Source organism: Musca autumnalis, unplaced genomic scaffold (genome assembly GCF_047663935.1).
Source record: "Musca autumnalis isolate F117 unplaced genomic scaffold, ASM4766393v1 scaffold_4, whole genome shotgun sequence".
Taxonomy (NCBI): domain Eukaryota; kingdom Metazoa; phylum Arthropoda; class Insecta; order Diptera; family Muscidae; genus Musca; species Musca autumnalis.
Window position 1 is genome coordinate 50,787,572 of NW_027411977.1, and position 72,089 is coordinate 50,859,660.

The 72,089-nt window shown below is 36.5% G+C and overlaps 3 protein-coding genes across 9 annotated transcripts; 2 read left to right on the plus strand and 1 right to left on the minus strand.

Annotated features, from left to right (window-relative positions):
• Window positions 1-9,218: 9,218 nt before the first annotated feature.
• Window positions 9,219-11,678, plus strand: LOC141402943 (uncharacterized). The gene has a single exon (XM_073985070.1). It carries the CDS (start codon window positions 9,219-9,221, stop codon window positions 11,676-11,678), a length of 2,460 nt encoding a protein of 819 aa, XP_073841171.1.
• A 3,227-nt stretch (window positions 11,679-14,905) lies between these two features.
• Window positions 14,906-16,249, plus strand: LOC141402944 (uncharacterized). Its single transcript, XM_073985071.1, has one exon. It carries the CDS (start codon window positions 14,906-14,908, stop codon window positions 16,247-16,249), a length of 1,344 nt encoding a protein of 447 aa, XP_073841172.1.
• Window positions 16,250-40,426: 24,177 nt separating this feature from the next.
• On the minus strand, window positions 40,427-55,006 carry LOC141401606 (uncharacterized). Of its 7 annotated transcripts, XM_073981933.1 has the most exons (5): window positions 54,692-54,813; window positions 54,526-54,609; window positions 53,955-54,458; window positions 44,154-44,241; window positions 43,097-43,861 (listed from the first exon to the last, which is right to left on the minus strand). In XM_073981933.1, the coding sequence occupies exons 3-4, from the start codon at window positions 54,235-54,237 to the stop codon at window positions 44,183-44,185; spliced, it is 342 nt and encodes a 113-aa protein (XP_073838034.1). In that variant the 5' UTR covers window positions 54,238-54,458; window positions 54,526-54,609; window positions 54,692-54,813; the 3' UTR covers window positions 43,097-43,861; window positions 44,154-44,182. The 7 variants fall into 7 exon arrangements, with proteins under 7 accessions (XP_073838030.1, XP_073838033.1, XP_073838032.1 ...); XM_073981929.1 differs by having other exon boundaries at window positions 40,427-44,241; window positions 54,515-54,609; window positions 54,692-54,872; XM_073981932.1 differs by having other exon boundaries at window positions 40,427-44,241; window positions 54,515-54,609; window positions 54,767-54,830.
• Between the last annotated feature and the right edge of the window lie 17,083 nt (window positions 55,007-72,089).

Below are 72,089 nucleotides of genomic sequence, written 5' to 3' on the forward strand. Positions count from 1 at the left end.
CATCAATATCGGACCCGCATCAATAACCAACATTTAGTTACGATACGATCAAAATTGCAACCTGTAGCTTGATTACAAGGTTTAGATGGACAGATGGACGAACACATATAGATAGATCGAGACATTCATTTTGCCATTATGGGTCTACGACCATTATTTCTATGCGTTACAAATTTTTGAACCAAAACCAACTTATAATAACCTCCCCACATACTCCCAGTGGTGTGGACCGGATTCCTTGGTGGAGTCTCTGGTATCCAAGCACTGTTTTCATGGAGTGGGTAACATTTTGCCATTGGGCTGATATGTTATCGGGACGAGAAATGCTTTGATTAAATATTTTGGGCAGTTGAGTGGAATATGCTGTGGCTATTTGTTGTGACTGCAGCTTATCGATGTCCAGCTTCCGTGTTGTGTCTGCACGTACCTTTGCTGCACCAAGGTAGTGGTCCGAGTCTATGTTTGCTCCTAGGAACGATCTTACATCCAAAACGCTCGATGAATGTCTTCCGTCTATCACAACGTGATCAATTTCATTTCTTGTTTTTTGATCTGGCGACAGCCTGCTGCCCTTCTGTTTATCGAGATGTTTAAATCTGGTACTGCTAACTACCATGTTTTTAGCCGCTGCGAAGTCTATCAGCCTCATTCTATTGTTCGGTGTTTCACTATGGAGACAGAATTTCCCGACTGTTGGGCCAAAGATATTCTCCTTTCCAATTTTGGCATTAAAATCGCCTATGTTTCTTCTAAGCGTTCATAAAATATATCTATGGTCAGTTCGTCATTGTCTTTAGTGGGAGCATGAGCGCAAATAAAGCTGATGTTGAAGAATTTTACTTTTATTCGAATTGCAGCAAGTCTTTCATTCACTGGGGTGAAGCCGGAGACCAGATGTTTTAACCTCCGACCAACTACAAATCCGCAACCAAACTCATGCTTTGTGTCATGGCAGCTATAATACAGTGCGTCAACTTTAGGTGTTGTTGTGACGTTTTTCCCATTCCATCGTATTTCCTGTATGGCAGTAATTTCGGCTTTGTACTTTTCAAGTACATCTGCCAAAGCGTAAACTGCACCTTCTCTATAAAGTGTGCGAACATTCCAGGTGCAGATTCCCCAACTTTAGAGGGGATTGTTTTTCTTTCCTTTCGTTTTTTCATAGTAGGCTGCTTTTTCTAGGGGAGGGTTACTAACCCGGCGCCCAACCCCAAGTTTTTAACGTTCTTATAAGTGAATGCATGACACATTTTATCTCACTACCTTTAACGAGTGTTAAAGGCAGCTACCCCAGGGACCAAGAAAAATCCTGGACTTCGCCATGGTAAAGCCGGTCAGGACCGTTCCTTGGCATCTTTAATCTCCTACGTCACCAAGATATTGACTATCTTTTACAATCAGCCTGTTCGCTACGTGAACACCTGTCTTCATTTATATTATGCTTTTCGTCGGCAACTGCATGCGTCCTGTCATAATGGATGGGGGCGCGATAAATAAGAAGAGAATGAATTCCAAAATAAAATTCACATTCACAATGGACTATGTTGGTCCATGTACTCCGCAAAAGTTCAACACCAAATCTAAATAGAATCCAAATAGAAGTTAGTAGCAAAAGGTATTTTTTCAGAGCATCCACAAACGTTAAAATAAATACAAGTAAAAAAGTATCACTCGGCTTTGCCGACAGAGATATACTCGCAGCCTGTGTGAATTGAAACGTCCATCTATTGACAACATCGAATCCACGGATTACGGATTTTGTAGCCTTTTTTGAAATTTGCCGAAATAAAATATATTTGGTTTGAAGATCAAATGAGTTGCGGAGGACTAAGGAGAAGAACGATTTCTGAAGTCAAACTACATTTGGACAAAATATTCGAAGATCTAAGGTTTGGACGGTTGCGTTCAGCATATATAGCGCGTACTATTTTAGTGACTTTTTTCTAACTTTGGGGGATGTACCGGATGGTGTGCACCGACAGTGCCAATATTCAAACTTGAACTTAGTTTGGACTAAATATTTCGAAGTCTAAATTTTGGACGGAATCGGCTGATCCGTTCGAGAGTTAGGGATTTTTACAGCTTTCGGGCTATTTTCTCGGAAAGTATGTACTTGTCCCTGAAAAATATTTGCACCGTCGCCATGGGGCAGCGAATACAAGTTGTTACAACAAAGATTAAAGCGTTTCGAAAGCAGGCCTTATACTGCATTTTTTCGAAATTTTGTGTGGGAGGTACCTGAAGGAGTTGAAATATATAGTACATATTCAAGCCCGATCGATGCCTCGTAAAAATATTACGATGTGCTTTCAGGAGTCATCGTGGATACAAAATTTCGGAATATTTTCGAATTTTTGTAGGAGAGGTACCTAAAGGAATTGACCGATATGCCTCACCTTCGCACTTAAACTAAGTTCTGACAAAATATTACGATGGCCTAATTTTAGACCGAATTGTCAGATCCGTTCGGGAGTTATCGTGCGCTCCAACCACTACACATTATGCCATATGTGATTTTTACAACTTTCTGGCTATTTGCCCAGGAAGTATGGATTTGCCCCTGATAGAACTTCTACTACTTCTACAACAAAAATCAAAACGATCCGAGAGCAGGTCCTAAACTGAACTTGTGTGGAACATTCCCATATTGGAACCTCATCTAAGCCTGGTAGAAATTTTACGATGCGCAAAGTATGAACCAAATCGGTTGCTCCCTTCAATAATTATCGTGCGCACAAATTTTCCAAACACACTTGTGGTCTAAAACCGTTATTTCTTTGAGGCACATTTGCCCGTATGAAAGTGTATATAACCTCGTTAGCATAAATGCTGAGGGTATAAAAAGTCTCGATATTTTTATCGGCAAATTCATACGTCCAAACAAAGCCACAAAATTTTGAGAACCTCTCTAAATACATGGATATTCGATCTGGCCATAGATGTCTCAATAAAAGTGAACCATATTAATGTGAACCAGGACATTTGCATTATTTGTGGTATCTTGGTATTCCCTACATTTACCAACACTCGCGATATCTGTACATAAAAACCTCTTAATGTCAATTATAAGTATCATGAAGACAAATGGTATGAGAATCACAATTTTTTTATTTGCTTGCTTCTGTACTAATAAGGTTTTGAATTTCACATTTAATTTGAATGAAATCATATACTGCTGCAACATAAAGCAGTTGATGACAAATTATATCTATGCGGGTAATTTATACCACACAAAAACAATTAATTATATCTAAGGAAAAATGTATGCAATTAATTAAATTTCTTTCATTTAAATATGCATTGTTCTGAGATACTTTGATGAGATTCTTTAACACTCGAAGAGTTTTTTTACACGACCCGAACACTTGAGTCTTATAATGTGAAACAAAAAGAATAGTTCCCAGCCATTAAACTAGTTCTGTCAAGTAGAGAGAATAATAACAATTAAAAAGTGATTTCATAATAAAGATGAGTGTTAAAACGTCAAGTGTTGGCAAAATAGATTAGATAATGAATCAACAGATTTGATTTGACACCTACGATTGGCATTAATTAATGGGTACTAATAAATTCTAAAGTGTATATAGAAATGTACAAATGTGATTTAAATGGATGAGTTTTGAAAGCTTTATAATACAGCTTTGATTTAATGGCAATACAATTCAATTTATTTTTATATCATTTTTTAAGCTTTATCTTCTTCAGTGTATCTTCTTTTCATACCTTCTGTGTGATTATCTTTTACTTTTGTTTGTGAAAAGCCATTGTTTACAAACGTTCTGGAAGTACGTACTAAATAAATTGTTTCTGGTGTCGTGGTTAATTCCTGTTGTGAGCAAATCAAAGCAACAGGTTTGTTGCTCAAGTCTTTTGTTTTGTTTCTTTAGCCACTGCTACATCAATGGTTGGCCAAGTGTACTTCCATTATGTGATAAGTGTTTCTTCTTTTGAATTTTGTTGTTGTTGTTTTCATTTTTTTAAAGTAGCACCCATTCATTCATTGTTTATTTTTAATGCGTGATCTGCCTAAATTAAGCTGACGACCAAAAAAATACGAACATAGCCTCCACGAAAGTGAAATCTCGGAACAAAACAAAAATCGACAAATAAAAGGGGCTTGTTCTCCTCCTTCTGTTGAAATGTTGTAAACATGGCAAAAATTGTAAGTTTCACAATATGTATTTGTATGGCTCGTTTTGAAGGTCACATTGTTGCCAATGCACAAAATGTGTAATAAAAACCCTGGTTCACATCGTATTCTGCGTTTAACCTTGATATGTTGATAATGGGGACGGTGCTCTTTTCAGGAAGTAGTTGCGGTCAGAACATGCTACAATAAAATAATAACAGCAAGTGCTTTGCCACAAACCTATTGTTGAAACTAAATTTCATAAACATTAATTCATATAAACGATTTTTTTTTATATTTGTCTTTTCTTCAAATAATTCTTGACCAAAGTAATCTATTATTGACTAAACTATTATTCTTACAGAATGTGACACAGAATAAAACCATAACATATTTTGGTAAAAAAAAATCTAAGTTTGTCTAATAGAATATGGGCTACATATTTGAAAATCTTTTTCTCAAAATTGGTTTACAGCATTTAGGGTTTGAAATCCAAGTATATTTGGATGAAATCCGTTTCAGACACGGTAACTTTCGAACACATCCACTGATTCGGTCCAAAAATTCATTATCGTAATATTTTTTCCAAACAAAGATCAACTTCGAAGATGGGCCATATCGGTACCCACCCTTTTGTAACTCCCCCACAAATGTTCGAAATTTTTCTCAAAATGATTCGTCCATACTTTGCACATCTTAAAATGTCTACCAAACATAAATCAGGTTCGAATATGGACTATATCGGTCCACTCCATAGTTGTCCCACTTGTATGGAAAGGAGTGCCAAAAACAGGTCTAATCGATCTACCGCTTCAAAATTTTAAACATAGATTTATAACAAGGCAAAGAGATAGAAAAAAATGTTATTTGATGTAGGTCCATATAAAGGTACCGCCCGATTTTTGTTATTTTGATGACTTTAGACAAATTTTCCAACTGATTTGGTTGAAATTTTGCGTTTTGAGTTCTGAGTTCTGGGTGAACAAAATATTTCCTCGCAAAATTGTATATGTATAAAGGTCCACGATTAGGTATTGCCCCCATATAAAGGTGCCGCCCGACTTTTGTTATTTTGATGAATTTAGACAAATTTTCCAACCGATTTGGTTGAAATTTCGCGTTTTGTTCCCTCAGAACTCAAAACGCAAAATTTCAACCAAATCGTATAGGTATAGCCCCCATATTTTAACCAAATGTTCCAACCGATTTTGTTTTAGTTTTGCATTTTGAGTTCTGAGTAAAGAAACTACCTCCTTGCAAAAATTATACAATATAGGTCTACGTTTAAATATAGCCCCCATATAAATGTACCACCGGATTTTCGGAATTTTGAACTATTTTTGCCGAATTTTCGAACCGATTTGGCTGTTATTTTGGATTTTGAGTTCTCAGTATATAAAATACCTGCCTACAAAAAATATTGCATATGGGCCCAAGTTTAGGAATAGCTCCCATAATAGCGTACCTCCAGATTTTCGGAATTTTTACGATTTTACAGACGTGGTATAAGGGGAATGACTTACCGGGGGGCAGCTGGATTTTATTTGATCGTAAACTAGAGACGTTCCCCTGTATTTAAAAAATATGGAGTCTCCCAAATACTCCCAACATTAGTAAAACTCAGCACAAATTTATAGTACTGATATTAAAAATATCAGAAAAAGTAGTTTACAAATTATATATTTTTAAGGAAGTTAGAAAATAAGTAATGAATATTTTTTCGTAAAAACATTGTCAATATCATCAATTGAAAGTTTCATTCTGGAAATTGTACATTTACCCCTTTAATTATACCCTTAGCATTAATGCTAACGAGGGTATATACACTTTCATACGGACAAAATGTGCCTCATCGATGTAATGGTTTTAGACCCCATGTATGTTTAGACGAAATCCGTTCCAGACAATTTTGAGTTGATTTAGCCATGTCCGTCCGTCTGTCTGGCTGGCTGGAGCGCACGATAACTCTCGAATGGATCAACCGATTTGGTCCAAAAATTGGCTTTCGTAATATTTTGTCCAAGCTTAGTTCAAGTTTAAAGATCGGTTATATCGGTCCACTCCTTCCGGTACCTCCCCCACAAAAGTTCGAAAATGTTCGGAAAAATTGTGCGCACGATAACTCTTGAAGAGTAATCGATGTGGTCCACACTTTGCACATCGGGAAATTTCTACCAGACTTAGATGAGGTTTCAATATGGATTCAATTGGACCACTCCTTCGGGTACCTCTCACACAAAAATTCGGAAAAGTTCAGTGTAGGACATGATCTCGAATCCCTTTGATTTTTGGAAAAGGGTATTATAAGTTTGTTTTGGTAAAAGTTCATGTAACACCGCGAAATATTCGTCGGAGACCCCCAATATGGTATACCATTCTTCATATCTCGACGAGATAAAGCGATTTTGAGATGTGTGTCTGTCCGTCCGTCCGTGCGTCCGTCTGTCCATTATAAATTGTAAACACGCTCCAGGCCGCAATTATGGACCGATCGTCACGAAATTTTGTATGGAGGTCGGGTTCAGAGCAGAATAGATCCCTATGGTGGTGATGTTCGTGAAATATTTAGAGGGTGAAATGGACCAAAAACATAATTTTTATCAAATTTTGTAGCGGCTCTGTAGGTCGCAATAATAGTCCGACCCAAGGTAAGAGTATATCACAAAGGAGAAGCTTGCAATTTGAGATGGCGATCGGATAATACTTAGAGGTTTAAATGGACCAAAACTTTTGTGTGAAAATTGTGAAAATTTTTAATATACAGCTTACATCTTAATTCCTGGAAGTGACATTCCGGACAAGTGTGATATGCTTGAAAGTGGAACGCTTGACCTTTCAATTGATGCCAATTATATTGGTGTGCATGATTAGATAACAGAGTTACAGCCTAATATATTCCGTTATTTGTTTGTAGTGTAATAATAAACTCGATAGAAGTCGCAATTATACATCAATAGTCACGAAATTTTGCACCGGGTAAGAGTATAGGTCGAAAAAGATGCCTACAATTTTCAATGATGATCTGATATTCTTTAGCGGGTGAAATGGACCATTACTTTTGTATGAAAAATATAAAAATTGTATTTTTGGTCGATATTTTAATTCCTTGAGGACATATGGTAATATTCAAAAAAGTTTTACAATCGTTGAAGTTGAGGTTCACCATTTAATAAGTCGCGAACTGTTAATATATTTTATAAAATATGAATATATTTATATTAATTGAAGTGTTTTAGCCACGATCTCATAATATGGACCATAACAAATAATTTTCGTGGAAGCTGCGTTGGTGGTAATATAAAAAAATGGGAAATATGTGTTGAAGTAAACAATTTTTTTTGTGTTCTTTCTTTATTTATGGCCAAACCACGCAAAACTCAAACCTGTGCTCAAAAAGAGAACTAAAGAATACCCCTTGGGCACCATGGTTCTAGTGTATGACTTTTCGATATATACACTGCATCCCCCTAACATCGATGCTGACATTTTGAAGTTTTCAGTGTTTTTCGAATTTTTCTTATAATTTGAGGGTGCAACTAGATAATAATCGAAACTAGTATATACAGTCGCGATTCCACGTCGTTTGATGTATATCTCATGAGAGTGCTCCGTACAGCTTCCTAGTAATAGGAGTCCTATTCAGGCGAGTCCAAAGGCGACTCGTCGTACAGGTACCCCTGAACCTCGCGTGATTTTAGTTTTTTTACGTGCCGGATCTAATAAGCCCTTCCGCTTTCGAATCCATCCACTAAAATGCCGGATATAGATACCTTGAAAGTAGGAAAATCTGCAAAAATATATTTTGACAATTCCGCGAATTGAACCGCGATTTTCTTTGATTATTTTTACATAAATGTAATTGTTCAGACATTCACATTGCCTAGTATGATTAAGCACATAATGCATTAATGAAATTGTTAATTCTTCATATCGTATAACTATAATAACTCAGACAGTAGGTCATTGCAAAAAGCAAACAAACTAAATGTTCTACTTGAAGGTGCAAACGCAGATTTACTATCATTACCTAAAAATGTAAAACATCAATGTTGTAGTACTGTTGTGGGGCAATGAACCACAACGTTTCTTTTCATAATAATTATTTTGTAAATTAAGCAATTTCTACAACACACTAGACACCAAACGAAATGTGCAATTTAGCAATAAGTTAGTATTTAAGAACCGTTTTATCAATAAAGAATGTGAGAACTTGAAAAAGCCTTCTTGTGCATACATCATTTCCTCTCCGATTTAACCAAGTTCATGTGCTTGTGTTAAAACTATAATTTAGTATCTTGGTGACACTGCCTTGATAAAAGACATCTACAACCTCATTTAATTTATCTTGGTGATCCGCCTTGATAAACGACATTTAAAACCTCATTGAAGAACAAAACAGTCCATTCAATAAACATTTGGTGACCCCGAGTCCTACTGATAGGACGAAACACGCAACCACATTTGGTGACCCCTAGTCCTTCCGATAGGACGAAACACGCAACCACATTTGGTGACTCCTAGTCCTTCCGATAGGACGAAACACGCAACCACATTTGGTGACCCCTAGTCCTTCCGATAGGACGAAACACGCAACCACATTTGGTGACCCCTAGTCCTTCCGATAGGACGAAACACGCAAACACATTTGTTGACCCCTAGTCCTTCCGATAGGACGAAGCACGCAACCACATTTGGTGACTCCTAGTCCTTTCGATAGGACGAAACACGCAACCACATTTGTGACATCGAGTCCCTCCAATAGGACGAAATACATCCCAAAATATTTCAGATCCTGCAGCACGGCACAGGATCAACATTAGCAAGTTCACCAGGACATCAGTCGGCATTCTAGAACAGTAGCGTATCAGTCAATTGGTAGATGCTCAACGAGCCACGGGTGATCGGATAGAAACTATCATCCGCAATCTCGAATAGAACAACTAGCTTCTACAAGGATCGACTCACTAAATTAGACACCGCATGGGCCGAGTTCGAAATCACAGACTCGAAAATACAGTGTCTCGAAAATTATCCAAAGGACCACAAGTACTTCACCGAGAAGTACTACCAGCAGGTGTCTGAACTTACAATGAAGTACCGGGAGCTATTTGAGTCAGCCATGTTGGAGCCTTCAAAAGAATCAGAAACAACTGCTGATAAACCTCCTGCAAAGAAATCAACCATAAACAACGGCGGCTCAATAGCTTCAGTATCCTCAACTAATTCGGCAATCAGAAGACAAAACGTTATGATAGCGTCTCTGAAGAGGGTACTTACCATGGATCCGACAGCATCCAACATGAAACTAAAGAAAAAACTGTGGGAACAAATTCAAGAACTGCATTTCTCAATATGGGAAAACAGTTGCAATCCACAGGAAGAAGGCTACGATATGGACTCCTACACCACTCTGGAGAATATGGTAGTAGAAAACTTCAAAACAACAACACCAACTGCAGAAAAAGGAATAGAACTTGGGCAAGCGAATGTGTTGCCACTGCCCAAAATCACAATCCCAAAATTTAATGGAGATTATCTAAAATGGCCGGCCTTCTTTGACCTTTTCACGCAGTTAGTAAACAATCAACGCATACCCACAGTACAAAAGATGTGGTATCTGAAGGCCAATCTCACTGGTGAAGCGGAAAATTTGATAAGTCATATCTCAGCAATAGCCGAAAATTATGAAGCAGCATGGAAAATTTTGCAAGACCGATACAACAACAAGCGAGTGCTGGTAGCATCGCTTATACATCAACTGATTGATCAGCCATCAACCGGATCATCAGCCGCGTCCATAAAGCAGCTACATGACGTCACACAAGAGTGCTTACATGCGCTTAAAAACGTGGGAGTCGACACGTCCTCTTGGAGTCCAATACTACTTCATCTACTGTCGAAGAAACTAGACCGAAGTATTTACAATCAATACGAAAGATCAATTGGCAACCCAAGGGAATTGCAGCAAGTTAGTCAATTCCTAGAATTTCTGGAGACTCGATTCCAGTCAATGGAGGCAATGGGTCAAAAGGAAAAACCTTCCTCTAAATCTTGCGCTACAGTGGCATCAGCAAACCAAGGAAACAACATATGTACTCTATGTAAAAATGGCACCCATAAAATATATCACTGCCACAACTTTCTCAAAATGACACCACCAGAACGACTAAATTTCACACAAAAGCAAAAACGATGTGTAAACTGTTTAAAGGCGGGCCATTCATCGAAGCAATGTACTACGCGATGCTGCATGAAATGCAACAAGAAACACAACACACTGTTGCATCTAGAGCGCAAGCAAGGATCTACAAACAAACAAGATAGTCGTATGACTTTATCATCTGAAACTGGTACAAAGCCTGCCGGAGGGGTAGCCTCCGTAAATACTGAGTCGCCCAATAATCAGGAAGCCACCTCGCTGGCCGCTGCAAATAAAGAACAAATCAGCTCGTACGTTCTACTCAGCACAGCAGTAGTCAAAATAAAGGTGGATGAAGCAGAAGTGGAGTGCCGCGCTTTGCTTGATTCTGGTTCACAAGTCAATTTCATCACAGAACGTTTAGTAAAGCGACTTGGCATTTCAATGCAAAAGTCAACAATTAATATCAACGGAATCGGTGCAACCAACACTAGAACAAACCATCGAGTAAATGTGGCTCTGAAGTCTCGAATCAACAATTATTCGACTCGACTTGAAGCATTTGTCTTGCCTCGTATCCTGTCACCACAGCCATCACAATTCATTAACATTGAAGATTGGTCGCTTCCAAAGAATCTGACGCTAGCTGATCCAGCCTTCTACCGTCCTGATAAAATTGATATATTACTAGGTGCAGAACACTATCTCGAACTGTTGTCGATTGGACAAATAAAATTAGCCAAGGATCTCCCCACAATGCAGAACACTGTGTTTGGGTGGATAATATCAGGAAAAGTTCAAGAAGAAAAGCCCAGGAACTTTACATGTGGAATCTGTACCACGGATGAATCGCTTGACGCCTCTATCGCCCGGCTGTGGGAATTGGAGGAAATCAAGACAACCAACAAACCAATGTCCATCGAAGAAAGACAATGTGAAAATCACTTTGAGCAGCACACCATCAAGGACAACAAAAATCGATTTGTAGTCCGAATACCCTTTCATCAAAACCCTGACGCGTTAGGAGACTCACATGGGATCGCAATCAATCGATTTTTCTCCCTCGAACGCCGGTTACAGAAAGATCCTGAGTTGAAGGAACAATATGTCAGATTCATGGAAGAATATGAGAACCTAGGACACATGACAAAAATATCGGCGGATGCTATTCGCTCACCACACTACTACATCCCACATCATTGCGTGCAACGACCTGAGAGCACAACAACAAAGCTTCGTGTAGTATTCGACGCATCGGCCAAAACTTCGTCATCGCATTCGTTAAATGATCTGATGTACACAGGACCTACTGTTCAAAGCGATCTGTTCTCCATACTACTGAGATTTAGGCTACCCAAATACGTTTTCACAACTGACGTCGAGAAAAATGAAAAAACAGACAGGTCCTAATCTCTCCTCAACTAATAATTTGGAGAAAGGATGTCTCTCAGCACAAGAGCCGCCCCATATTTGGCAACAAGATGCCTGCAACGATTAGCCAAGGACAACGCAATCCGTTACCCGCTCGCCTCGCAATTTCTCCAAGAGAATTTTTACGTCGACGATGGCCTGGGCGGAGCAGACAGTTTAATAACGGCAATTAATATGCAGCAGCAACTCATTCAAGTTATGAAAGATAGCGGTTTCAACTTACGCAAGTGGTGTGCTAATAACCCTCAACTGCTTAAAAACATTTCAGAAGGAGATCAAGAAGTAAACTTAGATTTCGAGAGCTCAAAGGCTGACACCGTTAAAACATTAGGACTAACATGGCTTCCAAAAGATGACACATTTTGTGTAAAAGTTAACATTGACTCCGTCAAAAGAATCACTAAACGTACAGTTACATCAGATCTTGCCAGACTTTTTGATCCATTAGGAATACTGTCTCCAGTCACAGTAACGGCCAAAATATTCATACAAGAATTGTGGGAGTTAAAATTAGACTGGGACCAATCGTTACCAGAATCCTTACACTCTAAATGGACCACGTTTCGATCGGACTTAAACGCTCTAAAAACTCTTCAGATATATAGACACATATTTAAAGGGAGAGTGCCAGAATCAAGGCAACTACACATCTTCACAGATGTATCAGAAAAGGCGTATGGCGCAGCGGCTTACATGCAATCAACCTTTAAAGACGGAACTACCATGACACGTCTCCTCTGTGCGAAATCTCGCGTTGCCCCACTCAAAAGACAAACCATACCACGTTTGGAGCTTTACGCAGCAGCACTTGGAGCCCAGTTAGCTTCAAAAATCAAAATCGATATTCAATTGACGTGTCCTACCTGGTTTTGGACTGACTCAGAAATCGTGCTGGCCTGGATAAACTCATCATCTGCAGCATTCAACCCATTTGTGGCCAATAGAATGGCGTCATGTCAGCTCAAAGTGCAATCCAGCCGATGTATTATCTCGTGGCATTTCACCAACAGCCCTTAAAGTTTGTGGTCTTTGGTTCTGTGGCCCTTTATTTTTACACGGAAAAGACACAATGTGGCCAGCAAAATTCAAACAACATCTTGCAATTTCGACCAACCATGAGAGAAAAAGGAAGGTACCAGAGGCACTCGTTACCACAGTAACACCAAACGACTTTATGTACAAAATAAATCACCCGTCTACAACGAATCATAGCATACGTTTTGCGCTTCATTACTCAGAGCAGGTGCAAAAATATCCTCCGACAGGCCCAAGGATCACTTACAACGATCGAGCTAGACACGGCTTTAAAGCATATAATCAGACACATACAAGAGTCGGACTTTAAGGAAGAAATTCAACAGCTGAAGAAGTACCAAGAATTGCGTGGAACAAGTAAACTGTGTAACCTGTCACCATTTTTGGACAATGACGGCTTAATTCGGGTTGGGGGTCGTCTTGAAGCATCGTCCTTGTCATTCGACTCCAAGCATCAACTCCTTATTCCCTATAATGACCCAATTTCAAAATTAATATTTGAAATGGTACACAAGGAAAATAAACATTGTGGCGTTGGGAATCGTACGACATTGCTGGGAATCGTACGACAACGGTTTTGGCCACTAAAAGGAAAGATTATGGCTCGAGCTACGGTTCATCGCTGTACAACATGTAGCAGAGCTAAGCCAGCATTATTTAATCAAGTTATGGGAAACTTGCCTTCCACACGTGTCACACCAGCCAGGCCCTTCATTAATACTGGGGTAGATTTTTGCGGCCCAATAACAGTACATTACAAACTCCGCGGAAAACGGCCACACAAGGCCTACATTGCAGTATTTTGTTGCTTTTCAACAAAGGCAGTACACCTGGAACTAGTGAGTGACCTCACCACCGAAGCGTTCATAGGTGCTCTTAAAAGATTCATCGGACGACGTGGACATTGCCAAAACCTATATTGCGACAACGCAACGAACTTCATAGGAGCCAAAAACAAGCTACCTGAACTATCAACCATAATACATTCAACAAATGCCAAAGAAGCCACTACAAATGCTTGCAATAACAGAGGCATTCAGTTTAATTTCATTCCGCCAAGAGCGCCACACTTTGGTGGCCTCTGGGAAGCCGCTGTCAAGTCAGCAAAACATCTTCTAATCAGAAGCATGGCGAACGCATCCTTGACTTATGAAGAACTCGAAACTTTGGTCATTGAAATTGAAGTCATATTAAACTCGAGGCCTATTTCTCCAATGTCAAATGATCCCAATGATATAGGTGCACTCACTACAGGACACTTTTTGATTGGAGAACCACTCACTGCACAAGTGGACTCACAAGCAAAGCAACCAACCTTAAGCCTGGCAACTAGATGGAATCTGGTTTCTCGACTTAAGCACGAATTTTGGAGCAGGTGGTCACGAGACTATCTAAATGAATTGCAATATCGTAAGAAATGGCAAGAGCAGTCGAAGAATCTACAACCAGGAGCCATTGTCATTATAAAAGAAGACAATGTTCCGGTCATGAAGTGGCCTTTAGGTCGTGTTATCAAAACATACAAAGGAAACGACAATGTAGTGAGAGTTGCTGACGTAAAAACCGCATCCGGAGTTTTTAAAAGAGCCATCCAATATTTTGCACCACTTCCGCAACTCGAAGAAAACAATACATGCAAAGATCAGCCGAGCATGCAATTGTCACCAAACCCGATCAATGAGGAAGAGCAGGAAACGCAATTATCTTCAGCATCTCCAGACGAACGTCCAAGCAAAAAGAAACGAACGGCTTCAAGCTCCAGCATCATGCTAACGATGATCGTCGCTCTATTTGCACTTCCTTTAATTTGTGCAAACAAAATAGAGGTAACCAAGTTTGAACCCAACATTGGAATACACTTTGAAGGAATTGGCAGCACACGTATCTCAAGATCTGAATGGAAACTCATAACGTACTACGAACTACAACCATACTGGCGAGAGATGAACACATTTACAAATGGCACATTGGCACTCCAGAAGTTATGCACCCTCATATCCCAAAGGGCATCATGTCTGAACAATCTGCATACCCTTGAACTCAGTTTCTCATACCTCAAGGACGGAAACCTTTTACTAAAAAACAAGAGAAGCAAACGTGGTGCTGTAAATATTGTTGGAAACATTGCTAACTCACTTTTTGGAGTTTTGGACTCAAATTTCGCGGAACAAATGTCGGACACTATTACCTTGATCAAGGAAGATGAAAACCACATGAAACAGCTCTTAAAAAACCAAACTTCAATTATTAACTCAACCCTCAACATTTTCAAACAAGATGAACTACAACTAAAAGAAAACTTCGACAGCCTCGATTATCAAATGAACAACATTGAGAAACGGCTACACGAAAACGAACAAGAGAATCACCAATTTAATCTGTTCCAAAATATGGTGTCACTATCTTCTCAATTGACATTGATATCAGTAAGGCTACACCGAATACAAACAGCAATAATAACAACATTGTCCGATTCACATCATGGGAAAATCAGCCCAATGTTACTATCACCGCTACAACTTCAATCAGAGCTCATACAAGTCCGAAATCATCTTCCACCAGCATTGCAGCTACCTGTCCGTCAAGAGAATCTCCTGCAGCTCTACAAAATTATGAATGTAAAGGGAGGAATCACAGAAAATCATATAATTTTCTACATAACAATTCCTCTATGTGACCCAGAATCGTTGGAACTGCTTAAGCTACATCCAATTCCTGCACCTATCAATAGCACCATGATGATCATTAGGCCATGCAGCGACCTCATCGCTATAACTGCCCACAGAGATGAGTATTATACATTAACAGAACAAGAATGGGCAGCATGCACACCACTAACAGAAGATGAAGTCTTATGTCCAAATATGCAGTCCAAATTCAATGCAGACGCAGCCAAGTGCCTATGCGAAATTTCACTTCTCAATAATATCACTCGTCCCAGTTGTTCCGTGGACCCATTCATAGAAAACACGTCGATGACACAACTAAAACACGGCAACCAGTGGATGTATACAATGTCACATCAAACTCAAATAACCACTGTATGCAATCAGGAACACTCTCGAGTAATATTGCAGGGCACCGGACTCATTAAAATAAGTTCAGATTGTACCCTAAAGTACAGGTCAATGTTCATTCAGGGACATCAAACATATTCATCATCCCTTCACTCATCATACACAGCCACCGCCAACGTCACAGAAATCAGCTATCCAGACAAAACACAATATGGCAAAATACATCTTAGAAACTACATTGACCACATCAAGAACATATCTGAGATTCAAAATCAACTTCATCAACAAGTTCTAACTGACTTGCCACTGCAACTTGACAACATCAAGAGACATCATGCAACAGTAGCTTACGCCGCCCTCATTCTTGCAATTGGAATTATTATAACAGCACTCTACAAAAGAAGACAATTCATTAAAATGGAGCCAAGTCAACAACCTCCCATAGCAGCAGTCCGTCAAAATGTCGCGTCATCAGAATTTGTTATTTCCGTATCATAATATCCATAAGAAAATAAAATTCATACAAACAGTTTGTTTGGTGTCTAAGTCAAGAATAACCACACTACTGCACTTCTTTTTTTAACAGCAGCAATTAACATCTGTTGTATCAGAACATCAAATTTCAGTTGAGCATGGCTCAACGGCGGGGAGTGTGTTCAGACATTCACATTGCCTAGTATGATTAAGCACATAATGCATTAATGAAATTGTTAATTCTTCATATCGTATAACTATAATAACTCAGACAGTAGGTCATTGCAAAAAGCAAACAAACTAAATGTTCTACTTGAAGGTGCAAACGCAGATTTACTATCATTACCTAAAAATGTAAAAAATCAATGTTGTAGTACTGTTGTGGGGCAATGAACCACAACGTTTCTTTTCATAATAATTATTTTGTAAATTAAGCAATTTCTACAACACACTAGACACCAAACGAAATGTGCAATTTAGCAATAAGTTAGTATTTAAGAACCGTTTTATCAATAAAGAATGTGAGAACTTGAAAAAGCCTTCTTGTGCATACATCATTTCCTCTCCGATTTAACCAAGTTCATGTGCTTGTGTTAAAACTATAATTTATCTTGGTGACACTGCCTTGATAAACGACATCTACAACCTCATTTAATTTATCTTGGTGATCCGCCTTGATAAACGACATTTAAAACCTCATTGAAGGACAAAACAGTCCATTCAATAAACAGTAATCCTTTATACGCGATTATAATATTTGCCAAAAAGGTGTGTCACAAATTACAAAGATTCGGGAGAAATATCCCTATTTATCCCAAAATAGAATGTGGTGGCACATCCGCAGTTCTTGACGAATCTGTCTAAAATAATTTATATTGACGTATTTTTAATAGGCGGCCATTGAAATCGGATGCACCTTATAATCATATGCACATCGCGTAATTTTTGCCCACTTGAAGGATTTTTGAATAGTAAGATGCAACTGATGGCAAACTTTTGCCGCTGAATGAAACATGGGAAAATCCATGCATATTGATAGACATGGACTTCCTGTATCCGAAAAGCAAATGCACCTCAACTGATTTAAACGGATTCGCGAATTACACGCCTTTTAATTTTTGTGTTTTTTCTTTGGTAGTAATGTCATTATTATGCTCTACTACTTATTTCTATTGCTTATCGGAAAAAGCAAATATACTTTCACGGATAGATATCAAATTCTGTTAACGATTTATGTATACATTTTTTTATTACAACCCAAAGGAAATTTTTAAATATTTTTTTTATAAGGAAACAAAACCCCCTATAACTTTAGAGTGCAGCATCCAATTTTGTGAACGCGAACATATTTGAAACCACAATTTTTTTCTTAACGTAAGAACCAAAAATCGTGGATGTGCTCGCAAAAAAAATTTAATTTTTTTTCAATGTTATTGAAAAGGAAATTTGAAATTTACCATTTATATTTCGCAAAGTAGCCTACATATGGAAAATATACTGACCTTTCCTCTGATGTAAATTGCAATAAGGTGTTTGCTAGATAACGGGCCTACAGCCTAATATATAATGGGTTCTGTGTAGAGAACCACATTTTTATCCCATGCTACATATTGTCTCTCCAAAAGTTCGTCCTAGACCCCTTATTTGGTATGCCAAAATTCATATCTCGACGAGATAAAGCGAATTAGCGATGTGTGTCCGTCCATTAAAAATTGTAAACAAGCTTAATGCCGCAATTATGGACCGATTGTAACGAATTTTTTTAAGGAGGTTGGGTTCGGGCCAGATTGGAAATGATTAGTTTTTGGTGATGATCGTGAAATGTTCAGGGGATGAAATGGACCAAAAACAAAATTTTAACCAATTTTGTAGCGGCTCTGTAGGTAAAAAAATAACCCGCAAAATTTTAAACAAAGTTTGAGTTTATGACGAAGAAGAAGCGTACAAACCAGCGTGAAGATCAGATAATACTTTGCGGGTTAAATGGACCGAAACGTGTGAAATTGGTAAAAATTTCAATAACGTAGCGATTAAACAACGGAAGTGGTAGTACTACATAAGTGGGTTTCAATAAATTTTAGTTTGTGTGAACTAAATTTTCCTTTCCTGCTACAAAAATATCTTTGTCATGCTAGATAACTTTTTGGTTTTGGTCATAAGTATTATACATTACATCTCTGATATTTGATAATTAAATTTTCACAATCATTTAAAAGAAGTTCCGTGGAGAGCTCCGTCCGACTATAGACTTTTCCTACTTGTTTTATAATAGCTTGTATTTACCGCCCCCATACGACGGTACAAGTTCACAGTGCACTCCTTCGTGTACATAAGACCTGCTCTCTTAATTGTTTTTTCGGGTTCAAGTCCATGCTTCTTCAGAAAATGGCCGGAAAACTGTAGAAACCCCTATTGGTTGGCGAATCTTGGATAAAGCTCAGAGATGGCTGTTATCAGTTCACTCCTTCCGGTGCCTCTTCAACACAAAAGTTCAAATATTTTTCTTAAAATGAAACGGGCGATATATCTTGGACGGAGAAACCGATTTGGTCCTAAATTTGGATCTCTGAATATTTCGTCCAAACTTAGTTCAAATTCGAAAAAGGACCATATCGTTCCACTGTTTAGGGTAAATCACTCACAAAAGTTCAACATTTTTGTTAAAGTGCAATTTAAGGTCTGTTCGAGGATCATTTGGAAATTTAACATAGTCATGTTTACAGCGATATTATTGTTACCGATACTAGTCCTCGCGTTCTCTGTATTTTCATCTCTCGTGTTTAGTAAAAGAAAACCTCTCAGAGAACCTAATGCCTCCGCAACACTTTTGAGTTTTATTCCAAATCCAAATAGGACCACATATTTCTGATGACCACCCCCATCGATCACATCAGAAGAACGACATTCCCACTATATTTTGGATTTACCTGTGCAACTACATCAGTGCAAATGCTATCCAAGACTGCCTGATGGCATCGTTTATCCGAAATCCGTTTTAGGCAATTTGGAGTTAACATAGCCATGTCCGTCCGTCTGTCTGCTGTCTGGATGGAGCACACGATAATTCCCGAACGGATCAACCGATTCGGTCCAAAATTTGGCTTTCGTAATATTTTGTCCTAACTTAGTTTATGTTCGAAGATGGGTTATATCGGTCCACGTCTTCCTGTACTTCCCCCACAAATGTTCGGAAATATTGTGCGCACGATTACTCTAGAAGGGAGTAACTGATTTGGCCCATAGTTTGCACATCGTGAAATTTTTACCAGACTTACTCGTAGATGAGTTCCCTTCGGGTACTTCCTACACAAAATTTCGAAAAAAATCAGTTTATGACCTGTACTGTATTTTGTGCCCCCCATACGACGATACAAGTTTCATCAGGACCAAGTCCATACTGCCTGAGAAAATAGCCTGAAAGTTTCAAAAAACACTTATGACACCATATATGGTGGTTTTAGCGCAAGATAACCCTCGAACGGGTCTGCCGATTCGGTCCAAAATTTGGCCTTCGTAACATTTTGACAAAACATAGTTTAAGTTCGAAGAAAAGCCATATCGGTCTACTCCTTCAGGTACCTCCCCCACAAAAGTTCAAAAATGTGTGGACAAATTGTGCTCACGATAACTCTTTATGGGAGTGACTTATTTGGTTCATACTTTACACACACGGTGCTCTTGAAGCAAATTTAAATGGAAGGTGCTTACACCTGGGAAGTTTTTGCAGATTTTGAAACCACAATGTTCATAGATGAAAAAAATCAAAAAACAAAAAAATGGCTGGAGCGCTTTTTAAATAAATCGCGATTCAAATTGACATTTTTAGAGGTTGTTGCTTGGAAACCGCAAGTCCTATAAAAATGGGACTAAAGAAAATGTTGTAGCTATTGAAATTCTCTACAAGATTGACCTTTACGGTATTCTTGTCGGTTTTACCGTTTTTGAGATATAGAAGTTCAAATTGGGACAATTAAAATTCAATTCAATTCTGTATCGCCCCCTTATAAAACAATGTCATGACTGCAAATTCCCAACTTAAACTTATATATCTAAAAAATGGTACAAGTTAGGATAGGTTACTTAAGCCAGTCTTGTAGAAATTTTCACAGCTTTAAGATTTGCTCAGGTCCCATATCGATAAGACTTGCCATAGTTAAGCAAAATCGCGAAATGCTAACAAAAAAACCTAAAAATGTAAACTAAGCTTTTTTATCTCAAAAATGGTCAATCCTCTAGAGAATTTTCACAGCTATAACATTTTTTTAGCTCCATTTCGATTGGTCTTCCGGTTTCTAACCAAAATTGTTAAAACCTAAAAAACACCTAAAAATGTGAATTTTGACCGCGATTTATTTCAAAATCCCTACAGCGATTTTTTCTTGGTTTTGAATTTTTCTCAGCTATAAACATTGCTGTTTCAGAATTCAGAAAAACGTACCCTGTGTTAGCGTTTTTCATTAAAAGTTAGTTAACTTCTATATCTCAGAAACGGTAAAACCAACGAGTATACCGTAAAGCTCAATCTCGTAGAGAATTTTGATAGCTACAACATTTTCTTTAGTCCCATTTTTATAGGACTTGCGGTTTACAAGCACCATCGCGAATACCTAAAGAAACCCTAAAAATGTCAACTTAAATCGCGATTTATTAAAAAGCGTTCCTGCGATTTTTTGTTTTTTGATTTTTCTCATCTACGAACATTGTAGTTTCAAAATCTACAACAACTTCCCAGGTGTAAGCACCTTCCATCTAACTTATCTACTAGGTATAGATATATTGTGGACTATATTTGTCCACTCCTTCGCGTACCTCCCACACAAAAATTCGGATAAGTTCATTTTAGGACCTGCTTTCGAATAGCTTTGATTTTTGTTAAAGCTACTTGCATTGCTGGCTCAATTACGACGTTAATTTTTTTTTTCAGGGGCAAGTCCATAATTCTTGAAAACCCCCAAAAGGTGTAAAAACCCTATGGCACCATATGTACTGGCTGGAGAGCACGGTAACTCTCGAACTGATAAACCGATTTGGTCCAAACTTGATCCTCTCCTAAGGATACCTTCCCACAATAGTTCAACATTTGTGCAGTTAAGGTTCTATTTGAAGATCCTTTGGAAATGTATAACGATTCTGTTCGTTGTGGTTCTATTTACAGCGGTAGTATGTTTTCCGTGGACAAGTCCATGCTTCCTGGCATACTGGTCCAAAAGCTATACTATAAGCCACTGAAATGATTAGTGGGGGCGATATCTATCGAAAAGATATGACTCTCAAAATTATATTCACTTCCATAATGGATAATGTCGGTCCATTCCTTCAAGTACCTCCTCCGTAACACTTTTAATCCTAATCCACATTTTTGTCGGAAAGTTCAAATGTCCGAAAAGGACCCAAAAATTCTGAAAATACCCTCAATACATTCAATCTGTCCATATATGAATGTTTCAATTCACATAGGCTGAGGGTATATCTCTGTCGGCAAAGTCGACTGATATTTCTTACTTAGAAAATCAGATTTTTTTTACTTATTAAATCAGAAATACACAAACTTTTATTTTTTGATACTTTTTCCAATCTCAGTTAGCAGTAAAAATTTGATGTAGCTGTGTACGTAATCACCTGTATATTTTAATACAAGTATTTAAAGCCAGCATTATTGTTGCAATTGTAAATGGTTATTTGTTTTTGTTTACTACATTTTAATTTTTAATTTCATAAACAAAATCAATACGGGAATTGGGTGAATCATGCTGTGGAATTCGTTAAATTTCTGAAGGTCAATTGCCATTGTTGTCGGCGTCAATGATCGATAATTGGCCGAAATTGAATTTCACCGAAAACTGAATGATGTTTTTGGTGAAATTTAATTTGACACAAAAATTAAATTTTAAATTTGCCATATTGCCTTAATGAAAACAATGTTTTTATTAATGTGATCATGTTGTACTGACATAAAAGGAGTGTGAATCTTTAGTAGCAATTTAATATTTATGTTTATTATTATTGTTATCAAATTCTATTGTATCACAATTAAAACATATTTATTTTTGTATAGCTTGCAAATATTTCCATTAAGTTTTCAAATTTATTTTTGTTATTGTTATTGAATTTGTAATTTAAGTATCTTTGAACTTAAATTTGTTCAAGGATATTTTCCAATGTGTTGGTGTTGCATTGTCATGATGATATGGTTTGGTAATTCAGCTTTTAAAATCCGATAGGATATTCAAAATTGGAAATTCCCATTAAAAGACCAGAGAGTTTAGAAACCCATTCGTAGATGAACTTGGGAACAAATGTTCTTTATCGGAGTAACTAAGTAAGTAATCTTCTGGCAGTCGACAGTGGTTTAGAACGAATTTCGGAACGTAAAACAACTTCCCTCTGGAAATTACTTTTAGCAGTGAACAAACACACAATAATAAAACAATGTTGTTAACAATTTTTTTAAAACTCATCAATCATTATTTTCAATAAAATTAATATCCAGAAACTATAAACAAAAATATTTTTAGGTTATTAAAATTGTATATTTCAGTGAATCGTTTTGTACATCTAACATTTCACGTTTTAATTCCTTTAAATTGTTTATAAACAACAGCAACATTTTGTGGAAATGTTTATTTTTATGGTTAGCTATTGTCTTAAACTACTGACTACAAAAAGTTGTGTGTAAAAGATCATTAACTTTTTCAATAATGATTGCTGTAGGTCACGGAAGTTTAAACAATAATAACTGAAGATAACCGCACTAGTTTCATAGACTACTATTTTTGTGAGATCTTTTGTTTGTTCACAAAAACCGTTTAAAAACTCAATCAATACATAAAAAATACATAAAGAAAATGTCAATATTTTTGCATGAACAGGAAAAAATGCAGTTTTAACTTGTCCCATAAAAATTATGTATATTTTCGTTCATTTGGTATTGATTCAATAAAAAAGTAGAATTTTGGTTGATGGAAATATAAAAGAATTTTTTTTTATTTTGTGGATGAACTTTTGTTAGACCGTCTGCTAATTTATGTAATAAAAGTTCGACTGTGACAGTTTTTGTCCTTGAAAATCATAAGAGTAACCACTTCAGGGGTAGAGAGAGGGTATATATTATCACTTTTTTATAACCTTATATCCCTGTATCATAACGTGATGAGTTTCTACATAAGACTACATAAAATCTTAATTATAAGGTGATTCGGTGAAAAAAACCTCACGCACAAAATGATTTTAAAATATTTATTTATCAGAATTATGGGCAATTTTTTAAGTCACTGTAAGCAGATATATAATTGAAAACAAACTTTAGAGCCACATGAGATAACAAAAATGATATAACATTTATTTTCCACTAATCTTCTTTAATTTTGAGAATCATAAAAATGTCCTAAACGCTTTTTTGTTTTGGGAAAAATACATGTAACACCGCGAAATATCGATCCTAGACTCCCAATGTCAAAGTTATTTCATACAATAAGCTTATTTGTTGCAAACAGGAATTTTGATTTGTTGAAAGCAAATTCCCAAGAGCAGTGGTGTAGGGTATTACATGGTCGGTCACGTCCGACTATAACCTTTGCTTACTTACTTAATTAGCTGGCCCATTAAAGAACACTTGTTCCACAGACCGAACTAAGAAAAGATCTCCAATTCTCTCTGTTCTTCGCTTCGCTTTCTGAAATACCGCGCCTTTTCATTTCTTCATCCACTTTTATGCTCCATCGAAGCTTAGGCCTCCCGATTCTGCGTGCACCGCCATGTGGCATGTATTCATACGCCTTTTTAGCGGGTTTATCATCGCTCATTCTCATGATATGGCCTAGCCAACGCAATCGTTGCATCTCGATACGTTTAACTATATTCATGTCTTTGTATAGCTGATATAGCTCGTAGTTCATACGACTTCGAGCTCTGCCTTGTCCCAAGCTCTGCCTTGTCCGCTTGTGCAAGTACCCATGCTTCGGAGCCATACATTAGCACGGGTAGTATCAGTGTTTTGTAAGGTGTTACTTTTGTTTGACGAGATGTGGCTGTGGTTTTTAAACTGCTTACTTAAGCCAAAGTAGCATCTGCTAGCCAATATAATTCTTCTTTTTATTTCACAACTGATGTTGCTTGTTGTGTTTACGGTGGTGCCGAGGTAGACGAAGTGTTTCACTACCTCAAAATTATAGGAGCTAGATTCAACAGTTTGTCCTCTCTGGACGAATTGCGCGTCGACACAATCAACCTGGTCTTCTCGCCGTTTACAGCCAGACCTACTTTAGCAGATTCTCCTTCGATCTTCACAAAGGTATCAGGTACATACTATGATTTCTATATTATCAGCATATCCAAGTAAATTGTGGCTATTGGTTTAGATTGTGCCAGTTCTTTTAACGTTTGACTTTCGTATAACCTTTTCCTTTGCCTGAAACCTCTTTTGGTATAAAACTGTTCAGAGAGGTTCTTTCCTATTTTAACTGAGGATCGAGTGTCAGTTAAAGTCATTTTACGAAGCCAAATGAGCTTTGCGGGGATGCCAAATTCAGACATGGCTTGGAATACCTTTGAAAGTTTGGGGGGTATCAAAGGCTGGTTTATAATCGACAAAAAGGTGGTAGGTGTCGATCTGCATCTCTTGGGTCTTCTTCAGGATTTGCCGCAGGGTAAATATCTCAATGGTGGTCAATGGTGGACTTACCAAGTCTAAAGCCGCATTGGTATGGTCCAATTATTTCGTTGATCATACACTTTAGTCGTTCGCACAATATCCCTGACACTATTTTGTAGGCAATAGGAAGAAGACTTATGCCCCTATAGTTAGAGCATACTGTCTTATCTCCTTTGTTGTGGACGCGACACAAGATGCTCAGGTTCCAATCGGGTCGGGTACGCGTGCTTCCTTCCAGATGGTGATAACTAGCTGATGCATTCACCTAATCAGCGTCTCGCCTCCGGTTTTGAACAGCCCGGCTGATAGGCCATCGACTCCTGCTGCCTTATTATTCTTCAGATAGGATTATTGCTGTCCTTAGCTTATCTTGGACGGGTGGTATACATTAAATGCCATCTTTTTGGATTGGATATGTGGTATCTTCGTCGTCTTCAGTTCTATTGGATACCAGCAGATTGGAAAATGTTCCTTCCATAAACTGAGCACGTTATCTGTATCTGTTACTAGATAACCTTGCTGGTCTCTACAGGAGGATGTGCCTGTACCAAAGCCATCTGTTTGATGTTTCACTCTTTGGTAGAATTTTCGGACTTCATTCTGGCTCCTGTACATCTCAATTTGTTCACACTCCCGCTTTTCCATTTCTCTCTTTTTCTTGCAGAAAAGACGTTTCTCCTCTCTCCTTTTCTCCCGATACCTCTCTCGTTCGCTACGCGTTGCAACTGATTGTATACTAGCCCTATATGCCGCATTTTTCTCTTCGGTAGCAGCACGACACTCCTGGTCATACCATGAATTCCTTTGTGGAGGTCTCTGGTATCCAAGTATGGATTTTGCGGCTGTTTGCATGGAGTGGGTATTATTTTGCCATTGTGTTGTTTTGTTATCGGGACAAGGAGTGCTCTCAGTAAGCAATTGGGTTAGTTAAGTGGAATATGCTGTGGCTATCTGTTGTGTTTGCAGCCTATCGATGTCCAACTTCCGCGTTGCGTCTGTTCGTGCTTTATTTGCAACGTTTAGGCGGCTACGTACCTTTGCTGCAACAAGGTAGTGGTCAGAATCAATGTTTGCGCCTCGGAACTATCGTACATCCAACACGCTTGATGCATGTCTTCCATCTATCACAACGTGATCAATTTGATTTCTTGTTCTTTGATCCCTTACGAATATCGAGATGCTTAAATCTGGTACTGCTAACTACCGTGTTTCTTGCAGCTGCAAAGTATATCAGCCTCATTCTATTGTTCGACGTTTCACTATGCAGACAGAATTTCCCGACTGTTGGACCAAAGATATTCGCCTTTCCAATTTTGGCATTAAAATCGCCTAGAATAATTTAAAGTCATAGGTCATATGTTTCTTCTAAGCGCTCGTAGAGTATTTCTTTGGTCTACTCTTCCTTGTCTTCGTTTGGAGCATGAGTGCAGATAAAGCTAATGTTGAAGAATTTTGCTTTTATCCGTATTGTAGCAAGTCTTTCATTCACTGGGTGAAGCTGGAGACCATATGTTTTAAACTCCAACTAACTACGAATCCGCAACCAAACTCATGATTTGAGTCATGGCAGCTTTCCCACTCCATCGTATTTCCTGTATGGCAGTAATGTCGGCCTTGTACTTTGCAAGTACATCTGCCAATGCGTAAACTGCACCTTCTCTATAAAGAGTGCGAACATTCCAGGTGCAGATGCGCAGATCATGGTCCATTAAAAGGTTAGCGCGGTTCGCTAATTTTAGAGGGGTTTGTTTTTCTTTTCTTTCGTTTTTTCATAGTAAGCGGCTTTTTCTAGGGTAACGTTACTAACCCGACACCCAAACCCAAGTGTTTAACGTTTTTATGGGTGAACGCGCGGAACATGTTAGATCACTACCTTTAACACCATAGGGAGGTCAGTGTCCACTTGAGATGAATGAGGAACCAAGATAAATCCTGGGCTTTGCCATGTTAAAGCCGGCCAGGACCGTTCCTTGGTATCTTTCATCCCCTACATCACCCTAATACTAATACTAATACTAATACTAATACTAATACTAATACTAATACTAATACTAATACTAATACTAATACTAATACTAATACTAATACTAATACTAATACTAATACTAATACTAATACTAATACTAATACTAATACTAATACTAATACTAATACTAATACTAATACTAATACTAATACTAATACTAATACTAATACTAATACTAATACTAATACTAATACTAATACTAATACTAATACTAATACTAATACTAATACTAATACTAATACTAATACTAATACTAATACTAATACTAATACTAATACTAATACTAATACTAATACTAATACTAATACTAATACTAATACTAATACTAATACTAATACTAATACTAATACTAATACTAATACTAATACTAATACTAATACTAATACTAATACTAATACTAATACTAATACTAATACTAATACTAATACTAATACTAATACTAATACTAATACTAATACTAATACTAATACTAATACTAATACTAATACTAATACTAATACTAATACTAATACTAATACTAATACTAATACTAATACTAATACTAATACTAATACTAATACTAATACTAATACTAATACTAATACTAATACTAATACTAATACTAATACTAATACTAATACTAATACTAATACTAATACTAATACTAATACTAATACTAATACTAATACTAATACTAATACTAATACTAATACTAATACTAATACTAATACTAATACTAATACTAATACTAATACTAATACTAATACTAATACTAATACTAATACTAATACTAATACTAATACTAATACTAATACTAATACTAATATATTGTAATCGCAATAGGATCAGAATAATTTTACAAAGATTGACAAGAAAATTGGTTACAAAATAAGGCTGAACATTTCAAAATCTTGTATATCAGGTGGAACTGTAAAATGAAGTTTGTATCAGAACCTGGTCCAATTTATTTTTTGTGGCTAACGGTTTGTTATCGCCCGAAATCAACGTGAACATTTCAGATTGATAGCACTGGTAAACACGACTTTTGTTTCAACCGAAATTTTTGTTGTTTCTAAATGAATTCAACAAGTTATTTTCAAATCCGGTCACGGTTTTCTCCATCAGCTCTTGTTCTTGAGATATGGCTTAAAATCGGTTTTTACGAGTTTTACCCAGAATTTCGTTATTTCCGGATACAAACAAGTATTTTTTGTGGGTGTTTCGACACTAATATATTAAGCAGATGTTGTACGTTCGATACAAACAGTTTTTGGAATAATTACAGTGAATATATCACGAAAAAATATAGAAAACATACGACGGACATTGTAAAAATTGCATATTTTGCGCACTTTAAGCTGCAATTACGTCATCTATATTTTTGTTTTCTATATTTTTTCGTTATATATTTACTGTAATTATTCTAAAAACTGTTTGTATCGAACGTACAACATCTCCTTAATAAATTAGTGTCTAAAAACCCGCAAAAATATTTGTTTGTATGCGGAAATAACGAAATTCTGGGTAAAACTCGTAAAAACCGATTTGAGCTATATCTCAAGAACAAGAGCTGATGGAGAAAAATCGTGACCGGATTTGAAAATAACTTGTCGAATTCATTTAGAAACAACAACAATTTTGGTTGAAACATTCAACTTTTTCAATTTTGTTGAGCAGTGTAGTCAGTAGTCACAAGCCCAAAATTTGCGGTAAAGAAAATTGAGTTTTTGGGTGAGAGCGGGGAGGAATGAGTAGAGACTAGATACATTTTTACCACACCTTCCCGTGCACAGCGATCACTGAAGACATCCGATGCCAAACTTTCATTTTTTATTTTAATATTTTCTCGTTCGCATAAAAATAACCTGTGTGTGTGACGGGTAGTTTCCCCTTGTCCCTTGTGATTGCCTTTAATCCAAGGTCGGTTTATTTATTTTTATATATCAAAATCCACTCCGCTTTATATTTTCTTTTAATTTTTCTTTTGTTTTGCTAAACAATTCCGTGAGTTATTAGTTTCAACAATTTATTTTGGGGCAATGACACATCATCTTCCAAGAAGATCTCTAGAACCAGTTTTTTCCTCTCACAAACAGAATATTAGGCGTGCTTCCATTGAACTAAACTGTATTAAAACATTAATCAAATCATCAAACAAATTTGTCATATCAATAAGTTTTAACGCATTCCTAGAGCATTTAAAGCATAAACATAAACATTTATTAAAACATTATAATAATTAAAAATGTTAATGACCTTTTCCCTTAAAGCGTTTAGAAGCAAAGTAAAGTTATAATAACAAAAAACAAAAACAATAGAAATCACCTAGTATTGACCGGTATTTTATTGGTAATCGTTTATGAAACGATTGCAAAAGATGTCAATATCACATCATACAGTGTGAGTGATCTACCAGTATGTGATTTAAAATTGAACAAAACATAAAGATAGTTATACATACACTTTGGAATATTAAATCAGTTTTGGTTGAACTTCATTGGTAAACACACAATGAATGATGCAATTATCTATCAATCATTTAACACCAATCACCGCTTTGATGGGTTTCTGAAGTGAGAATTCTTTGGAGTGCCACTAGAACGAGTCATGTTATACGGGCAAACCCATAAAACTTCTTTAATTAATAATAAATATTAGTAACATTTTTTTAATTTGTGGAACATGCTTGTTCGTGTTAGATGTTCTTTGGATGTTGTATTGACGTATTTGAAAAAAAAAATCCAGAGATAAACAAACTATACAAAAAATGTGTCCATGTATTGGATTTTCTATCGCACTAAAATTTAAATCATATACGAACATACAGACAAGTAATATAAACTACCTCAAAAATGGGGAACACCGGTTCAAATTTAAATACAGCTTCCAAATATATACATTAGACAGGCTGAAAACAAAGCTAATTTTTTACATTTTGCCATTTGATCCAAAAACCTTATATATGAACAAACTCGTTCCAAACTAGCGATCTTTGTTTCCATAGTAATTTGTATGGGGCCAAAGGTGCATTTTCATGTAACTTTTCTAAAGACAGCACTTATGATACAATCGATGAAAATACTTTACCAGTTCATTGCTGTATGTAAAGAACGATTTTCACAAAAATTTGAGACGATCGGTTAACGATAACCCGTACCCCCTGACCGTTCTTTACTTCCATAGTACTTTGTTATGGGGGTCAAAGGCGAATTTTCAGAAAATCGCTCTACAGGCCACAATTATTTTCCAATCGATGAAAAAATTACCAGTTAATTGTTGTGCTTACACCTGGGAAGTTCCTGCGGATTCTGAAACTACATTTTTCATAGATGAGAAAAATCAAAAAACAAAAAAAAATCACCGGATCAAAATCAAAAGTTGCCTCGTCGAAAAAATGCTTTTAGATCCATGTATGTTTGTACGAAATGCGTTTCAGACGATTTGGAGATGATTTAGCCATGTCCGTCTGTTCGCCCGTGTGTCTGGCCGACTGGAGCGCACGATAACTCTCGAACGGAACAACCGATTCGATCCAAAATTTGGCTTCTGGGAAGTTTTTGCCAATTCTGAAACTACAATGTTCATAGGTGAGAAATATCAAAAAACAAAAAAATCACCGGATCAAAATCATTTGATTTGAGATGATTTAGCCATGTCCGTCCGTTTGTCTGTCTGACTGGAGCGCACGAAAACTCTCGAACGGATCAACCGATTCGATCCAAAATTTGGGTTTCGTATTTTTTGTCCAAAATTAGTTTAAATTCCAAGATGGGTTATATCGGTCCACTCCTTCCGGTACCTCCCCAACAAAAGTTCGAAAATGTTGTGTAAATTTGTGCGCACGATAACTATTGAAGGGAGTAACCGATTTCGTCCATACTTTGGACATCATGAAATTTCTACCAGACTTATATGAGGCTCCAATATGGACTCAATCGGTCCTCTCTTTCGAAAAAGTTCAGTTTAGAATCGCTTTGATTTTTGATGTAGCAACTTGTATTCACTGCCCGCATTACGATGCAAGTTTCATCAGGGGCAAGTCCATACTTCTTGAGACAATAGCCTGAAAGGTGCAAAGAACGCCTACGACACCGTGTGTAGTGGCTGGAGCGCAAGAAAGGTCTTGAACGGATCTGCCGATTCGGTCCAACATTGGGCCTTCGTAATATTTTGTCCAAACTTAGTTTAAGTTCGAAGATAAGTATGGTATATCTCTTGAACGGGGCAACCAATTTGTTCCTAACCTTGCATTTTCTAATATTTTGTTCCAATTTAGTTTAACTTCTATATTGGTCCATATTGGTCCTCTTCGTAGGGTACCTTTCCACAATAGTTCAACATTTGTGTCTTAGTGTAGTTTAGGGACTCCCAAAATAAGATCCACATCTATAATGGACTATGTCGATCTATTCCTTTAAGTACCTTCTTCCCAAAACTTTTGAACTTTAAACCTAAATAAAGACATTCGATCTATCCGTAGATAAAAGTTGCAATTCACATAGGCTAAGGGTATATCTCTGTTGGCCGACTGATACTTTTTTCTTGTTTTTTTTTTTTTATCAGCTATTTAATAACAAATATATTCATATTTTGCACAGTGGATTTGGAGGCAATTTTTTCGATTTATTTATATCATTTAAAAACATTTTGTTATTAACCCACTTAAAGCCACTGGTCGTTTGAACGACACAAAAAATTCGGGTATTTTTGCATCTTTTGTGGGATTTTTGCATTTTGTTATAGTATTGTCTGTCATCTGTCATTTCATGCTTATAAAGTTACATTTGTCGAAAAACAGAAGCAATTCAAAAAATCTTTTTTGTAATTTTCAACTTTTGATGCCATATGAGGGTATAATTCCTCAGCCTTTAGGCTAAAGAGGGTATTTACACTTTGATACGACCAAAAATGTGCCTCATCGAAATAATGGTTTTAGACCTCAAGTATGTTTGTACTATATCCGTTTCAGACAATTTTGAGTAGATCTAGAAAAGTCTGTCTGTCCGTCTGTCTGTCTGGCTGGCTGGTGCGCACGATAACTCTCGAACGAATCAATCGATTCGGTTCAAATTTTGGGTATCGAAATATTTTGTCCAGATTTGATTTAAGTTCGAAGATGGGCCATATAGGTCCACTCCTTCAGGTACCTCCCCCACAAATGTTCAAAAATTGTCGCAAAACTTGTGCGCGCGATAACTCTTGTAGGGAATAACCGATTTGGTCCATACTTTGCACATCGTGTAATTTCTACTAAACTTAGATGAGGTTCCAATATGGACTCAATCATATCGGTCCACCCCTTCAAGTACCTCCCCCACAAAAGTTTTTCGGAAAAATTGTGCGCAGGATACCTCTTGATGGGAGTTACCGATTTGGTCCATACTCTACACATCCTAATATATCTACCAGGTATAGATCAGGTCCACTCCTTCGCGTACCTCAAACACAAAAATTCTGAAAATTCAGTTTAGAACCTGCTCTTGAATCACTTTGAATTTTGTTGAAACAACTTGCATTCGCTGCCTCAATTACGACGTTAAAAATCTTTTCTTTTCTTTTTTACTTGTTTTAATCATAAATGTTACATCCATACAGATTCAGGGATTTGTTAGGAATGTATATATGAAGAGTACTTTCTGAATCAAAAATCCAAGGGATTGCCATTAAGGAATACACCTATATTATCCGGCATTTTTATACCCCCCACTATAATATGGCATTCCGTTTGTAACACATCGAAATATTCGTCGGAGACCCTACAAAGTACATATGTATATTCTTGATCAGGGTAATATTCAAAGTCGATATAACCATAACCGTCTGTCCGTCCGTCCGTCCATCCGACCGTCTGTTTAAATCAAGATACAGCTCGCACATTTTAAGATAGAGCTTCGTAATTTGGTATAGAATTTTATATTACTCCTAGAATGTTTGGTAGTGCAAATGGGCTATATTGGTCCACGTTTTGATATAGCCCCCATAGAACGGTACCTCCCGATTTTCGGTAGTTTGAAGGTTATGGCCACAATAATCCATCGAAATGGCTGAAATTTGGTATAGAGTCTTCATTTGGGGTATACAACTTTCCATATGAAATTTGTCGGTATAGGTCTACGCCTTCACATAACCCATATAAAACCGTACCTCCCGACTTTCAGTATTCGGAGGGGTTTGGCCTCAATATTCAACCGAAATGGCTGAAATTTGGTATTTAGTCTTCGTTGGGGGTATAAAACATTTTCCCAGAAATTTGTCGGTACAGGTCCAGGCCTTAATAGAGCCCCCATAGAACGGTTCCTCCTGATTTTCGGTACTTGAAGGTTATGGCCACAATAATCAATGACTGAAATTTGGTATTTAGTCTACGTTGGTAGTTTTCTAGTTTTCCCTCTTAATTTGTCGGTTTGTGTCTACGCCTTCATATAGCCCCCAATTTTCGGTATTTTGAAGGTTGTGACCTCAATATTCCACCAAAATAGGGTACAAAACTTTCCACCTCTAGGTTGTAGATATAGTAACTCTCGATTTTTGGTATTTTGAAGGTTGTGGCTTCCATATTCCACCGAAATGGATGACATTTAGTATTTAGTCCTCGTGGTTGTATAAAACCTTTTCGACTGAAATTCATCGGCATAGCCCCCATTAGAACCGCACATCCCGATATTCGTAATTCTGAACGTCAGAATATCAGAATAAGTCCATGTCTTCCTATATCCCCCAAAGAAGTGTACCTCTTAATTTTTGTTTTTTTAGGTTTAAGCTACCTTATCTTACCGAAATATTTGAAATGTGATATTTAGTTTTCTTTGAGTCTAAAAATTTTCCGCCAGAAAGTTGTCGGTATAGATCGACGTTTTGATATAGCAGAACGGTACCACCCACATTTCGGTATTTTTAAGTGTAGCCACATTATTTTACCGAAATTGCTGAAAATTGGTATTCCGTCTGTTTAGTTGGGCAACAACAAATTCTCCAGTTCGATAGGATAAAATGTTGAGGTGAGGGAGGGGTGATCCATAGGTTATGTTTCTCAGTTACCGTATATGATGAGCAGTAGAGGGAGAAAAGAAGAAGTGAAATAAAAACAACCAGTATTAATTCTTTATATAAATATGATTGCTGTTTATTGTGATATTCAATTCTTTTCTTACAACAAAGAGATTACCTTTTGTAATCTGGGGTTGGCGCAGAGGCCTTGGTGCTTTCGCTTCTAGAGATAAAACAAAAGTGAACGCAGAGGTTCACGTGGATCGCAGAGGATCTTAGTGATCGCAGAGGATCGTGTTGATCGCAGAGGATCTTCGTTTAATACTAATACAACTACAATTATTCCGGTGAGAAAACAGTCTCTCCTATGTATCAAAATGTGCAAACCAACAACAACCGTCGCCCGTTGGTATCTACACTCTCCGGTCTCCGCAGAGGGAACTTGTAGAGGTGATACCCGAGCTGTCAATCAGCATCCGTGATCGACTGGGCTCGAGAAGTTGAAGGCCAACGTATCTAACTTATACATTGCCGCCCACCTTGATACACGTAAGCGTGTATCAACAATTAAAGATAGAAATAATTGTAAAAAGAATGAACGTAAATTCAGATTTCAAGTGAGCTTTAGTTCAAACAAGTGATGTCAATAAACGTGTAATTAAGAAAGGATCGACTCCGATATTCGCTCGATTCAAGAATATGGAGACGAGTCAATGAACAATTCAATTCAAGTTTTCAAGGTATAACAGTACTAGCGATTTGTTTCAATTATTTGTTAGCATTACTCAGTGGTCGATTTCAATTTAAAATAAGAGGTTAGGAACAAGAGGTGGCAGGAATCGGGCGAATAAGAATGCACCCGAAAATAGATTTTTGGGCAAGCAACGAATTCAAAACTATCTTTGGCGGTTCCCAAAAGCATACTCTTATCTAATGGTGTTGTCCGAAGACCGATCCAACAAACGAAGTTCTCGACATTTGACATCAGAAAAAGCCGGAGAGGAGGTTGGACGCGACAAAGAAGGACTAAATATTCGACTTTTGACCTTGGTAAAAGCCGGAGAGGTATTTGAGCGCGACAAAGGAGGGCTAAATACTCGACTTTTGACCTTCGTAAAAGCCGGAGATGATTTCGTCAGAGTTGAAGCTAACACTCGACTTTTGACATATGTAAAAGCCGGAGGGGAATGCACAGATGGCGAAGCAAGAACTTTACTATTGCTCAAGGTATCAGTGTCTGTATGATTGCTTTGACGTCTGTTAGGAGAGCGGGTCGACATAGTACACTTAGACTCTCGACTTTTGACATTTGTAAAAGCCGGAGAAGTGCAGGGCAATGTAGAAATGCCTGGAGGGTGTCGGGGCTGCGACAAAACACAACTGTGATCTCGACTTTTGACTTCAGTAAGAGACGGAGACAGTTTTGATGTGGTCGGAGCAATAACTCTTCTAACTTGTGGCCGGTGGAGAAGGCTATGATGCCGTTGTTTGCACAAGTTGCAACTATGTTTGCTCATGCAAGATTTAATTACATGGCCACGAGTTAAGCAATTAAGGCAGCACTTATACTTTTTAACAATCAAGAATTTGTCCTCAAAAGAAAGTTTAACAAATTGGGGGCAGAGACGAAGAACGTGGCTCTGGGTAGGACAAATTGGGCAAATGCTTGTCAACAAATTTGTGGATCGAGGGGGTGATACTTCGTTAGATTTATGTACCGACAACAATTTATTAGAGGAACTAGATAAAATCACATTTTTAGGTGTCACCAATTTTGTGGACTGATTTCCATACATGCTTTGGATACACAACAGTGTTTGTATCCTCTCTGTGAGGAAAGCATCTAAATCTTTCCAAGAAGGCAAAGACGATTTGTTTTTGATACTTTGCTCCCACAGAGTCAATGTCAATTTAGGCAAACGCTGCAAACAAATACAAACTATTATTGGATCCCAATGATCCGTGACGACGTCATAGACGGTCATTGCAGCTAGACAACTATTAATGCCGCGTTGAAGAATTTTCAAATCAGAACTAGTTTCTTTATTAAAAGAAGGGAGATTAAGCAATTGCTGGATGTGACTATTCACCACGATACGTTTATTGTCATACGTATCCGACAATGCTTTCCACGCTAACGGGAAACTAGAATTGGTGAGTGGAAATGACGAGACGATTTCGCGAGCCTCACCGGTGGTTTTCTGCAACAAATAGCAAAGGCGCTCAACGTCTGACAGACGCGAATTTTCAACGAAAAGGGTGGTGAATAAATCCCTAAACGTGGGCCAGGACATAAAGTCACCAACAAAAATATCAATGTCGATAGGTGGCAAAGGCAGACTATGGGTATCGACAGTTGACTTGGAGTGGTTAGCAAGAGGGGCAGCAGAACAATTTGTGGTGGTGGGGATTTGAGGAAGTGAAGAACAGACATGTGTCATATCAATCTGCAAAGGGATAGACTCCCTCAATAGGAAACCCGATGAAGACTGTTCAGAATAAAAGGTGATGTCGTCAGTCTGGGTACTACAAGTTGTGGTGGAGGAAGTTTCTGTTGGGACAATTACACCAAGAGGAGTAGATTGCACAGAAACAGGGGCTAAAGACTCGCTAGAAAGCAAACTGGGAGATGATGTTTCCTTTGAAACGAACAATAATTCATTTGGTGGAGGTGGTGAGATTGCATGAGCTACAGCAGGTGAAGGAGTTTCACTACCAAGAGTTTTAAGGCGCTCAAGATGCCGACTAATTGTGCTAATGCACCGAAGGTAAGCAATGTAGGATGTGGCGTACTTTTCCTCAACGACATCAATACCATCAGTCTGTGCAGTCTCGGATGTCGTGAGGCAGTTTTTGCACTCCTCGTAAGTGCAATGAACTTTGTTCCACAATTTTTGAAGCTCAGAATTGTGGATTTCTAGAGAATGTATGTTATATTTGGTTTCACTTTTCTGTTCAAAGGAAGCCACACGTTTCAAAACGATGTCTGAAACTCTAATAAACCGAGTAAGCGGGGTGACAGACATCTTGTAAATTAAATCTGCAATTGAATTTGCAACAAACAACAATGAGAGGTGAAGAATTGAAATTCAAGTTGAAGAACAAATGGCTATAGCTCACAGGAAATTAGAAATTCCCACACAAAACCTCCAAAATTCTAAGAATACAACAGAATCTTAACAGGGTGTAATTATATTTGAAATTAAAGTAGGGCGAAAAATGAGAAAATTTGAAGAAACTTCCTCAGGGCGAACAAAAACAACTTTAATTTGGCCAAAAAATGCAAAAAAGTTTCAAATATACAAGAATGTATATGGTGCTACCAAGTCTAGGGTGTTTGATAAGGTGAGATAAGCCAATTGTAGGGTGTAGTTGTCCAAAATCCAGAGACAAATAAGTTATTAATATGAAAACACTAATATTTGCACCAGAAAATCAACGCAAATCAACTAATTTGCCAGAAATATATGTTATTTGGTTGACACGTTGTGCAAGTATGCCAAAAGTAGGGTGTATTTGTCCAAAAATACCGAAACCCCTACGGAGACTCAAATATTATTCCAAAATGTTTAACAAATATTGCCAAAACCAATATGAAAAGAGTCAAAAACAACTATTTTCCACTTATATTCTCTGCTAGAAATAGGTGCAATAAATGCCGAATGTAGGGTGAATTTGTCCAAAAATTCCAAAAACCCTACTGCCAATTAATTATATTTCAAAATATTATCGAAAAATTATTTTGAAAATGAATTATTAAAAAAACTATTTGTGCTATTTTACCCCACTGTGCTAAACCATCAACGAATATAGAACAAAGAGGACTCGACAACACAAGTGGCGCTAGCAGAGAAATGGATATGTGTGAACAGGGAAGCTCCCACTGAACAACAGACGTTGCAAACGACCAAGCAAGTGAGTGCTGAGGATCAGCAGAGTTTTTTAAGGCAGGAGGAGGCATTGTGACTCACAAGAGAGCCAATGTGCTCTAAGTGAGCGTAAATTTGTTATCGCTCACAGCCTGTGTAGATGCTAACACGTTGTGAACAACAACAAATTTACGCTCATTGAGAGCACAAGAGAGACCCAAAAATGTTCTCTGCCTCATTCTGTTTTAAGGGACGCTTAAAAGGGCGGGAAAGTTGTTGGTAGAATTACCATGTAATTTCTCAAATTAGAATAAATACCTGACCGACAAAGGTAGGAGAATAGAAAAACGAATATGTTTGGTTGGTGATGGACGATCTATACCACTGATGGGCAAATTGCGAGAGACTCATGTATTTTTTACACTTTTGTGTGTGAGGGAGAGCATTTCTGCCCATCAATGATCTATAGTATAGATTCTATACAACAAAGAAATCAAATGCAGAGAGAATTTGTATGGTGCGTTGTTATTGTAAATTTGGCAGTGCAAATTTTTTTTAAGACCGAGGGGGGAAACAACGCCAAATATTTTTTGCTTGGAGAGGATCGCGACAACAAAATAAACCAAACGACAATATGTATATGTAGTGTAACAATGTATGTTATGTTGTTAGTGTAAATTTGCCAATGCAAATTCTCAACAGAAGGGCTTCGTTAGAAAAAAACCCTGGGGAATAACAACAACAGTCGGTGCAATGAGAGTTATTATTTACCAAAGCGAGAGTTCAATAACCGATGCAAATCCGATTGGAAATTTGATGAGCTTTGTTTTTGTAAATATCACAGCGAATTCTCACTAAAGGTATCGGCCTTTCAAATGAGATCAACAACTAAACGAGTTGTGTGATATTATGAAGAAAAACGAAGACGTTTTGTATGATCAACGCGACGTAGGGTGATCAGTACAACAAAATAAAACTAGCAACAACTAGGGTTTCAAATGGAGGAACGAAATAATTAACACACGTAGTGATGTTAATAGTCGACCAGAGTGATTTTTAGCTACAATTAGGAATTGCAATGAGAAAAGGCAATTGGTTTTATGTGTGTGTTGTTATGGTGAGACCAAATGATTTGGAGCAAATCTAACAAGAATAACAACAACACGGATTTTGATTTGTATGATCACCGCGACATTGGATAATCAGTACAACAACGATTTCAATAAGTTTTGTGTGGACTGTATTGTATGGGGGAAGGAATGCAACGAATTAAATGCACTCGCGTAGGATAATTGAAATTCGACCAATGATTTATTTATTTACTGCTCAAACGAAAAATATTAACACTCGCGGTAGCTCACTTTTGATAGAAATCTGAGTTTACGTACCTGGTGTTAGTATGGTAATTTGTTGTTGTTTAGAGGAGATGCAATTTTCTTCAATATTTGTCCGTGCTAAGACAACAACAAATGCTTCAAATCTCGTTGTATCACAATACAAGAGAGAGGGAATAGGCAACTGTAGCAGCGACAACAAAAAGGCTGGCTTCTATCCGGCTCGATGCGACCAACGTTTAGTTGGGCAACAACAAATTCTCCAGTTCGATAGGATAAAATGTTGAGGTGAGGGAGGGGTGATTTATGTTTATGTTAGGTTATGTTTCTCAGTTACCGTATATGATGAGCAGTAGAGGGAGAAAAGAAGAAGTGAAATAAAAACAACCAGTATTAATTCTTTATATAAATATGATTGCTGTTTATTGTGATATTCAATTCTTTTCTTACAACAAAGAGATTACCTTTTGTAATCTGGGGTTGGCGCAGAGGCCTTGGTGCTTTCGCTTCTAGAGATAAAACAAAAGTGAACGCAGAGGTTCACGTGGATCGCAGAGGATCTTAGTGATCGCAGAGGATCGTGTTGATCGCAGAGGATCTTCGTTTAATACTAATACAACTACAATTATTCCGGTGAGAAAACAGTCTCTCCTATGTATCAAAATGGGCAAACCAACAACAACCGTCGCCCGTTGGTATCTACACTCTCCGGTCTCCGCAGAGGGAACTTGTAGAGGTGATACCCGAGCTGTCAATCAGCATCCGTGATCGACTGGGCTCGAGAAGTTGAAGGCCAACGTATCTAACTTATACACCGTCTTTTTCATAAAAGAAAGGAAACTAATTGTTCCATTTTACTTCAATACAACTCGGGCTATAATAAGTTCGGCCCGATCGAACTTAACGCCTTCTTACTTCTTAAAACAAGGCCCGATTGCAGGGAAACTATACGTTTTAGAGAAAATATATTGTTATGTTATTAAAAAATGCTTAGAAAATCTCAGAAATATCAATTACATAAAAATTTTTAAGTTTCCTCGCAAAAAAATCTTGATTTTTTTGTATTAAAATACGTTCAATTACAAAATTTTTAGTCCTATTTGGTAGTGGGATTCGAATAATTACTATTTTTTCTAGTTTTATTCATTCATTAAGATCGAATAAAACACAAAAATTATTTTCAATAAAGTTTTTTTAGCATGATTACAACTAACTGAAAAAAAAATTAAATGCATTACCGACATTTGACATATCTCCGTTGTTTGACCATCTACGCCAACCTACTTTGCATTGTTGTAAAGGTGAAGTTTTCCCAGGAACAACCTTGTTTGGAAAATGAAAAATGCTGTATTGGGATTTGATTTTCATGACAAACAAAACTCTTTATTAATTATTAATTATGTTATTAAGAATAACTACAATTATTATATCAGCAAAAATTTATATCACTCACCGTCGCTTTACCGCAACAGAGTTTACTTTCTCTTCGCAACTGATTTTGTTTCATCTTACAAAATGGTTTTTCTATTATTTCTTTCTTCCCAACAACCGTTCAGATTTCGACATGGACTCCAAGAACAATCCTATACGAATTTGTTGTTCTTGAATTACTTTTAATTTTATAACAAAATTTTGGAAATTTATACTCTTTTTCGGGAAAAAATGATATCGCTACGTAGGGATCCACAAATCGACTTGCTTTTAGGGATCTCCAGAGAATAAAATGTAACGAACGGAGAGGAGAAACTTTCAGGAAAATATTATTTATGCGTTATTAAGTTATTATTAATTTAAAACATTTTGACTCCAAAACTCGTTACTTCTTTCTTTGAAGATTCTTGTTCCTTTTTGTTTCGGACTTTTTGTTCAAATTTCAAGAAGCGAGATTTGATTGATTTCATTCTATGTCCGATTTAGAACAGACAAGGGAACCTTTTTAATACCAAAGAGTGCAGTCCGATTCTACATATTTATTGCAGAGTCTGAACGACGTTTCGAGCTAGGTACCACATCAATGTTTAGAAGTTGTACATGTCTGATATATAGGAACAACAACAACAAACGACAAGAGTTTTAACAACTTTGTAAATAATAGGCCTTATATAGCTTTAAACATATTTAGATAAATAAAAGAATATATATATAAGTGTGTAAAAAAACACAAACTGCATCTCTATTGGATCGATGGGATGGGTTCAAATGCTGATGAAAAGATCTGATCTTTTACGACTTCCTGTGAATGGGTGCAAATGCTGAAGAAAAGGTCGGATTTTCCACGATTTCCTTTGAATGGGTTCAAATGATAATGAAAAGCTCGGATCTTTCACAACTTCTTTTGAACCAATGCAAAAGATGTTACTATGCTCAAATGTTACTACGCTCAAATTTGTCGTGTAAAAAGTTTTTAAAGAGTGCGTCATTCAGCGCCATTTTGAATTAAAGAGAACATTAACAACGTTTTTTGTGTACGGGATCGGGTTTTCTTGTAAAATGTAAAAAATTGGTTAAATATTATAAAAACATTTTAGTTCTGGAACAAAGCTATAGTAATATTTCCTAGCCGTAATTACTTGCAAATCAACTTACCAACTCATTATTTTAGCAAAGGCACACAGTACACAATGTGCCACGTTACAAGTTAATTTAGTTAAATACAGGTTGATTTAAAAATTTGATTTGTAGCGGAAATTTTAGCTAAGCAGTTACATTATTTTAATCAATTTTACAACAACAACTAATGTATAGAAATTTCTAGTCATGGAATTATCGCCTAATCCCAATTTCTCCTGTTTTTGTTGTTAATGTTTTTGTTGTCCTTTCTCCCATATTTGCTTTGATCATTCCGTTTTAGCTTAATCACACTGCGCAACATTTTTAAATTAATCTTGTGCAAATAATTTGAGCTTAGGATTTTTTGAAAGTACAGACCCAAATGACAAAAACCATAGTTGAGTTTTGATGTTTCAGATCCAGCTTGTATTTTATGGTCCTATCTAAACTTGGTTAAATATTGACTTTTTAAAGCAATTCTGGGCTATATCTCTGAAACTTATGTGAATCTTCATCTGACCTCTGAAGCAAATTTGTAGATAAGGGCAAGAATAAAATATTTGGAGAAATAATGAACTCGAAAAACTACATTTATTGCCTCAAATTTTATAAAATATCGAAAATTTCCATAATTTGTATACATTTCGCACCATATCTCCAAAACCTTTAATTTTTTCTTAATGTTTTCTTTTGGAAAACTATTCGCTGGAATGTAATACACAACTCTTCAGAGCATATCATTGTTGTAAAATGCCTCTATAACGTTGTTTTCAGTATATTTTTCAACGACGATTTAATATGTCAATAATGTGGTGAAATCCGAAATGCGAGAATAAACTGTGTTTGAAATACGTGTTGTAAGAGATATGATGCAAAATGCAGCTGAAATAACATGAAGTAAGCATTGTAGAAGAAGAATTGCTAAGAACTTCGTTTAGAAAATTTTTGCAAAGGGTTACTTGGTTCATCTCCCAATAGTTTAGCTGATACTGACCAGAAATTCAGCAACTATTTAAAATGTTATATATTTTATCAATTTTGATACCCTAGATGGAGTTTTTCTTATGTGGTCTGTTCAAAAGATATGTTCTACTAGTTTGGGACTACAATATTGCCAAAGACAAGGCCAAATTACCAATCGTTTCTGAGATAAAGGTCCGATAAATTCAAAAAACTATAGTTTTAGCCCGGTTTAGATGAGGCCATAAAATACGAACTGGATCTGACAGGACCAAACCCTACTAGGTTTTTAGTAGTCTCAATATGTACTTTCAAAAAAGCTTAATAAAAGTTGTTTGCATTTTCAGTGTTACATAGTGTTATTAATTATGTTTTATTTCAGAATTATTGTAAGGTGTTAAATATTGGCCAAGTGCGAGGAAAGGAAACGCAACATTTTATATCAGCACTTTCAAGTTATTGATAGTGTAGCCAGGAACATCCTCGAAACAAACTGTCTATCAAAAGAATTATATGTAGTCGTCGTAAAAATATCTTTTTATTTTATTAATTTAACATTTGGAACCATTTAAAAATTATTTTGTTTTCAAGTAACACAAAAACATAAAACATGACACAATATTCACTTTAAAGTTCCCATTTGTATCTGTGGGAACCGAGAGATATTGTCTCAATATACATTAAAAACATTTAAGTTTAAACCTAATAATAGTTCACAAATTTATGAAAAGAAAATGTATGAAAAAATAAATGCTAGTACTGAAATATAAAGCGTGTATAGAAGTGTCAGGAATATAGTAAAGCCGAATAGAAATGGCAAGAAACAATTTTTTCAAACATAACAAAGTTTTACTTAGCCACGACATAAGTCTTACTACAAAAATACGATTTGTAAAATGTTACATATGGTCCGTTTTATTGTACTCTGCGGAAACATGGACTTTGAAAGCTGTAGATGAAAAAAGACTGAACTCGTTCGAAATATGGATATATCGTCGAATTTTAAAGATCCCATGGACCGAGCGCATTACAAACGACGAAGTGTTAGAACGCATGCAAGTCGAACGCCAATTAATAAAAATTATAAAAACACAAAAAACCGCATATCTTGGTCACATTATGAGGCATGAAAAATATAAGCTTCTGCAAACAATTATCCAAACAAAAATCGATGGGAGAAGACCGAGAGGGCGACGGGAAACATCATGGCTCAAAAACATTCAAGACTGGACTGGACACCATAATGAAAGAACTCTTCTGAATGCCGCTAAAAACAGAAACCTATATATAAATTAATAAACTGATTTGTTAAATATACCAAATTATCATTATGTAATTGTATGATCGCTAAAACCCGAATACGGAATGGCAAATAAAGAAGAAGAAGTGTGAATATTAGATATTTTGATACTTAAAAGGAATTAACTTTAAAGGTTAGCAAACAGTTTTCTTGAAATAAATATATGGAAAAATATGGATATGAAATAAAAAAAAACAAAAACGTGAAAAAAATTAACTTTGGTTTATATAAACAACATTCTTATAGAAAAACAAAAAAAAAACTTAGAATTACAGTATAATCCTGGTTTGTAGAGATTCAGTTTAGAAGTAATGCCCATGTAGACCATGATAACCATAGTAACCGCCATAGTAAGGATAACCTGAAATAGTAATTACAAATCATCGATTAATAGTCAGTTTATACAGCAGTTAGAAATAAGCTTGATTAATATCAGGGTAACATTTTTAGAATTATGCAAGAACATAGTTCTTCCCAAACCTTACGCTAAGGAATTTGTATACCCTACTCCACAATGTGGGAAGGGTATTATAAGTTTGTTTTGCTAAAAATTCATGTAACACCGTAAAATATTCGTCGTAGACCCCCAATGTTATATACCATTTTTCATATCTCGACGAGATAAAGCGATATGTGTCCGTCCTTCCGTTCGTGTGTCCGTCTGTCCATTATAAATTGTAATCAAACTCCAGGCCGCAATTATGAACCGATCGTCACGAAATTTAGTTTGCAGGTCGGTTTCACATCAGAAGAGATCGCTATTGTTATTGGTGATGATCGTGAAATATTTAATGGGCGAAATGGACCAAAAACAAGATTTTGATCCGAATTTGTATCTGATATGTAGGTCACAATCACAGTCCGATCAGCGCAAAATTTTAAATAAGGTGAAAAGAAGCTTGCAATCTTACATGATGTTCAGATAGTATTTAGCGGGTGAAGTGGACCGACACTTTTATGTGAAAGTTGGTAAACATTTTAATATATATCTTATATCTTTATTCCTGTTAGACACATTCCGCCCAATTGAGTTATTATACCCTCCACCATATGGAGGGTATAATTAAATTTGTCATTCCGTTTGTAACACATCGAAATATTCGTCGGAGACCCTATAAAGTATATATATTATTGATCAGCGTAAAATTCTATGTCGATTTGACCATGTTCGTCTGTCCGTCCGTCCGTCAGTCCGTCCGTCTGTCTGTCTGTCTGTTGAAATCAAGATACAGCTCGCAATTTTAAAGATAGAGAGTCAAAATTTGGTATAGAAGTTGTTATTACTTGCAGGATGGTTGGTATTGAAAATGGGATATATCGGTCCACGTTTTGATATAGCCCCCATAGAACGGTATCTCCCGATTTTCGGTATTTTTAAGGTTTTAGCTTCATTATCACACCGAAATGGCTGAAATTTGGTACGTAGTCTTCTTTAGGGGTATAAAACTTTCCCCAAGAATTTTGTCGGTATCGGTCCACACCTTCATATAGCCCCCATAGAACGGTACCTCCCGATTTTCGGTATTTTGAAGGTTTTAGCTTCATTATCCTACCAAAATGGCTGAAATTTGGTACGTAGTCTTCTTTAGGGGTACAAAACTTTCTCCCAGAATTTTGTCGGTGTCGGTCCATACCTTCATATAGCCCCCATAGAACGGTACCTCCCGTTTTTCGGTATTTTGAAGGTTTTCGCTTCATTATCACACCGAAATGGCTGAAATTTAGTACGTAGTCTTCTTTCGGGGTATAAAACTTTCCTCTAGAATTTTGTCGGTATCGGCCCACACCTTCATATAGCCCCCATAGAACGGTACCTCCCGATTTTCGGTATTTTGAAGGTTTTAGCTTCATTATCCTACCAAAATGGCTGAAATTTGGTACGTAGTCTTCTTTAGGGGTACAAAACTTTCTCCCAGAATTTTGTCGGTGTCGGTCCATGTCTTCATTTAGCCCCCATAGGACGGTACCTCCCGATTTTCGGTATTTTGAACGTTGTGGCCTCAATATTCCACCGAAATGGCTGAAATTTGGTATTTAGACTTCGTTGGGGGTACTCAAACTTCCCCTTTAAATTTGTCGGTATAGGTTCACGCCTTTATATAGCTCCCATGGAAAGGTACCTCCCGATGTTTCGTGTTTTGAAGGTTGTGTCTTCAATATTCCACCAAAATGGCTGAAATTTGGTATTTAGTCTTCAATGTGATATAAAACTGTTCGCCAGAAATATGTCTGTACATGTCCACGCTTTCATATTGCCCCATTTCTGACTAAAATTCGTCGGTATAGGTCCACGTTTCGATATAGCCCCCATAGAACGGTACCTCCCGATTTTCGTAATACTGAAGATTGCGACGTCAATATCCAACCGAAATGGCTGAAATTCGTTATTTCGTCTTCCATGAGTAAAAAAATATTCCAGAGGAGTATTATCAGTATAGGTCCACGTCTTCCTATATCCCCATAGAAGCGTACTTCTTGATTTTCGGTATTTTTTAAGTTTTAGCCTCATTATCTTACCGAAATATATGAAATTTGGTATTTAGTCTTCTTTGAGCCTAAAAACTTTCCGTAAGAAATTTGTCGGTATAGATCGATGTTTTGAAATAGCCCCCATAGAACGGTGCCTCACATTGTTTTACGGAAATTGCTGAAATTTAGTATTAAGTCTTCTTCATACACGAAAGGAATCAAATTATTCCATTTTACTTCAATACAACTTGTGGTGGAGGGTATAACAAGTTCGGCCAGGCCGAACTTAACTCCGTTCTTACTTGTTGTATTTATATTTTATCTACACAAATATTTGTTTGCAGGACCCAAACAAATGTTACGTTTCTTTTCAATACCTGTATCAGTTACCAAATTACCTTGTTTTTGAAAGACGGTATCTTCACCTTTCCACAGATGCCAATTATGTTGATGTACGTGCTCTGATAAAAGAGTTAAAACCTAATATAGTAACCATAACCACGCTAGAGTTCGCAGTTATAGTTTAATACTGACAAATTTTTACACGAGGTAGGAATTTGTAGTCAAGGAAGATGCCAACAATTTTGGATAATGAGCGGATAGTTCTTAGCGGGTGAACTTTTGTGGGAAAAATATCCAAATTCAAATTTTGGTATATATTTTATTTCTAGGATACATATTTCGGCAATCTACGAAAATAAACTTGAAAACCAACATGTTTATAACGGCTAGATAACTGAACTACTGCGTAACATATACATACATATGTATGTGTGTTTTTTTTTTTGTTGATGTTGTGATTTTCGTGCATAGAACTACATTTACATTCCATGTCGCAATCATGACAGAAAAGTTTTCAAATCATGAAAGAAGGATTCTCAGGTTTTTGAATTGTCACAAATTACAACGCTGTAGGGGGTCTTGAAGTTTTTGTGATACCTTGGTAAAAAGTAATGTAATAGTATCTCAAAATATTGGTCTGTTTTTTATTGATCGATTCCATAAAAATTACCAAAAACTATTTCTTAAATTATTTTAAGATTCGTTTATACCCTCAACATTTAGGCCAACGAGATTATCGAAATAATGATTTTAGACCCCAAGTATGTTTGGACGACATGCATTTCTGGCTGGCTGGTGTGCACGACAACTCTCGCAGAATCAACCTATTGGGTTCAAATTTCAGTTCTCGTAAATTTTGTCCAAATTTAGTTTAAGAAAATGGACCATATCGGTCAACCAATTCCGTTAATTACCCCCACAAAAGTTCAAACATTTTCGCTAAGATTATTCGCACGATACTTCCAGAAGGCACTAACCGAATTGTTCCAAACTAGGGATGTGGAAATGTTACTTCCATGCATATATCAGGTTCGAATATGGACTATATCGGCCCACTTCTTTGGGATAAGTATAGTTAAACAGCTCTTCTCGAACCGTTTTGAATTTGTTTGAAAGATGTTCGCCATGCGGCCCTTTTACGACGGTGCATTTTTTTTGGGAGAAAGCCCATACTTCCTGAGACGACGCCAACTAAACTGACTACTGCCTAAGATAACCCTCGAAGGGAGAAACCGGGTTGGTCTTAATTTTGTTCGTCGTATTATTTCTTAGAGACTTGCATTACATCCGAATACAGCAAATTTTGGAAAGAGTGCCGTTTAAGGACTCGTCTCGGATTGTTTAAATTTTTTTTTTGCATTTTTTTGTCTATGTTGCCCTTGTTACGACGGTACAATTTTTTGAGGGTCACAGTCCATTCTTCTTGGGAAATTGGCCTAAAATTAAAAAAGAAACATAGAGACGTTATAACTATTGAGTTTACTTATTTTCTTTGTGTCCGAGACTGAAGGTATATCTGCGTCGGCAATGCTGACTGATACTTTCTAACTTGTTTACCTTACGTTTCCAGTAATGTCGGCGTATATATGTATGTATATTCTATATCTCTGGTACGTTACCATGTATATCAACTTATGTACGTATATCATATAAAAGAAATTCCTTGGAAAATAGTGCCCAGCTGTAGTGGAGTAGGGTATAACATGGTCGGCCCTGTCTTATTTGTTTTCCATGCCCCGAAAAAGTTGTACAGTCGTAATAGGTACAGAAGGACAACTAGCTTGAAAATAACCTCGAAACGATCCAATCTACGATTCAATCCATGTCCTCTTTTCCCAACAAAAAATTTAAAAGGAGAGTGCACTAGCTCTCCAAACAGACGGATAGGGCTAAAATCTACTTCAAATTGTCTGAAACGGATTTCGTCCAAACGCATGGTGCCCAAAACCTTTATTTCGATGAGACACATTTTTGATGGTATCAAAGTGTATATACTCACGTTTAGCCTAAAGGTGAAGGGTATATGATTATGTTTGAAGTTATTCGACCTTTATAACGAATTGATAAATAAAAATTTTCTTAAATCTTCTTAAATAAACCCCTCTAATGGTTACAACCTCCGCAAATGCACCCTGATATCCGAACTTCTCATGGTGATTGTTTCTTTGGTCACTTTTATATTTCGACCCGACGATTGATATTGAAAACAGCTTCGGCGGAGAATATCCGCAAACAAAAAACAAGTTAACTGATGAGATTCAATGGGAAGAAACGAAAGTATAGCCTTCCCTGCCTGACCCCTTGGCAAACAATGCCAAATTTCATCCACTAATAAATTAGTTGTTTTAAATTATTATAACAGCAATTGGATTAAGTCAGACTATTTAATTAAACAAAATTCGAACTCTTAAGATAGAAGATTAAAACGGTTGCCTGAACTAAATTTAAATGAAAGGTATTTACATTTACATTTAATGATTTAAGTTTCCACAGGATATTAGCTTATGCTACACATTTCTGAGTACAATTTTACACTGTTTTAAATTCGGCAAGAAATATGTAAAGTATTGATGATGTATTACAGAGGATAATTAATATACATTTGTATACTTATTGTCAAAAATAATGAGCAATTAGGCTACTTGCGTAATTTTCTGCATAGATTCTATCAAGTTTTCAGTTACTCACTTCACAACAATAAGTTTATTTATATTTATTGAACTTTTTGGTATATAACGTCCAATACATATGAAAGATAAAATCGTTGTTTAATCTTTGGGGTTTTAAATTTTTGTATATTTTCTCTAACACGTTTTTGTAATGAACTATTTGAATACCATAACAATTATAAATTCTTTATTATATTAACTATACAACCAGTTTTCATGATAAAATTTGTATTCGTTAATATTATTTTCAACTGGTCTCTTGCTACAAATTTACTTCAGAAAATAAGCCGTATTTTGCACTTTTTTTGCCGATTATTCTTTGAACAAAAGCAGAAGAGATAGATTAAAACGACTGCATCTAGCATAGCCTTTGGTCACACTAGCGAGTTTTTTGAAACGAATAATAGGAAGATGTTACATCGCAAACACAGACCTTCGCCATAGAAACCCACAATTTTATTTGTGTAAAACAGGGCGCATGGAACAAAATAGTTCTTCCGATGGATGCATATTTCTAGAAACTTTTCTTTTACCATGTTTGGTAAAGGACTTTGCGAAGACTCACGAAAAAACTGATGGGAAACCGATTATTGTTCCTCAATATCTTAACGAGTAAACTAGTATCAGTCGGTTTTTACTTTCAGGGATATATCCTTAGCCTGTGTGAATTGAATGGGCAGATCGATTACACCATCAAAATACTTTTCGACAAAAATTATGTAGTTAAAGAATTTTCAGAAATTTGTGGCCATTTTTGGACGTGTGAACTTGCCGACAAAATATGGATTTGGATTAATATAACAATTCCTTCCAATAGATATTGCACCCACCAGTATTTTCAGTTGGTCACCGTATAATTTAGAGCTGTTGGACTATTATGTCAGGAAAGATAGACTTACCATGAAAAACATAATATCGCTGCAGACAGGAACACAAGGAGTATCTTCGGTAAAAATTTTCAAAGATTCCTCGAACAGAGCTTAAACTGCACTTAAACAAAAATGTTGACCCTTTGTGAGGGAGGTACCCTAAAGACCGCATCGATACGGCACATTTTCGAGCTTAAACTATGTTTGGACAAAGTATTACTAAATCCAAAGTTTGGAACAAATCACTTACTATGTTTAATACTATCGAGCGTATAATTTTAACGAAAATGTTTGAACTTTTGTGGGGAAGGTACCGAAAGGAATGGGCCGATAGACACAACCTTCGAACTTTATCGAAGACTCGCAGAAATATTACGGTATTCTAAGTTTGGACCAACGCACAAGCCACTGCACATGGTGGCTGTAGCCGTTTTTTTATAGCTGCCGGGCCGTTTTCTGAGGAAGTATGGACTTGCCCCTGAAGAAAACTTGTACTGTCGTAATTGGGGCCCTTATTTGAAATTTTCACTCATAATTTTGCGTTTTAATTTGACAGATTTTTGTCGGTAACCAAAAAAATGCCTTAGAGAATCCCACTACAAGTCTTAAACTGCACTATTCTAAAAATTTTGGAAATTTTCTATGGAAGGTTTCCAAAGTAGTGGACCAATATAGTCCATCTTCGAACTTGATTTTAGTTAGGAAAAAATATTACGAGTTCCGAATTTTGGATAGAATGGGTTGTTCCGTTCGAGAGTTATGGGACTTTCCAGCAATCCAGACAGACGGACGGGCATCGCTAGCTTGACTCCAAATTGTCTGAAACGGGTTTCGGATTGGGCGGCAGAATTTCATTTTAAAAGAATTCAAGACTGGTTGCCACAGTTTTGCTTGCTCCTGAACAATTTAAAGGATCCATGAGGAAAAACCAGAATTTCTCTAATAGAAGACCAACGATTGAATGCCACAATAAGTGTATTGTCAGACGCACGATAGAACGACAGAACTTAGCATTAAGAAACCCACGATTGAGCGCCAGAATAGTTCTCTATCAACACAACCTCTACTGGATTCTAGACCAAAATTTCTTTTTTCAAGGTTTGGGCTTCACCATATCTGTGAGGTAATAACTACAATTGGTTTCCAATCGAACATTGGTGGCGTCGTTTTTTATTGGGATAGCTAATACAATTTTGTTTTTTTTTTTTTCAAAATTGTCTGGCTTAATCCCATTGTTGTTGTTTTATTATTTTAAAACAACTAATTTATTAGTGGAAAAAGGTTGGCATTGTTCGCCAAGGGGTAAGGCAGGGAAAACTAGTTTCGATCCACGCCACTGGATCTCATAAGTTCCCTTGTTTCTTGTTTGTGGCTATTCTCCACCGAAGTTATTTTTCAATAACTTCTTCAACAAGAAACTTTTTATACCCAAACATCAATCGTCAGCTCGAAATATAAAGGTGAACAAAGAAAACACTTCAATGAGAAGTTTTTCTTTGGCAACCTCCGCACAACTCGGACGAAAGTGTTTGCGAAACAAACCAAACCTTTTTCTACTGCTATGTGTCGTCGAATTTCGACGTATGCACACAACAATTGCTTTCTATATGAAAATAACAATGATTGGACGCCCGAATTTCTGCATGAAATTCCAATCTTTGGTCGCCACCATTTGTCATTGAAAATATCCATGATGTTTCTCTATGAAAACAACCCATTTGCGCGCCAGAGTTTATCTGTTAAAATAAACAAGATTGGATGCCATAACTTTTCTATAAACAAATTGACGTCTGGTCGCCACAAACCCTATTAACAAGCCCACGTTTTGTCGCTAGAATCTTTATTTTAACAGGATGTCGTGGAAACCATAATAACATTGAAACCGCAGCGTGATAGAGGGCCAAAAAAGAACATACGTGTATCGGCGATTTTTTGCATCACTTTTATAACTGAATTCTACCTTCAATAAAAAAAAACATGTGGTTGACGCCACGATGTCCCCAAATTCCAATATTTCTAAGGTTTTCCGACTGCATTTTGGTCATTAGCCTACTTCTGAAGTATTCTGACAGGGGGTCTCCGAGTTATGATGCAAAGTGCTCTACAAAACCGCAAATTGGTCAAGAAGTCTTACGCCATTTCAATAAAAAAAATAAAAACAGTAATAATATTACTAGTAATAGTTATATACATAAATCTGCAACAAGGTTTACATCATTGTTAAATAACAAATTTTGTTCCGTTGGGCCCCCACCGAAATGAAATATTGAATACGTCCCTGCTGGGAAGTTTTTGGAGATTCTGGAACAGCAATGTTCATATAAGAGATAAATCAAAAAACTTAAAAAAATCGATGGAGGAGTTTTTAAATAAATTGCGGTCAAAGTTAACATTTTTACAATTTTTTAGGTTTTCACAGGTCTAAGCTCCTCTCATTTAAAGTTGGTTAAGGCGCACCGTTTTAAGTTTTCGCACTGTATATATACTTCCTCTTTCCTATTCCTGTCATATAGGAAATACAAATGACTAGAGAACTAGTTGGACATAAAGAGTAGAGTTGGGCAATATAGTTCCTGGAGCGGATCGATCTTTCTAGTTCCTTTTGCCAAAAGGAACTAGTTCCTTAATATAGTTCCAAATAGTTCCGAGAGCGATATAGTTCAATGCATCTTTCTCGTTCCATGTTCTTTTTATTTCCTTCATTCCAAATAGTTCCGGGACCATTATAGTTCAATGCATCTTTCTCGTTCCTCGTTCTTTTTATTTCCTTAATTCCAAATAGTTCCGAGAATGAAGTAGTTTAACGCATCTTTCTCTTTCTTTTTGTTTTCATTTTTTGGTGGATGAATTGACACAAAAATAAATAAATTGCAGCAATGTAACAAGGATGTAATTTACATTTATTTAACAATGTGTGGAATGATGAAGGAACCAAACGTGAAAGATCGAAGAAAGAAAATGAATTATATAAATGAAAGGAATTATGTGCACGGCTGGAACTATATGAACTAAAGGAACTATATAAATGAAAGAGCCGGATATAGTTCCAATAGTTCCTTGTCCGGAATAGTTCCTTGGAACTAGTTCGTTCCGGAACTACACAACTCTAATAAAGAGATGAGGATGGATAAACATATATATATATAAACAGAAAAGCGGATGTGTGGACTCGAGATGTACCGGGTCAGAAAGAAGTCCGAAAATTCTATATATCCCTTAAAATTCAATATTTGTATTCGTATTTTTTGTATTTTTCTCTCAAAAATAAATGAGGTTCGCAGATACACTATATATGGCAACACCATATTTTTATTCTTAATACTTCTTTCGATAGTGGCCCAAATGATGGTATTTCTGTACAATACGAAGGATTATGATTAGTTTTTTGTTGTTTTAAACTGTGTTGATTGGGTTTGCCAGTACCATAATTTGTCTGAATTTTCTATGACACCGACCCCAGGTCCAAGAATTTACATTAAAAACTTCCAAAGCTTAATTTTTGACTTACAAAACGCCACTTCTTTTAAAAGTTAGGGTTCTGGACATAATACATTTATTCCCTTGATATTTTTTACTTGTTCTTTTACTTTCTACACAACCTTTCCATATCCCTCAAAAAATTAAAAATTTTAATTTAAAATTGTAAGGACCTTACTTAATTTAAATTTTTACTTTTAATGTTACACTTAACCTGACTTGACATAACATGACTTGATTTAACTTACCTAAACCGTAATATCCACCCAAACCATAAGGATATCCGAGACCATATCCGCCATATCCTCCATAGTGACCACCATACAAATAGGGCGAAGAATAATATCCATAACCATATGAAGAAGAACCTTCTAAGTCATCCTTTTCTACAGCAGCAGCAGCACCGGTTTCCAAATCTTCTGCGTCCACAGCTGCATTTTGTGGCTTTGGGGCTCCTTCTACAAACGGATGGCGGGTTGAGAGCAAAAGGCACAAAATGATGAGATTGAAAACAAACAAAAACTTTGACATTTTCTAATGATTTAGCCCTGTGTGGCAAAGGAAGCACTTATGTAATTGCAAAAATATCTTCTTCTTTTGTATTACTTGGCTTTTTTGTCTTTTTCTTTGGGCTTTTTTAATGCCACCACATTAAACACTGGACAATTACAACTGACAATTGAAGCAACAATGCAATGAGTTTTTATATAAACGGTCATTTGTTGTTTGGGAGGTTCTATTGTTCTAGCATTCTGGAAAGAAACATTGGATTCGTTACTAAATTGCAGAGACACACACACACACGCACCTGAAACATACATATTTACAAATGGGAACTATTTTTTGTATTTTTGTTTATTCTTTTCATTTGTTTCAATGGAAAAGTCATACACATTAAAAGTTCTTAAATAGAAATTAAAGATAAACAATAATAAAATCGACAAAAACCCAAAACAATAACAAAAAACACAAAAATTTTACTAACTATTTAGACTTCAAGGTTTTGTAAACAAAAAAAAACTCTTCCAAGTACTTGACGTTTGAAATAATGGATAAATACTTTTAAACTGTTAGCGAATTTCTTGTTGTTGTTGCTGCTGCTGCTGGCGGCTAAGAAGGCGTGTGCCAAACTATTGTATTCCATTCAATGTTATGCGCCATTGTCCACTCGTGTGCTTGGGAAAATCATGTTGGTGTATTCTGTCAGTGGTTTTGCGTGGAAAATGCTTCATTGATGCTACGAAGACATGGGAGCTTTCCTACCGTTCGTTATTTACACAGTCGTTAACAAGAATTGTTTGCGTGCTAAAAAATTAATTGTGAATATTTAAAAAAAGTAGATATTAAAATGTAATGACTTGATGGGTCAGGTTTAATCAGTTGGTAATAAAAATATGCAAAAACCAATCGAAAGACTTAAGCCACAAGCTTTGGTGGTGTCACGGCAATAATGCTACACAAGGAGATTTGTTATACACAGGACCAAGAATGTGCCTCATTGAAATAATGGTCTAAGTCTTCTTAGATTTGAACCAATATGAATCGGCGCACACCCAACGATATGAGAGAAATCTCCCTTGTCCAAATACAACTAAACCAATAAGTATATTTATATACAGATTTATATATTTATTGCTTTACTGCTTACCACTGCACCACGGTGATAATATGACAATTTATAGATAAAGCATTGTTTTCATTCGCTGAACTAAAATTTTTAAAGTAACCTCGTTTACAATGTAATATTTAAATAATTGTGTTCTCTTTGCTTCAAGCATGAATAGTTTCAAATTATAATGCACCAGAATAATAATAACATTGTTTACAACAACGTGTAATTTTTTTTTTGTCTTCAGTCTTACGTAGTTTTTTTAGTTTCTTAGAGGCCAATGTCAAAGCGGTTTTACATGAGAACCTTCTCTGGCTATTGGAATAAAAGCTAATTTATATAAATCTTGTTGGCACAAAATGTAAGGTTTGCCTCTTGGAAGTACACATATTAGAAGTCTGTGTGAAGCTGATGCGTAGACAATTTTTGGGGGAAAGATTTTGTGACTACCGAAAAATTCACACATTAAACTATAGGTATTTCGTTAAAAAACCCAACAATTCTCATAATACCTAAAATCGGAAGGTATGAGGGCTTTACCAAAACATGAATCTATATTAACAATTTTAGTAGATAAGTTTTGTGACCGCTGGGCACCTCAACTGTCGAACTAAAGCTAGGTTGGACAAAAATACAGATAATATCCTAAAAACTCCAAAAATCGGGAAGTACCATTATGTGGGGGCTATATCAACTGGGAGCTTCAAATATCAAATTACAGGTAGTTCCGTACAAAAGTAGCTAATTTCTAACAAGCAAGAACGGCGTTAAGTTCGAACCGAACTTGTCATACCCTTCACCACCAATATTGAAGAAGAACTGAACAATTAGTTTCCTTTCGTTTATGAAGAAGATTAAATAACAAATTCCACCAATTTCAGTAAAACAGTGTGGCTAACTTTCAAAATATCGAAATTCGGGAGGTATCCTTCTATGGTCGCTGTATGAATGCGTGGACCTGTACGGACAAATTTCGGAGGGAAAGGCATGGACCTATAACGACATATTTAGAGGGAAAGTTTAATACATCCAACAAAGACTAAATACCAAATTTTAGCCATTTCGATGGATTATTTTGGCCATAACCTTGAAAATACCGAAAATCGGGAGGTACCGTTCTATGGGGGCTATATGAAAAACTGTATACCCCCAGCGATGTCTAAGTACCAAATTTCAGCCATGTCGGTCCGATAATAAAGCTAAAACCTTAAAAATACCGAAAATCGTGTGGTACCGTTCTATGAGGGTAGTATGAAGGCGTGGACCTACATATATCAACAAAATTTGGGGAAAACTTTTATACCCTCAACGAAGCCTTGGTAACAAATTCCAGCCATTTCGGTGTGATAATGAGGGCTATATCAAAACGTGGACCGATATAGGCCATTTTCAATAACAAACATCCTAGGAGTAATATATAGTTATATACCAAATTACGAAGCTCTACCTTAAAAATTGCGAGCTGTATCTTGATTTCGGGTGACGCAGGGGATGGAAGATGCCAAGGAACGGTCCTGCCCGGCTTTAAAATGGCAAATCCCAGGATTTATCTTGGTTCACCTGGGGAACTGCCTTTAAAACCCGTTAATAACGTTAAAACTTAAGTTTGAACGTCTGGTTAGTAACCCTTCCCTAGAAAAAGCAGCCTACTATGAAAAAACAAAAGAACAGAAAAACGAACCCCTCTAAAGTTGACGAACCCCGCAATCGTTTTAAGGACCATGATCTGCGAATCTACACCTGGAATGTTCGCACTCTTTATAGAGAAGGTGCAGTTTACGCTTTGGCAGATGTACTTGAAAAGTACAAGAGCGACATTACTGTCATATAGGAAATACGATGGAACGGGAAAGGCGTCACAACAACACCTAAACGTGACGCGCTGTATTATAGCTGCCATAATACAAAGCATGAGTTTGGTTGCGGATTTGTAGTTGGTCGGAGGTTAAAACATCTTGTCTCCAGCTTCAACCCAGTGAATGAAAGACTCGCTGCAATTCGATTAAAAGCAAAATTATTCAAAATCAGCTTTATTTGCGCTCATGCTCCCACTGAAGAAAAGGACGAACAGACCAAAGATATATTTTACGAGCGCTTAGAAGAAACATATGACAGGTGATTTTAATGTCAAAATTGGAAAGGAGAATATCTTTGGCCCAACAGTCGGGAAATTCAGCCTCCACAGTGAAACATCTGACAATGGTATGAGGCTGATAGACTTTGCAGCTGCAAAAAACATGGTAGTTAGCAGTACCAGATTTAATCATCTCGATTTTCATAAGTGCACCTGGCTGTCGCAAGGTCAAAGAACAAGAAAGCAAATTGATCACGTTGTGATAGATGGAAGACATGCATCAAGCGTGTTGGATGTACGATCGTTCCGAGGTGCAAACATAGACTCGGACCACTACCTTGTTGCAGCAAAGGTACGTACCAGATTAAACGTAGCAAACAAAGTACGAACAGACACAACACGAAAGTTAGACATCGGTAAGCTGCAATCACAACAGAGAGCCACAGCATATTCCACTCAACTAGCCCAATTACTTCATCAAAGCACTCCTCATCCCGATAACATATCAGCGCAATGGCAAATCATTGCCCACTCCATGCAAACAGCCGCAAAATCCATACTTGGATACCAGAGACCTCCACAAAGGAATTCATGGTATGACCAGAAGTGTCGTGCTGCTACCGAATAAAGCTACTTTACAATCAGTAGCAACGCGTAGCGCACGAGAGAGATATCGGGAGAAAAGGAGAGAAGAAAATACGTTTCTTTTCCGCAAGAAAAAGAGAGAAATGGAAAAGCGGGAGTGTGAAAAAGTCGAGATGTACAGGATCTAGAATGAAGTCCGAAAATTCTACCACAGAGTGAAACATCAAACAGATGGCTTTGTACAGGCACATACTCCTGAGAGACCAACGAGGTAATTTGGTAACTGTTACAGATAGTGTCCTCAAGATATGGAAAAAACATTTTTCCAAACTGTTGGTATCAGATAGCAGTGAAGACGGCGAAGATACCACAGATCCAATCCCAGAAGATGGTATTGAATGTATACCGCCCAGCCAAGATGAGGTAAGGTCAGCAATAAACCGGCTGAAGAATAATAAGGCGGCAGGAGCAGATGGCCTAGCAGCCGAGCTGTTCACAACCGGAGGCGACACGCTGATAAGGTGTATGCATCACCTAGTTAGCTCCATCTGGCAGGAAAAACGCGTACCCGACGATTGAAACCTGAGCATACTGTGTCCCATCCATGAGAAAGGAGATAAGACTGTATGCTCCAACTATAGGGTCACAAGTCTTCTTCTTATCGCCTACAAGATAGTGTCAGGGATATTGTGCGAACGACTAAAGCCCATGGTCAACGAAATAATTGGACCATACCAGTGCGGCTTTACACCTGGCAAGTCCACCATTGACCAGATATTTACATTGCGGCAAATCCTGGAGAAGACCCAAGAGATGCAGATCGACACTACCACCTTTTTATCGATTATAAGGCAGCCTTCGACAGCCCGCTACATTTAAAGGTATTCCAAGCAATGTCGGAATTTGGTATCCCCGCAAAGCTCATTCGGATTTGTAAAATGACTCTAACTGAAACAAGATCTTCAGTTAAAATATGAAAGAACCTCTCCGAAGAGGCAAACGTCAAAAGAAGTTGCACAATCTACACCAATAGCCACATGTTACTTGCTTATGCTGATCATATGGACATCATGGGACGATCAGTAAAAGAAGTAACCGATACCTTTATGAAGGTCAAAGGAGAATCTGCTAAAGTGGGTCTGGCGGTAAACGGCGAGAAGGCCAAGTTGATGGTGTCGACGCGCAATGCGCCCATTGAGATCAGACCAATTGTTGAAATTGGTTCCTATAATTTTGAGGTATTAAATACTTTGTATACCTTGGCACCGCCGTAAACACAACAAACGACATCAGTTGTGAAATAAAAAGAAGAATTGTATTGGCCAACAGATGCTACTTTGGCATAAGTAAGCACTTCAAAAACAAAGCCAGAACTCGTCAAACAAAAATAACGCTTTACAAAACACTGATACTACAGGTGCTGATGTATGGTTCCGAAGCCTGGGTACTTGGTTGCAAATGTTCTGTTCTGCCATAACTATCGAAAATAATAACTTCCATGGGATACGTAGGCCCATACCTTCGGGTAGCTAATCCACAAAAGTTCAACACTTTAATTTAAGGCCACACACTAAAGTTCTTAATTGTCCCTGTGTTACGGTTTTTATACCTTACACCACATTGTGGTAAGGGGTGTTATGTTTTTGTGTATTTATATGTAACATGCAAAAGGACACGAGATACACCAATAGTCCCATAATGTGGAGTGTATAATTAAATTCGTCATTCCGTTTGTAACACATCAAAATATATGTCGGAGACCCTATAAAGTATATACATTCTTGAATGGTATATAAACTTATATTATTCCTAGAATGTTTAATATTAAAAACTGGATATATCTGTCCACGTTTTGATTTAGCCCCCACGGAACGGTGCCCCCGATATTTTGGTATTTTTAATATTGTGGCCTCAATATCCAATAAGAGTAGTTGAAATTTGGCATTTAGTCTTCGTAGGGGATATAAAGTTTTCCATCTGAAAATTTTCGGTATAGGTGCATGTCTTCATATAGCTTGCATAGAACTGTACCTTCCGATTTTCGGTATTTTGAATGTTGTGGCCGAAGTACATGAAATTTGGAATTTAGTCTTCGTTGGGGGTAGATATAGATATTATAACAGGTAAAAAACATCTCTTGCGAAACATCAGACAGTAAATTTCTACATTTTTGTATTGCCCGTATATAAGGGTACCACCTGATTTAAGATTTTTGGAAGATTTTGGTTGTATTTGTCTATTGAGTTGATTGTTATTTGGCATTTGTGTTCGAAAAAACGAATCCCCATCCCAAAAGTATTTCTTGAATTTTTTGTCAATTTTTCGAACAATGCAATTTGGCGACGTATAGGTCGCATTTATTATCCGATTCTGCTGAAAATTGGGGGAATATAATTGTTTTAGCTGTAGTACGAAAGGTAAAGCTTTTGGTGAAAATCGGTTTAGATTTCCAATCATCTATTTGTGTCAAATTTTGTTGAAGAGTGAAATGTGTTTGGGAAATAATATTAAAATCGGCTCCAACATATATGTATGTACTTCTTTGAGGTATTATGTGCAAAAACACTAAATTTAAATTTGAACAAGTAAAAAAGAATTAAGTACGACCGGGCCGAAATTTTCATACCCTCCACCATAAAATATTCATTCCTGTCCCTAACTTAAAGTGAGTACGTTAAAATGTCAGATAATGTACATAAAATGCTTCATTCGGGAGGCCCTTTTTTATGGTGCCTATATCTAACTGTTGACAATTTTTGGTGGGCTAGAAATTGGGAGGTACTGTTATATAATAAAACATGGGTATATGTTGACAGTTTTGATGGAGCCTTTAATGTCAAATAACTCCTAATTCGGTTAAAAAATTTAGCTAGAATCCTCAAAATATCGAAAATCGGTACATAACGTGGGAAATTCAAATGTCATTAACAGCTAGTTCGGAGTTATCTGGGCTATACGAAAATATGAACTTAAATGAACAATTTTTGTTGCAGAATTTTTGTTGGCTTTTAACTTTCAAACTACGGAAAGTTCGTCCAAAAATAAAGCTAAGGTACGGAAAATCGGGAGGTTTGTTTTGGGGCTATACAAAAACATGGACCTACGTTTGTTAAACATTTTAAGTAAAATCCTCAAAGTACCGAAAATCGGGAATTGGGGCTATGTTGAAAATTGTTGATGCAGATGTGTGGTGACCACTACAACCTTCAAATGTCAAATTACAGTTAGTTCTGTTAAAAATTGTAGTTAAAATTGCCAAATAACTGAAAATTGGGAGGTACGTTACATGGGAGCTATATCCGAACATGGACCTATGTTGACAATTTTTGAGGGAGAGGTGTTGTGACCACTAAGAACTTCAAATGTCAAATTACTGCTAGTTCGGTTTAATATTGTAGCTAAAATCATCAAATTACTGAAAATCGGGAGGTACCGTTATATGGGGGCTTTCTTGACAATTTTTGGTGGAGAGGTGTGGTGACCACTAAGAATTTCAAATATCAAATGTTCAAATTACATATAATTCGGTTAAAACTTGTTTGTAAAATTCTCAAAATACCTGAAATCGGGCGGTAACGTTATATGGGGGCTATTCCAAAACATGGACCTATGTCCACTAGTTATATAAGTTTATTGACACTTAAAAACTCTAAATGTCAATTGATTGCAAAATCGGTCTGAAAATGTAGATAAAAACGTCAAAATGACGTAAATCAGGGGGTACCATTATATGGGGGATATACCAAAACGTGGACCTAAGTCCACAGCTTTTGTTATATAAGTTTAGTTACACTTAAGAACCCTAAATGTCAAATTATAGCTAAATCGGTCTAAAAATTTAGCTACAAACGTCAAAATACCGCAAATCGGGGGGTACCGTTATATGGGGGCTATACCAAAACGTGGACCTATGTCCACAAGTTTTGTTATATATGTTTATTGACACTTAAGAACCCTAAATGTCAAATTATAGCAAAATCGGTCTGAAAATGTAGCTAAAAACGTCAAAATATCGCAAAACGGGGGGTACCGTTATATGTTGGCTATACCAAAACGTGGACCTATATCCACAACTTTTAATATATAAGTTTATTAACACTTAAGAACCCTAAATGTCAAATTATAGCTTAATCGGTGTGAAAATGTAGCTAAAAACGGTAAAATACCGTATATCGGCTGGTACCGTTATATGAGGGCTATACCAAAACGTGGACCTATGTCCACAACTTTTGTTATATAAGTTTATTGTTACTTAAGAACCCTAAATGTCAAATTATAGCTAAAGCGGTCTAAAAATGTACCTAAAAACGTCAAAATACCGCAAATCGGGGGGGTACCGTTATATGGGGGCTATACCAAAACGTGGACCTATGTCCACAAGTTTTCTTATATATGTTTATTGACACTTAAGAACCCTAAATGTCAAATTATAGCCAAATCAGTCTCAAAATGTAGCTAAAAACGTCAAAATACTGTAAATCTTCGAACTTGACCTGCCTGCAAACAAAAGACGCATTTTCCCAAAATTTCAGCGTCCTATATCCATTTTTGTGGATGCTAGAGTGATTACCACAGACGGACGGACGGACGTGCTCAGATCGACTTAGAATTTTACCCTGATCAAGAATATATATACTTTATAGGGTCAGAAATGAGTATTTCAATGCGTTACAAACGGAAAACAAACTTAATATACCCTCCATACTATGGTGGAGGGTATAAAAATGCCACCGAATTCGGGTTAGAAATAAGTTTGCCAAATTATATTGTAATCGGTTCAGATTTGGATATTTGGATGTAGCTCCCATATTAATAAAATTTGGAAAATGTGACACAATCGTGTCTAGAAAAAATTTTCCAGAATATATTGAGATCGTCGGCTTAGTCCGACTGTGTTCATTTCATTTTTTTTAGACTGTGGTGATTAGGTCTGTCTAATTAGGCCGCCGTTTTATGATACCTTGATGCTTTGATATTTTTTTAATTGTTTATATTTAAAATTTTAAGTGTTCTAAAATATTATGTAGCCTTTCAAATCTCCCTTTGTTAAAGATTATAAAAATGCTATTTGACCCAATTTAATTCAGTTTTTTGAATAAATTACTTCTTGTTATTATTACATAATTTTATTCAAATTCTTTTTTCAACATTTCTCTAACTTTGTGATAGACTTGCATAACATTACCTACAGATTTTTATTATAAAAACTTTTCTGTATAATTTCTAAGCCATTGGTTGGTACACAATTCTAAAGGTTTCAATACAACACGTTTTTAGAAAATGAATATTAAATTAATTAAATTCATTAGCAGATATTAGGTCAATTTCCGAATATTAATTTTTATGTAATACACGGTGCTCTTGAATCAAATTAAAATGGAAGGTGCTTACACCTGGGAAGTTTTTGCGGATTCTGAAACTACAATGTTCATAGATGAGAAAAATAAAAAAAAAAAACAAAAAAAAAATAGCCGGAGCGCTTTTTAAATAAATCGCATTTCAAGTAGACATTTTTAGGGGTTGTTTAGGTTTTTGCGATTTTGCTTGTGTACCCTTCATGACATTGTTTTATAAGGGGGCGATACAGTCAGTGCATTGTCCCAATTTGAACTTCAATATCTCATAAATGCTAAAACCTACGAAAATACCGTAAAGGTCAATCTTGTAGAGAATTTTCATAGCTACAACATTTTTCTCAGTCTTATTTAGACAAGACTTGCAGTTTCTAAGCAAAATCGTGAAAACCTAAACAACACCTAAAATTTCCAACTTGAATCGCGATTTATTTAAAAAGCGCTTCGGCGATATTTTTTGTTTTTTTTTTTCATCTATGAGCATTGTAGTTTCAGAATCGGCAAAAACTTCCCTGATGTAAGTACCTTCCATTTAAATTTCATTCAAGAGCACCGTGAATACTTATGAATAGAAAACAATTCTATTTATGCATTATGTAATAGCTGTTATAACCCTTAGAATTTCTGATCTTTCTCCAAATGAATATTTCTCGTTTGGGCATTAGTGTTGGTTCAATGACCAAAGGTGAAAACATTTCAATCAATATGCGTGAATATTAAATTGATCAAATTAAATTAACATCAGTCTACATTTTATTTAGAACATTTAAAACAAATATACGATTCATTGCTTGAGCGCACCTTGTTGTTATTGGCTTTTTGGAATTTTTTCTTGACACGAAATCAAGTTTACTCCAAACTATTTAATGAGTTTTTGAAATATATTTCAAACCAACAAAATACTTTGCAAAATAGGCAAATGTTCATCTTCTGTATGTATGTAAATATCGAAAATTAACACATAAAACCCCCGACAAAGAATAATAAAAACTTTTAATTTCTTTATTTAAGAAATTAATAGAATATTCAAACTCTTAGCCAAACACAAAGACTAAATCACGATGGTGTTCTTCTTTAAACCTCACCAATAAAAGTTGTAAAGCAACATTCACTCCAGTAGGAATAAAAAAAACAATGAATTAATTTAAATCAGAGCAATTTGCTAGCATTTGTTTCGAATAAAACAAAACCAAATATTTCAATTGTGGTAAATAGTATATTTTTTCGCCATAGATATTAACCTTGGCAAATTTTACTTAATAAACAATCAAAAGTATTTTGTTTTTTTACGTTTTTTTAGGAAATATCGTTCAATTTATGTACGTATTTATGCTACGAAATAAATGGTTAATTATTATACCCTCCACCATAGTATGGAGGGTATATTAAGTTTGTCATTCTGTTTGTAACACATCGAACTAATCATTTGCGACCCTATGAAGTATATATATTCTTGATCAGGATAAAATTCTAAGACGATCTAGCCATGTCCGTCTGTCCGTCTGTCTGTCCGTCTGTCCGTCTGTTGTAATCACTCTAGCGTCCGCAATAATTGAGATAGAGTGCTGAAATTTGGCACGCGAGGATATTTTTTCCATAGGCAGGTCAAGTTCGAAGATGGGCTATATCGGTCCACTCCTTGGTATAGCCCCCATATAACGGTACCTCCGAATTTGATGTATTTTGACGTTCTTCGCCACATTTGGAGACCGAATTAGCTATAATTTGGCACTTAGGGTTCCTAGTGAACAACAAACTTATATCCCATGGATATGGGCATAAGTCCATGTTTTGGTATAGTCCCCATATAACGGTACCTCCCGATTTTCGGTATTTTGAGAATTTTAGCCACAATTTTTAACCGAACTATCTGCAATTTGACATTTGAGGTTCTCAGTGGTCATGAAACATCTCCACGAAACATCGTCAATATAGGTCCATTTTTTGGTATAGCCCCAATATATCGGTACCTCCCGATTTTCGGTATTTTGATAATTTTAGCTACAATTTTTAACCGAACTAGCTGTAATTTGCCATTTGAGGTTCTCAGTGGTCTTGAAATATCTCCACCAAGCATCATCAACATAGGTCCATGTTTTGGTATAGCCCCCATATAACGGTACCTCCCGATTTTCGGCATTTTGAGAATTTTAGCCACAATTTGTCACCGAACTATCTGCAATTTGACATTTGAGGTTGTCAGTGGTCATGAAACATATCCACCAATCATCGTCAACATAGGTCCATGTTTTGGTACAGCCCCCATATAACGGTACCTCCCGATTTTCGGTATTTTGAGCATTTTAGTTAAAATTTTTAACCGAACTAGCTGTAATTTGCCATTTGAGGTTCTCAGTGGTCATGAAACATCCCCACCGAACATCGTCAACATAGGTCCATGTTTTGGTATAGCCCCCATATAACGGTACCTCCCAATTTTCGGTATTTTGAGAATTTTAGCTACAGTTTTTAACCGAAATATCTGTAATTTGACACTTGAAGTTCTCAGTGGTCATAAAACATCTCCAACAAAGCATCGTCAATATAGGTCCATGTTTTGGTATAGCCCCCATATAACGGTATCTCCCGATTTTCGGTATTTTGAGAATTTTAGCCACAATTTGTAACCGAACTATCTGCAATTTGCCATTTGAGGTTCTCTGTGGTCATGAAATATCTCCACCAAGCATCGTCAACATAGGTTCATGTTTTGGTATAGCCCCCATATAACGGTACCTCCCGGTTTTCGGTATTTTAAGAATTTTAGCCACAATTTGTAACCGAACTATCTGCAATTTGCCATTTGAGGTTCCCAGTGGTCATGAAATATCTCCACCAAGCATCGTCAACATAGGTCCATGTTTTGGTAAAGCCCCCATATAACGGTACCTCCCGATTTTCGGCATTTTGAGCATTTTTGCCAAAATTTGTAACCGAACTATCTGCAATTTGCCATTTGAGGTTCCCAGTGGTTATGAAACATCCCCACCGAACATCGTCAACATAGGTCCATGTTTTAGTATAGCCCCCATATAATTGTACCTCCAGATTTTCGGGAATTTTCAGTGGTCACGAAATTTCTTCACTAAAATTCGTCAACATGGGTCCATTTTTGAGGGTCTACATTGTTTTGATGAAACTACCCTCAATTTGACTCTTGAAGTTCCCTGCAGCTATAAAACTTTTCCGCCAAAAAATTTAAAGATAGGTTGACTCTTTGATTTAGCCCCGTAGGTGGTACTTTTCACCTACCTTTCTTGGGGAAGAAAGGCCTTGGTGAGTATATTATGAACCCCGAAGGACAGATCCGCCGTGAGTCGAACTTCCGCGTTATGGCGTGATGAAATTTTTGTTAGAGACCCTGTGGGCCATCAGGAATTAGCTTTATTTCTTTGTTCACTGTTACTTAAGTGCTCAACAAAAACAACAAAAAAAGATATAATGCTAAGTCATGATGGCTTACAGGGTCTCTTGCAAAAACTTCATCACGCCATAACGCGGAAGTTCGACTCACGGTGCATCTGTCCTTCGGGGTTTTTAATATACACACACCAAGGGCTTTCATCTCCAAAAGGAATTATCTCTGCCCCTACATTTGTGTTCACAGTGTAATTTAAGCAATAGTGGGAAGCAGTAGGAGTCTATCCATTGTCGAAAAGTTCTTCCACCTAAAATTGTGAAAGGACCCTAATTATTCCATTTTAATCAAGACTATTTTATGGTGGAGGGTATAAAAAGTTCGGCCCGGCCGAACTTAACGACTTTTTACTTGTTTTTCTATTATCTCGCCATGTTATGCGGGTGAAGTAAAACGTTTAGCAATGGGTCATCGGGCTTGGTCAAATTGTATTAGTTTTGTAGACTGTGTGTGTTAATTGAAAATGTATAGTTCCCTTGAATGCGATAAATATCTTTACCACAGTTATTACATGATTTAACCAACTTCCTACTTATTATACTGGGATATATTTGTAACACAACCCAGCAACAATATAAAATAGAGATGTACAAAACAGAACTCTAGCGTAAATTTAATTTCGTTTCATACATTGTCACATATATTGTTTTGTGCATCCCTAATATAAAATCAACAAGTAAGAACGGCGCACAGTGGTTCAGAATCATTTTTCCGGTAAAAATTCTATAACTTTTGAACAGAGAGGGGTATTTTCATAATTGGGTTTTGTGTGTGTGAGTGTTCTTTTCTTTTTGTTTAATAAACAATTAAAAAAATAATTTTTCAAAAAATTTACATTTGTAAAAAATTAAAAAAAAAACCAAACTATTCCTCGGTTTTCATAAAACTCAAATGTTCATTTACGTAGAAAGGGTGTATGGGCAATATTTTTAAAAACACTGTGCAACACGAAAAATGCAAACAACTTTTATTGGGCATTTTCTGAAAGAACATATTGAGACTACAAAACCCCTAGTTGGGTTTCGTGTGTTTAGATCGGGTTTGGATTTTATGGCATCATCTATACCAGGCTAAAACGACCCTTTTTTCATTGATCCGGGCTTTATCTCAGAGATAGGACGCTGCAATTTTAGGAAAATGCGGCCTTTGTTTGCAGGCAGGTGAAGTTGGATGATGGGCTATATCGGTCCACGTTTTGGTATAGGCCCCATATAACGGCACCCCCCGGTTTACGGTTTTTTGACGTTTTTAGCTACATTTTCAGAGCGATGTAGCTATAATTTGACATTTAGGGTTCTTAAGTGTCAATAAACTTATATAACAAAAGTTGTGGACATAGGTCCACCTTTTGGTATAGCCCCCATATATCGATACCCCCGATTTACGGTATTTTGACGTTTTTAGCTACATTTTCAGATCGATTTAGCTATCATTTGACATTTAGTGTCCTTAAGTGTCAATAAACTTATATAACACAAGTTGTTAACATAGGTCCACGTTTTGGTATAGCCCTCATATAACTTTACCGCCCGATTTCAGGTATTTTGACGTTTTAAGTCACATTTGTAGACCGAATTAGCTATAATTTGATATTTAGGGTTCTTAGTGACCAAAACAACTTATATTCGAAAAATTTATGAACATAGGTCCATGTTTTGGTATAGCCCCATATAACGGTACCTCCCGATTTTCGGTATTTTGAGAATTTTACCTACAAGTTTTAACCGAATTATCTGTAATTTGAACATTTGACATTTGAAATTCTTAGTGGTCACCACACCTCTCCACCAAAAATTGTCAAGAAAGGTCGATGTATTGATAAAGCCCCCATATAACGATACCTCCCGATTTTCAATAATTTGATGATTTTAGCTACAATATTAAACCGAACTAACAGTAATTTGACATTTGAAGTTCTTAGTGGTCACATCACCTCTCCATCAAAAATTGTCAACATAGGTCCATGTTCGGATATAGCTTCCATATAACCGAACAATTTTTAACCGAACTAACTGTTATTTGACATTTGAAGGTTGTAGTGGTCACCACACATCTTCATCAAAAATTTTCAACATATCCCCAATATAACGATACTTCCCGATTTTCGGTACTTTGAGGATTTTACTTAAAATTTTTAACCGAACGTAGGTCCATGTTTTGGTATAGCCCCAAAACAAACCTCCCGATTTTCCATACCTTAGCTTTATTTTTTGGACGAACTTTCTGTAATTTGAAATTTAAAAGCCAACAAAAATTCGGCAACAAAAATTGTTCATTTATGTTCATATTTTCGTATAGCCACATACCTCCGAACATTTGAAGTTTGAAGTTCCCACGTTATGTACCGATTTTGGGTATTTTGAAGATTCTAGCTACAATTTTTAACCGAATTAGGAGTTACTTGACATTAAAGGCTCCCATCAAAAACTGTCAACATAGGTCCATTTTTTATTAAAACCCCTATATAACGGTACCTCCCAATTTCTAGCCCACCAAAAATTGTCAACATACATAGTTAGATATAGGCACCATAATAAAGGGCCTCCCGAATGAAGCATTTTATGTACATAATCTGACATTTTAACGTGCCCACTTAAAGTTGGGGACAGGAATGAAAACTAATTATTCCATTTTAGCTCAGAATATTTTATGGTGGACTCCTTCCGGTATTTCCCCCACAAATTTTAGAAAATGTTCGGAAAAATTTTTGCTCACGATAACAGTTGAAGGGAGTAACTGATTTGCCCCATACTTTGCACATCGTGAAATTTCTACTAGACTTAGACGAGGTTACAATATGGTATCAACCGGTCCACTCCTTCGGGAACCTCGCAACACAAAATTTTGGAAAATTTCAGTTTAGGTCCTTCTCTCGAATCGCTTTGCTTTTTGTTGTGACAACTTATATTCACTGCCGCCTATGCGTCGGTACAAGTTTCATCAGGGGGAGGTCCTTACTTCCTGAGAAAACAGCTTGAAAGTTGTGGTTAAAGCGCAAGACAACTCTCGAAAGGATCTGCCGATTCGGTGGATTTCATGTGTCCAGAATTTATATTCTTTATGACAAGAGCTACAACTTTGCCTCCATGAACAAATTAAAATTCTTCGCGGTTTAGAGGATATACGCCTGCCAAAATGCTCACTTTTGACTTAATTTTTCAAGGATATTTTTGATGTCCTTTTTATCCTGGAATGCAATAATTTATAATTATTATATAAAGCCTATACTCTCCTTTATAATATGACACCAATACCAGCATCGCACGGCGAGTACAAGTATTTAAAATATTTTTTGAAAAATGTTGACTTTTGAAATTTGTTTGACCTCTAAAAGGTCAAAACGATGAGAAAACGAAAAATTAAAAATGTCATTTTACTCCATTTTGCCTCTATTTTCAAACGTATATAGTCCGGTTCAAGTGTAATTTTGGCTGTCGGACAGTGAAATTGATAACATTTTTATACCCTCAGCATTTATGCTAACGAGGGTATATACACCTTCATACGGGCAAAATGTGCCTCATCGAAATAATGGTTTTAGACCCCAAGTATGTTTGGACGAAATGTGTTTCAGACAATTTGGAGTCGATCTAGCAATGTCCGTCCGTCTGTCTGGCTGGAGCGCACGATAAATCTCGAACGATTCGGTCCAAAATTTTCTTTTCGTAATATATAACAAACTTAGTTTAAGTTCGAAGATGGGTTATATCGGTTCACTCCTTCCGGTACCTCCCCCACAAAAGTTCGAAAATGTTCGGAAAATTTGTACTTACGATAACCCTTCAAGGGCTTATCTGATTTGGTCCATAATTTGTATAACGTCAACTTTCTACCAGAGTAATATGAAGTTCAAATATGGACACAACAGTCCACTCCTTCGGGTACCTCCCTCACAACATTTCAGTTTAGGACCTGCTCTCGAATCGCTTTGATTTTTGTTTTAGCAACTTATATTCACTGCCCCCCATACGACGGTACAACTTTCATAAGGGGCAAGTCCCTACTTCCTGAGAAAATAGCCTGAAAGTTGCAAAAAAAACCCTATGACACCGTTTGTAGTGGTTGGAGCGCAAGATAACTTTAAAACTGATCTGCCGATTCGGTTCAAAATTTGGCCTTAGTAATATTTTGTCCAAATATTTTGTCCAAATTACATATCCTAATATATCTACCAGATATAGATCAGGTTCGAATACGGACTATATTTGTTTTGTTCAGTCCTTCGGGTACCTCACACACAAAATTTTGGATAAATTCACTTTAAGACCTGTTCTCGAATCACTTTGATTTTTGTTGACGCATCCTGCATTCTCTGTCTCAATTACGACAGTAAAAATTTTTTCAGGGGGTGGTCCATACTTCTTGAGAAAACAGCCCGAAAGTTGTAAAAAAACCCCTATGGCAGCATATGTAGTGGCTGTAGAGCTCGAACCTAATACTGCGTTCGTCCACACTTTGGATATCGTAATATTTCTTCGAATATTTGATTTAATTCGATGGTAGTGCTTATAGGTCCACCGGTTCCGGTACCTCTCTCACAAATGTTTGAAAATATTTGCTAAAATGATAAAAGCAATGTCTCACAAACGTAGCAACCGATTTGGTCCAAATTTTCGATTTCGACATTTTTTGTCCAAGCTTAGTTTATGTTCAAATTTGGACCCTATCGGTCCAATACATGGGGTACCACTCATACAAATTTTCAAAATATTTTTGTAGTTGAGGGTCTGTTCGAGGATCGTTTAGATATTTTTACTGAAGGTTTCCCTAGTGGCCTGATCGTATGCTTTTCGTAGGCTAGTATGGTACAAAAGCCCTATCTATCGATATCCCCCGCAAATTTTTGAGCTTTAATCCAATCCATATGTATTTCGGTCGTTTCATACGCCCATACATTTTTTTTTTTTTGGAAAAAAGTATTTCAATCCACACAGGCTGAGGGTATATCTCTGTCGGCAAAGCCGACCGATACTTTTTTACTTGTTATTTATTTAAAATTTGTTTTTAATTGATTTTTAAATTTTATCTAAGTCGTTTCCTCGACTGATATATTTCTTTTTAAATGCTTTCTTATGCATACAATAACATTTTATTAACACGTTTATTCCTACTAAAACACATTCAATATTAATTACAGTTACCATAAGGAAGTTATTTGGTCTGTATGGTCTATTACTTCAATGTTGTTAATTAAATTAGCGTTTGGGTTTAAAATTTTGGATTCCTCTGATGTCATTTTTACAAAACAATATTTAAGTTTATATTTAATGTATAAAAGATATTTTTATATTACAATAGCTATTTAAGTCTATATTTAATGTAGAAAAAATTTCTGCCAAGAGC

What these genes read in the sequence shown, in the direction of transcription:
- LOC141402943 (XM_073985070.1), top strand. Translation starts at nt 9,219, where the DNA reads ATGAAGTACCGGGAGCTATTTGAGTCAGCCATGTTGGAGCCTTCAAAA.
- LOC141402944 (XM_073985071.1), top strand. Translation starts at nt 14,906, where the DNA reads ATGTCGGACACTATTACCTTGATCAAGGAAGATGAAAACCACATGAAA.
- LOC141401606 (XM_073981926.1), bottom strand. Translation starts at nt 54,237, where the DNA reads ATGTCAAAGTTTTTGTTTGTTTTCAATCTCATCATTTTGTGCCTTTTG. An exon ending in GGGTGGATATTACGGTTTAG is followed by an intron (nt 44,242 to 53,954) that starts GTAAGTTAAATC and finishes TTACTATTTCAG; the next exon opens with GTTATCCTTACTATGGCGGT.